The sequence below is a fragment of the Mesoplodon densirostris genome, chromosome 12 (assembly GCF_025265405.1).
Source record: "Mesoplodon densirostris isolate mMesDen1 chromosome 12, mMesDen1 primary haplotype, whole genome shotgun sequence".
Classification (NCBI taxonomy): Eukaryota; Metazoa; Chordata; class Mammalia; order Artiodactyla; family Ziphiidae; genus Mesoplodon; species Mesoplodon densirostris.
Window position 1 is genome coordinate 63,432,187 of NC_082672.1, and position 72,089 is coordinate 63,504,275.

Consider the following 72,089-nt stretch of genomic DNA (forward strand, 5'->3'; position numbering starts at 1 on the left):
TGAACTCCCTCCACATTCATACACAAAAATACACAAATGGATCATAGACTTAAATGTAACAGCTAAAACTATAAAAGTCATGGAAGAAACCATAGGTGTGAATCCTTGTAATTCTGAATTAGCCAATGTCTCTTACATATTTCTCCAAAAGCAAAGCAACAAAATAAAAATAATAGATAAATTGGACTTTACAAAAATTTAAAATCTTTGGGCTCCAAAGCACCATCAGTAGTTTGAAAAGGACAACCCACAGAATCAAGAAAATATTTGAAAATCATAAAGGACTAGTGTCCACATAAGAGTTGAAGAACTCTTACAACTCAACAATAAAGAGAAAGCCCAACTTTAAGAATGGGCTGTTTAAATATATTTCTCTACAGAACCTATGAAGACGGACAGTAAGCACAGTAAAAGGTGATCAACATCAATAGTCATTAGTGAAATGCAAATCAAAGACACAGTGAGATACTATTTTATACCAACTAGTATTGCTCTAATCAAAAAGAGGGACCATAACAATTATTTGTGAATACACTACTAAATTATAGCACTCATACATTGCTGGTGAGAATGTAATATAATCCAGCCACTTTGAAAAACATTTGACAAAATGTTTAAACATAATTTGATGTAAGTTTGACAAAAATTTAAACATAGACTTACCACATGACTCAGCAGTTCCTTTCCAGATAAGTTCCAAAGAAAATTTTAAAATTACGTTTACACAACAACTTGTACACAAATGTTCATAGATGAATTATTAATAATAGTTAAAAAGTGAAAACAACACACATTCCCATCAACTGATAAACAGATATTTAAGGTTTATCCGTACAATGGATTATTGTAAATTATTGATATTTAGCCATAAAAAGGAAAGAAGCATTAATACATGTTACAAAATGATTAAACCGTGAAAACATTATGCTAGGTGGAAGAAGCCAGACATAAAAGGCTACATTAGGTATGATGTCACTTATATGCCATTTCCAGAATAGACATATTCATAGAGACAGAACGTAGATTAGTTGTGGCTGAGTGCTAAGGAAAGGGGAAACAGGAGAGTGATTCCTAAGAGACAGTTTATTTTAAGGTGATAAGATTTGTTGTGATGGTTGCACTAATTATAAATACACTAAAAACTACTGAATTGTATGCTTAAAAAGGGAAAATTTTATGGTGTGTGAATTATATCTTCAAGACCATGAGTATAGACAATGATATTTAGACACAAAAAGCATTAATTATAACATTTAAAAAGTGATACTTAGGCTAATTTTTAATATTTTCATTATAAAGCATTCATAATGATATTCATAGCAATTAATAGTGATATGTTTTAAATTATAAAGCATTATTAAGTAAGTGAAATATCATTGTAAAATGAGAGAGGTTATCTTTAATATATTTGATTGACAAAGGAGTCCTATCTGGATTAAAGATTGTTTACAAGTCAATTAGAAAAAACAAATAATAAAATAGGTCATTGTCTAAACATTCTATTAAAAAAATCAGTAAATGTGTGATTATGAAATACAAAATTAAAACTGTAATAAGATGATATTTCACATCCATCAAGAACATTAAAATAAAAACAAAACAAAACATTGACTCTATTAAGAATTGCCAAAGATGCGGCACAGTTGGAACACTCATACACTGCTGAACAGAGCATATACTGGTAGAATACATTTGGAAAATGGCAGCATTTACTAATGCTGAACATCAGATACCATATGACTTAGTAATTTCAATCTACATACATGCATATGTTGACCCAATTACAGGTACATATGTGCAACAGGTGACATGCATAAGAATGATCACAGCAGTATTATTCAAAATTCCCCAATTTAGAAACAACCTAATGTTCATTAATAATAGGTGGATAAATAAATTATACTATATGTATACAATGGAAGACAACACAGAAATGAAGACGAAATAATACTGTAACATGTATTGACGTGGATAGATCTCACAATCAAAACATTTGAGAGATAGACTTTTGACACAAAAAGATGCATTCTACATGATTCTCTTATATAAACTTTTAAACCAGGTGACTAAATCTATGGAAGTAAGAAAAGTACTTACCTTTGTGTTCATTGTAACTAGAAGGAGCCCCCCCTCCCTGCCATAGTAGAGGTTTCCAGAATACAGATATAATTCTATTTCTTGCTCTGTTTAATGGTTATATGTGGGTACTTCTTTTGACATACCAAACACAAACAAAACCTTGTCAGCTGTCTTCCTCTGATAGGTTCGCTTACCTTTATGCATGTTATACACGTTTAAATATAAAGTTGAAGTTAAATATTAGGGAAATTACATTGATTTGTATTTGAGTAATTTATGATAGTTATATTAATTTCACACTTTTTTACAAAGTAGGAAGTAAAGTAGAAAATAAAACTACTTTTCAAGCCACCAATTGTAGCTTACAAGCCATCTTGTTTTATACTACCTCTATGACATATCAATAATGGGCAAGAAAAATATTTATATTAAATTCATGACATTACTAAATAAGCTTGAAAATAAAGGTTCTTGCTTGGATCTCATTCTACATTTACAGTCTAATGGATAATATAGTTAAGGGAAGTTAGTAATGTGTATATCTCCCCAATAAATCAAATAGTGGACACATTAATGTTTGTGAGTTCATAAACTGTATCAGCAAATACACTTTTCTTATATTGAGACTCTATGAGAAAAGTTTTGTACAATTGAATTACAAAGGAAAAGTCTACAAGTCAAAATGAATATCATATTTCTTTAATAAGCAGAAGTATGAAAGTATGAATCATTCTCTGGATGAAATATGTAAGCACTTTGTACCTGCTGAATAACTGAAGGTTATTCTCTTTCATTGTTTCCCTTCTAATTCATTAATGTACAAAAATGCAGCAACTATGCTGATATCATCAGGGGTTACTTTAAATATTTTATATAATTAATTTTTTAAAAAATTGTTCAATAAATTTGGGTTTGATAAGAAGTCTGGTTACTAATTAAAATCTATTTATCAGTTTTGAATATTTCATACAATTTAGAAGTGATGCTGTCGAGATGAAGACTCGAAATAAATTTTTATGTTACATTCAAGGTTTACAATTACACAAAATTAAAGCCCTTTTCCCTAATTTCATAGAAGGAAAAAAAAGTGTTAACCATTCTTACTTAGGCAGCATAAATAGGACTCTGTGAAGATGGCAAACCTTTAAAGCATGGGAATAAGAAAACTACTGCATTCAACATTTATTTTGATTAAGCTGTTTCAAAATAGAAGGAATAACACCAGTGGTAGCTTCAGAATGCATATTTAAGTGGGGCTTAGGAGAGCCAGTCTGGCTGGAAGGAGACTGTCGGGGACTAGTGTTGAATCTTCCTTTGAAGATTCAACACTAGGTGATTTGATTCCAGAGCCTTGTGCTATGTAAAGGGTTTGCATATAATACATGATCAATTGAACACTGCTTCCTTTGAATACCAAGCACGGTGTATTTCAATTTGGTATTTATGTGGGATGACCTAGAGGAATAAATGGAGACGGAAAATAAGGTACCACTAACACCTTATTGCTGCCAGTTAATAGTATTCTGTAGAAACCATCCTGTGGAAATAGAACTTCTCTTTAGAGACTCATGAATGTTCTTCAGTAGCTGGTTTGCAATGCAGAGAATAGACTGTTTTCAGGAAGAACTCATCTGCGATGCTGGGATGTACCAAGCTAAGTAGTCTCAGTTTTATTCAGATACTAGAAGTTTTATTTCTATGTCGGAATTTGTACCCTGACTCTCTAGTATTAATGGAGGAAATATTCACAAAGGTAAAAATATTCCTATGTTGGGGAAAAAAAATACGCACTCTCCTATAATTGAGTCACTCAAACCAGTGTTTTTCCTATGTCATAGCAGCTATAAATCAGAAAATAATGGAAAACACTTTTTTTTGAAAGCTATAAATATTGGGGGGGAAAAATTGGAGGGCAGTTTTTAGAAGAACTTTACCTGTTTAGCTTAGCTTACCTACAGGGAACTCAACAAAATAATTGCGTGTAGTATTATGGATAAACTGTGAAGTGAATTTTCTTTAAATATTACTTTTAATTATAACTGGCCCTTGTAAACTTAATACTGGAGGCAGCTGAAAAGTGGTATAATTGTTAGTTAGGTATAGCAATGTGAGTCTCAAGAATAAGTGACTGGTTATGGTTTAATAACCCTAAAAAGTCCACATATATAAATCAAACATTTAATTTCAAATACTGAACATCAAAGTACTTTCTTTTTCTTCTGACACTTAAACTGCTTTTAACATAGTCTGGAAATTGGTTTACAGACTTTTTTTTATAGCCAAAGACATGAGAACAGAGATTCTGGCCATGTGGCTGCCTCAAGCTATAGCCCTTGGCCTGCCATAGATGATTAAAAAGGTTTTATGGAGAAAGAGTCAAGACTTTTTTGGTCTATGATTTTAAGTGAGTGTGGGTTGGAACAATTTAAGTGGGGAGAGACCTACATTCTTGAAAACCTTGACTCTTTTTTTACTTTTTCCTTCTTTCCAGCTGGCTAGAGGCTCTGCTTTTCTCTAAATCAGGTGCCTGTCTAGATGGAAACCAAATTCTTTTAGAATTAAGTGGAAATAACACTTGTTATTTCATATTTTCAAATGTCAAATCTCCACAGAAAGGCAAGGGCAATTTAAGCCAAAAACATGTATAAGTTGGCTTGAAATTGCTAAGAGGAGTTAAAGGAACAGATATGTTGTTGTAAATTATATGGCAGAAGTGCCACATCCTACCCGAGTCACACATGATTTTCTTTAAAAGAAAGGACACTCCTATTATGCAGAGAGTATCTCCATGCAGCTATTCACATCCATTTAGTGTTCAACCACTTTCAGAAGTGAGAGTCTTTGGAGGCTTAAGTATACTCATACGTTAATAAAAATGGCACACTCATTAGCAATTATTGAACCAAAGGAAACTCTGCATTTAAAAAAATAAGAAAGAAAACTCATGAATAGCAACTGAAGTATTTTGTTTTGTTTTTTTAAATCTAATCTTTATTGATCATGTATTATATATAAACCCTTTACATAGCACGAGGCTCTGGAATCAAATCACCTGTGATCCTAGTTCACTTTCTGTTTGACCTTGAGCAAATGATTTAAACTCCGTTTGTCTCATTTTCTCAATCTGTAAAATTGGGAAGTAATAATACATAATTTATGGAGTTGTGGAGGTATAAATAGAATCATTTATCTAAATTTTTTAGGAGAGAATTGGGCACATCACATCAAGGACCACACTTGTTACACAGTAGGCACTCAAAAAAGTTACTCAGTAAAGATTACCTATTACTACTATCATCACAATTGATACTCATGACAACCCTGTGAGGAGATGACCTTATTGACAATTTGAATACGACACAATTGAGAATCTGTAATGTCAAGTTACTTTCTCAAGTTCACTCAGAGAACCGAAGTGGTAGAGCAGGTGAGCTGGTACACAAGCCAGGTCTCTGCCAGCACCATCTAGCAACTCTTCTCCAGCTTCTTAAATTACATTCAACACAAATATATTAAGAATCAGTGCTGGAGAGGGTGTGGAGAAAAGGGAAACCACCTGCACTGTTTGTGCGAATGTAAATTGATAGAGCCACTATGGAGAAAAGTATGGAGGTTCCTTAAAAAACTACAAATAGAACTACCATATGACACAGCAATCCCACTACTGGGCATATACCCTGAGGAAACCATAATTCAAAATGACACACACACGCTAATATTCATTGAGCACTATTTAGAATAGCCAGGACATGGAAGCAATCTAAGTGTCCATCGACAAATGAATGGATAAAGAAGATGTGGCACATATATACAATGGAATATTACTCAGCCATAAAAAGAAACGAAACTGAGTTATTTGTAGTGAGGTGGATGGACCTAGAGTCTGTCATACAGAGTGAAGTAAGTCAGAAAGAGAAAAACAAATACTGTATGCTAACACATATATATGGAATCTTTAAAAAAAATGATTCCCTGGTAGCGCAGTGGTTGAGAGTCCGCCTGCCAATGCAGGACACATGGGTTTGAGCCCTGGTCTGGGAAGATCCCACATGCCACGGAGCAGCTGGCCCCGTGAGCCACAATTACTGAGCCTGCGTGTCTGGAGCCTGTGCTCTGCAACAAGAGAGGCCGCGATAGTGAGGGACCCGTGTACCGCGATGAGGAGTGGCCCCCACTTGCCACAACTAGAGAAATGCCTCACACAAAAACGAAGACCCAACACAGCCATAAATAAATAACTAACATTAAAAAAAATGATTCTGATGAACCTAGGGGCAGGACAGGAATAAAGACACAGACATAGAGAATGGGCTTCAGAACACGGGGAGGAAGAAGGGTAAGCTGGGATGAAGTGAGAGAGTAACACTGACACATATACACTACCAAATATAAAATAGCTGGTGTGAGGCAGATGCATAGCACAGGGAGATCAGCTCTGTGTTTTGTGACCACCTAGAGAGATGGGATAAGGAGGCTGGGAGGGAGACACAGGAGTGAGGGGATATTGGGATATATGTTTACATACAGCTGATTCACTTTGTTATACAGCAGAAACTAACACAACATTGTAAAGCAATTATACTCCAATAAATATGTAAAAAAAAAAAAAAGAATCAGGTATGTGCTGGGTCCTGTGCTTGGTCTAGTCAGTCAAAGATAAATCAGACATGATCCATCACCTAAAGAGATTATATTATTCACAGATAGTCATATGTGAAAATTAATCATTTAAATAAAATACATTAAGGGCCTTATAGAAAGCATAGAGTAAGGAGCTGCCCCACTGTAGCAGTGTAGACTGTTGTCTGTGAGGACTGGCAAGACATCACAAAATACTCAGCCTTCTCAACCAGGCTTAAATAAGCAGAATTTATTTCTCCAATTAGATACACTTTTTAAAAAATTGAAATCACTAAAAGCAAAATCCAGTAAAACTCACTTATAATAAGTGATTTTTTTTAATTGGAAATATTTGATACTCAAACCTATAGTTTTGGATATATATCCATGGCAACTGTGCTCACTACTTCCTTCTAAATAACTGATTAAACATTAAATTGGTATTACTGACAACTTTCAGCTATATTTCAGAAATTTGATTCAACAATAGCTGAAATCCAATTATTTACAAGAGGAATAGTTAAGGTGCCATACAGAGTTTGGTTTTCTAATTTTAATTGCTTCAAGATTTGCAAGGAAAAATCAAAATAAAGAAAAAAATTGAGATTACTTAAAACATTTGTGGGCTGCTTTTTCCAGATAAAGTTAGAAATTTGCAATAAATTAATAGTAGACACCAATATAAGTTTTGTTACATTTCTCTACATTTTACTCTTACTGTGTTATACTTTCATTAATTGCATTTTAAAACATCTCTAGGTGACTCACAAACTGGAGAAAACTTAAACCGCAGAAGTCCACCCACTGGAGTGAAGGTTCTGAGCCACACATCAGGCTTCCCAACTTGGGGGCTTGGCAATGGGAGGAGGAATTCCTAGAGAATCAGACTTTGAAGGCTAGTGGGATTTGATTGCAGGACTTTGGCAGGATTGGGGGAAACAGAGACTCAACTCTTGGAGGGTACACACAAAGTAGTGTGCAAACTGGGACCCAGGGGAAGGAGCAGTGACCCCACAGGAGACTGAGCCAGACCTACCTGCTAGTGTTGGAGGGTCTCCTGCAGAGAAGGGTGCACCGTGGCTCACAAAGTGACAAGGACACTGGCAGCAGAAGTTTTGGGAAGTGCCCCTTGGCATGGGCCCTCCCAGAGTCCGCCATTAGCCCCACTAAAGAGCCCAGGTAGCCTACAGTGTTGGGTCACCTCAGGCCAAACAACCAACAGGAAGGGAACCCAGCCTCACCCATCAGCAGACAAGCAGATTAAAGTTTTACTGAGCTCTGCTCACCAGAGCAACAGCCAGCTGTACCATCCACCACTCCCACCCGTCAGGAAACTTCCACAAGCCTCTTAGATAGCCTCATACACCAGAGGTCAGACAGCAGAAGTAAGAAGAACTACAATCCTGCAGCCTGTGGAACAAAAAATACATTCAGAGAAAGATAGACAAGATGAAAAGGAAGAGGGCTATGTACCAGATGAAGGAACAAGATAAAACACCCAAAAAACAACTAAATGAAATGGAGATAGGCAATCTTCCAGAAAAAGAATTCAGAATAATGATAGTGAAGATGTTCCAGGACCTCGGAAAAAGAATGGAGATTCAGAAGATGCAAGAAATGTAGAATAAAAATCTAGAAGAATTAAAGAACAAACAAACAGAGATGACCAATAAAATAACTGAAATGAAAAATGCACTAGAAGGAATCAATAGCAGAATAACTGAAGAAGAAGAAAGGAGAAGTGACCTAGAAGACAGAATGGTGGAATTCACTGCTGCACAACAGAATAAAGAAAAAAGAATGAAAAGAAATGAAGACAGCCTAAGAGACCTCTGGGACAACATTAAACACAACAACATTCACATTATAGGGGTCCCAGAAGGAGAAGAGAGAGAGAAAGGACCCAAGAAATTCTTTGAAGAGATTATAGTCAAAAATTTCCCTAACATGGGAAATGAAATTGCCACCCAATTCCAAAAAGCACAGAGAGTCCCATACAGGATAAACTCAAGGAGAAACACACCAAGACACATAGTAATCAAATTGGCAAAAATTAAAGACAAAGAAAAATTATTGAAAGAAGCAAGGGAAAAACAACAAATAACGTACAAGGGAACTCCAATAAGGTTAACAGCTGATTTCTCAGAAGAAACTCTACAAGCCAGAAGGGAGTGGCATGATATACTTACAGTGATGAAAGGGAAGAACCTACAACCAACATTACTCTACCCAGCCTGGATCTCATTAAGATTCGATGGAGAAATCAAAAGCTTTACAGACAAGCAAAAGCTAAGAGAATTCAGCATCACCAAACCAGCTAAAGGAACTTCTCTAAGTGGAAAACACAAGAGAAGAAAAGGACCTACAAAAACAAACCCCTCAAAATTAAGAAAATGGTAATAGGAACATATATATTGATAATTACCTTAAATGTGAATGGATTAAATCCTCCAACTCAAAAGACACACACTTGCTGAATGGACACAAAAACAAGACCCATATATATGCTGTCTACAAGAGACCCACCTCAGACCTAGGGACACAATAGACTGAAAGTGAGGGGATGGAAAAAGATATTCCATGCAAATGGAAATTAAAAGAAAGCTGGAGTAGAAATACTCATATCAGATAAAATAGACTTTAAAATAAGGAATGTTACAAGAGACAAGGTAGAACACTACGTGATGATCAAGGAATCAATCCAAGAAGAAGATATAACAATTATAAATATATATGCACCCAACATAGGAGCACCTCAATACATAAGGCAACTGCTAACAGCTATAAAAGAGAAAATCGACAGTAACACAATAATAGTGCGGGACTTTAACACCTCACTTACACCAATGGACAGATCATCCAAACAGAAAATTAATAAGGAAACACAAGCTTTAAATGACACAATAGACCAGATAGATTTAGTTGATATTTATAGGACATTCCATCCAAAAACAGCAGATTACACTTTCTTCTAAAGTGCACATGGAACATTCTCCAGGATAGATCACATCCTGGGTCACAAATCAAGCCTCAGTAAATTTAAGAAAATTGAAATCATACCAAGCATCTTTTCTGACCACAATGCTATGAGATTAGAAATCAATTACAGGGGAAAAAAAACGTAAAAAACACAAACACATGGAGGCTAAACAATACATTACTAAATAACCAAGAAACCACTAAAGAAATCAAAGAGGAAATCAAAAACTACCTAGAGACAAATGACAATAAAAACACGATGATCCAAAACCTATGGGATGCAGCAAAAGAAGTTCTAAGAGGGAAATTTATAGCTATACAAGCCTACCTCAAGAAACAAGAAAAATCTCAAATAAACAATCTAACATTACACCTAAAGGAACTCGAGAAAGAAGAAAAACGAAACCCAAAGTTAGCAGAAGGAAAGAAATCATAAAGATCAGAGCAGAAATAAATGAAATAGAAACAAAGAAAACAATAGCAGAGATCAATAAAACTAAAAGCTAGTTCTTTGAGAAGATAAACATAAATGAAAAACCATTAGTCAGACTCATCAAGAAAATAAGGGAGAGGACTCAAATCAAGAAGGTTAGAAATGAAAAAGGAGTTACAACAGACACCGCAGAAATACAAAGCATCCTAAGAGACTACTACAAGCAATTCTATGCCAATAAAATGGACAACCTGAGAAAGGTATAACCTTCCAAGACTGAACCATGAAGAGATAGAAAATATAAACAGACCAATCACAAGCACTGAACTTGAAATTGTGATTAAAAATCTTCCAAGAAACTAAAGTCCAGGACCAGATGGCTCCACAGGTGAATTCTATCAAACATTTAGAGAAGAGTTAACACCCATGCTTTGCAAACTCTTCCAAAAATTTGCAGAGGAAGGAAAACTCCTAAACTCATTCTATGAGGCCACCATCACCCTAATACCAAAACCAGACAAAGATACTACAAAAAAAGAAAATTACAGACCAATATCACTGATGAATATAGATGCAAAAATCCTCAACAAAATAACAGCAAACAGAATTCAACAACACATTAAAAGGACCATACACCATGATCAAGTGGGATTTATCCCAGAGATGCAAGGATTCTTCAATATATGCAAATCAATCAATGTGATACACCATAGTAACAAATTGAAGAACAAAACCTATATGATCATCTCAATAGATGCAGAAAAAACTTTTGACAAAATTCAACACCCATTTATGATAAAAACTCTACAGAAAGTGGGCATAGAGGGAAACTTCCTCAACATAATAAAGGCCATATACGACAAACCGACAGCAAACATCATTCTCAATGGTGAAAACCTGAAAGCATTTCCTCTAAGATCAGGAACAAGAAAAGGATGTCAACTCTCACCACTGCTATTCAACATAGTTTTGTAAGTCTTAACCACAGCAATCAGAGAAGAAAAAGAAATAAAAGGAATACAAATTGGAAAAGAAGAAATAAAACTGTCACTGTTTGCAGATGACATGATACTCTACATAGAGAATCCTAAAGATGCCAACAGAAAACCACTAGAGATAATCAATGTATTTGGTAAAGCAGCAGGATACAAAATTAATGCACAGAAATCTCTTCCATTCCTATAAACTAATGATGAAAAATCTGAAAGAGAAAATAAGGAAACACTCCCATTTATCATTGAAGCAAAAAGAACAAAATACGTAGGAATAAACCTACCTAGGGAGACAGAAGACCTGTATGCAGAAAACTGTAAGACACCGATGAAAGAAATTAAAGATGACACCAACAGATGGAGAGATATACCATGTTCTTGATTGGAAGAAACAATATTGTAAAAATGACTACACTACCCAAAGCAATCTACAGATTCAATGCAATCCCTATCAAATAACCAATGGCAGTTTTTACAGAACTAGAACAAAGTATCTTAAAATTTGTATGGAGACACAAAAGACCCTGAAGAGCCAAAGCTATCTTGAGGGAAAAAACCAGGGCTGGAGGAATCAGACTGCCTGACTTCAGAATATACTACAAAGCTACTGTAATCAAGACAATATGGTACTGGCATAAAAACAGAAATATAGATCAATGGAACAGGATAGAAAGCCAGAGATAAATCCACGCACCTATGGTCAACTAATCTGTGACAAAGGAGGCAAGGATATACAGTGGAGAACAGACAGTCCTTTCAATAAGTGGTGCTGGGAAAACTGGACAGCTACATTTAAAAGAATTAAATTAAAACACTCCCTAACATCATATGCAAAAATAAACTCAAAATGGATTAGAGACCTAAATGAAATACCGGACACTATAAAACTCTTAGAGGAAAACATAGGAAAAACAGTCTTTGACATAAATCACAGCAAGATCTTTTTAGATCCACCTCCTAGAGTAATGGACATAAAAACAAAAATAAACAAATGGGACCTAATGAGACTTAAAAGCTTTTGCACAGCAAAGGAAACCATAAAGAAGATGAAAAGACAACCCTCAGAATGGGAGAAAGTATTTGCAAATGAATCATCAGACAAAGGATTAATCTCCAAAATATATAAACAGCTCATGCAGCTCATTATTAAAAAAACAAACAATCCAAAAGTGGGCAGAGGACCTAAATAGACATTTCTTGATATTAGACATACAGATGGCCAAGAAGCACATGAAAAGCTGCTCAACATCACTAATTATTAGGGAAATACAAATCAAAACTACCATGAGTTATCACCTCACACCAGTTAGCATAGGCATCATCAGAAAATCTACAAACAACAAATGCTGGAGAGGGTGTGGAGAAAAGGAAACCCTCTTGCACTGTTGGTGGGAATGTAAATTGATACAGCCACTATGGAGAACAGTATGGAGGTTCCTTAAATAACTAAGAATAGAATTACCATATGACCCAGCAATCCCACTACTGGGTATATACCCAGAGAAAACCATCATTCAAAAAGACACATGCACCCCAATGTTCATTGCAGCACTATTTACAATAACCAGGTCATGGAAGCAACTTATATGCCCATCGACAGACGAACTGATAAAGAAGATGTGGTACATATATACAATGGAATATTACTCAGCCGTAAAAAAGGAACGAAATTGGGTCATTTGTAGAGACGTGGATGCATCTAGAGACTGTCATACAGAGTGAAGTAAGTTAGAAAAAGAAAAACAAATATCGTATATTAACGTATATATGTGGAATGTAGAAAATGGTACAGATAAACCGGTTTGCAGAGCAGAAATTGATACTCAGTAGTAGAGAACAAAGGTATGGACACCAAGGGGGGAAAGCAGCAGGGGGTGAGGGTTATGGTGTGATGAATTGGGAGATTGGGACTGACATATATACGCTGATGTGTATAAAATGGATGACTAATAAGAAAATAAATAAATTTTAAAAAAAGATAAAAACATCTCTAGCAGTCTTCATTTAAACTTCTTCCAAACAACAAGGATTTATCCCACCTGAATCTGAGCCATTGTGTGATCAGCTATTGAGGCTATTTGGGATCCTGGCACTTGGCATATTTCTGCCTATATCTATCTTACATACACTGCACTATCTTCTCCTAATGTAGTAACAAATAATTAGAAATCACAAGAAACATTTATCCATTCATTTTTCAAAAGCAGTTATCACCTCACACTGACAGAATGGCCATCGTCAAAAATTCTACAAACAATAAATGCTGGAGAGGGTGTGGAGAAAAGGGAACCCGCTTGCACTGTTGGTGGGAATGTAAATTGATACAGCCACTATGGAGAACAGTATGGAGGTTCCTTAAAGAACTAAAAATAGAACTACTATATGACCCAGCAATCCCACTACTGGGCATATACCCTGAGGAAACCATAATTCAAAATGGCACATGCACCCCAGTGTTCATTGCAGCACTATTTAGAAAAGCCAGGACATGGAACCAACCTAAATGTCCATCAACAGATGAATGGATAAAGAAGATGTGGTACATATATACAATGGAATATTATTCAGCCATAAAAAGGAATGAAATTGGATCATTTGTAGAGTCGTGGAGGGACCTAGAGTTGTCATACAGAGTTAAGTAAGTCAGAAAGAGGAAAACAAATATCATATATTAACGCATATATGTGGAATCCAAAAAAATGGTACTGATGAACCTATTTGCTGGGCAGGAATAGAGGCACAGACATAGAGAACCGACATGTGGATATGGCGGGGAAGGGGGAGTGGAATGAACTGGGAGATTGAGATTGACATATATACACTACCATGTGTAAAACAGAGAGCTATTGGGAACCTGCTGTATACCACAGCGAGCTCAGCTCGGTGCTCTGTGGGGACCTACATGTGTGGGATGGGGGGCGGGTGTGGGAGGGAGGTTCAAGAGGGAGGGGATATATGTATACATATAGCTGATTCACTTCTTCATTGTGCAGAAGACACTAACACAACATTGTAAAGAAACTATACTCCAGTAAAAAAAATAGCTGCAAATACTCTTAGGACACTCTGTTGATTTTTAGTGAAGGATATTTTGTTTTCAACAAGATTGATACTACAATATATCACATATAAATGGAATGTGACTACTGCAAAGAGTTAGACTTGGTTTCAAAAAAGCAAAGTTGATTGTTGTGGTTCACAAAAGTACTATCTATAATTCATGATTTCCTTTTGTTTAAGTTTTTAAATCTTTTACTTATTTATTATCTAACAAAGTTTGTATCAACAGTGCACAGGATGATTTTCAATGAGATTTATTAGGCAAGATTGAACTAAATGCAAAACAGAAGTAGCTCTCATTAAGCCACAGAAAAAACCTTTGCTTCAACTTGATGAAGCAAAGTTTACGTGTAAAATCTCAAGATTATAATGGTCTTGGCAGTTTTATAAATTAGAGAAGAGTATTACAAATTTAGAAGTGTTCAAAGGAGAATGGAGACCAATCTAGTAAATATGTAATTAATATTCTTTTCATAATGTTAGACCTGCTTTGAGATTTAGATTTTTTGTGTTTCAAGCTGAAGGCATCATTTAAACAATGTTGTAAATTCTGATTTACTACACCAAGGAAAATATGCATATTAAGGTAGAAAATTACTCAGCATCATAATCCCACTTTGCTTATTCTGAAAATGTTCTGGTACATTTCCATTTCATCTTATTATTATGAAAAATGTGAAATATGTAGAAAAATGAAAGAATCTTATACCAAACACCAGTGTATCATATTCATTACTTAGATTAAAAATTCTTTCACATTTTGTCTTATTGCTTTATCTATTTATTAATATTTACATATACATATTTTTCTGAGCAACTTGATTATTACACTCTATATTTATAAATATATGTAAATATAAATAATATATATAAATTAGCATGCATTTCCTAAACAGGACATACTCTTCAAGCACAATACCTGTATCCTACCTAAAAATAATAATATTTTTCTAATACCTTAACATACAGTCCATATTCAAAATTCCCCATATGTCTGCCAGTATATCATTTACAGCTATTTTATTTTCAACCCTGATCCCAAATATTTCACACATTGTATTTGTGGTTATGTCTTTTTATTTTTTTAAAAATCTGTTTTAAACCCTCACCTTTTTACTACTCTCTTATGATATACATTTTATTGCCTTTCTTTTGAAGTTTTGAATTTTATTTTATTTTTAATATAGCAGGTTCTTATTAGTTATCTATTTTATACATATTAGTGTATATATGTCAATCTCAATCTGTAAGGTACTTTTGACCCTAAAAATATCTGATCCCCAATAATACTTCACTCTCTTTTTATTGCATGCATTAATGATCATTTACTAAATCATTCAATAAGAAATAATTTTCTAATTATATCGTTCTTTTTATATTTTTAGCTGACCCTCTTTTTAAAAGAGCTTTTGATTATCAACAGGAAATGAATTATAGTTGGATTAAAGGGCAACATTTATGTTTAATTCTGCCTCTTTAATCCGACAACAGAGTTGGGTAATATTGGTGGCAAATGAGCGTTTCTTTATGCTTATCTCTCATTTTTAATGTCATCATGGACTCATAAATTTTTATTAATTGAATATTTTAGAGTCTTTTCCAGTCATTGTTCATTCTGATGCTCGAATTATGGGTATTTATTTTTTATAGAAGAGGAATATTCTATGGAAATAGAGAAAACATCTGTGAAAAATAAATGAATACTTTTGGTTTATTCCTCAGAATATGTAATTAATTTAACATATATCTTGGTCCCTAAAAAATATTTAAATAATTACCTCATGTGCTTTTTTGTTATACATAAATTCAACAGAACTGAATAAGTTATCGAAACATTCAGGAGATACAAAAATTCAGCTAGAAGTTAAATAATCAGACATTGTTTGACTTACCCTACACCATTGCAAAGGCTATCATTATCATCTTCATCTAATAATTAGCATACCTATATAGTTTCCTTTATGTTACTAAATGTTAATAAATATTTTTTAATCTTTCTTATGCCATACCAGTTAAAAACAGGATAATCTCAGTTTTGCATTCAACTGGTATGTGTTTTATTTTCATGTCCTATTTTAAAATAAACCTGTACTAAAGCTGCAGTATTTATTAGAAAAAACTAAGAATCAAACACTTGTCAACACAAATCTTGTTGAATTAAAAAGGACTTAAAATGTTCTACAATTTGTTTTTCTAACATATGGAACTCAAGAAAGGTACTGCTTCTATTAACAATTAAGTATACAAACACATAATGATATCAATTTATAAAGATAAAATCTCTGCAAAAATTATAACTACAATGCAGATTCTGAAATAACATAATAATATCATAACATCCAATAAAAGCATCCATTCAGACATTATAGAAGTGGCCTTCTTACACAGTTCTGTCATATCTCGGTGCATAGCTAAATCTACCTTGGTAAGTTTTATGGAACAAAAAGAGAGTTGAGGAAGGAATCTGTAAGTAGACATTCTTGCTAGAAGGTGGGAGACACTAGGAATATCCTGTAATGGGGGGAATTTAAGCTCAGCATTTAGAAAATGACAATCAGCACTTCAGATATTGGAACTTCAGTAAGTATCATGGAATTTAACAACAACAAGCAAGGGATATGTAGGCTGCATTGACAGGGATTATAAAACCTGGATCCATTTAGAAATTGAATTTGACAATTGAATTTGACAGCTAGGCAGAATGCAACTGATGTTATAGAAATCTGTATTATGGTGGCCAAAGACACCAGAATAAATTCAGTATGACTTCAAGAGAATGTCACAAGCTTGACAGACTCCTAGGCTTACATGGACAAAGATACTAGCAAGCTACTAATAGAGGGGATCACAGGCACAAGAAACAAATGGAATCTAATTAAGCAAATTAGATTATAAGACAGGTCTTAGGTTTGGGGAACAGGATGAACATACTTTCTTTTTTAAATAGAGAAAAAAACACATCAAAGCTAGTCTAGCTTCAATAAATGACTTGATGGGCAGTCTTAATATTGAACTGGAATTCTTTAATTCTGTACAGACCAAGATTAAGTCTGATGGGTCCTGAAGTATGATGATCCAATCATGAATTGAGGGAAAGCATGTTGAAGCCATGAAGAAATAGGATTTGATGGCCTGAAGAACAAATCGATTTCGGATGCTTTCAATTTACAACTAAAATTGGTTCTAATTTAAAAACTAAACAAATACAATAGAAGAGTGCAATTTAAATGATTGGAGAAGTTCCTATATTTTAAATTGAGCATCAAACCATGCACTTATATTTAGGTTACTGCAATGTTTAACAAGCAGAGTATCATATGGAATAATTCTTAAAGTAATGTTTTAGATACACATATCACATTTTGATAAATCGTTCTAGTCCCATGTCACTGAGATATTTAATGTTTTAATATTTGCATGGTTTCTTGATGAAATTTCATCTTAAGATTTCCTTTTCTCCATGCATTTACTCTGAGTGTACCACTCTTGTGCCATATATAAATACTTGCTTTGTCTTTTTTTCTTATAAAAATATACTATTTTCCCTGAGATGAATTCCAAAATGGGTATCAATTGAAGTTTTATTTTTTGGTTATTACATTTGTTTCATGTCTTTTTAAAGGGAAATGATAGCGCAGCTAATCACTCTGGAGCAACTTCATATTTGAGTCCAGAAAATGGAACACTTTTTTCCTGTTCAAACTTTCAATATATGAAAGCATTTCTATGAAACCTTAAAAAAACTCAGAAATTCTTCACAAACTTGAATAAAGCATGCATTATTATTTAGTGTGGTACATTAAACACATGATTATGTATAACAGCTTTACACCATCATTTTAATAGCACACTGTTTTAATTAGTTTAACTAAATTCTGTTCATTGAAAAATGTTGTGGCAGATTGTCTGGTGGCAGTTCATTTTTCCTGATTATACTTTTAATAATATTTTATCAATTACATGGAATACAGTTTTATCTCTGTGATAACAGACCTCACAGAAATAAATCTTTCATAAATACACTGAAAATATTACTTTTGCTAGCTTTTTAAGACAAATATTCTGGGTTCATTTTAAAGTTTTTAAAACTTTTACCTGTCATTGAAAATAAATAATTTTATCCATACTCAGTGGTCAAAAAAGTGTTGTTAAAATTAGGGGGAGTGGCATGTCTGTCAAGATCTAGAGTAATCAAATTTATCTTCTTTTGTAGTTTACTTTAATGCCTTGTACCATGTTTTAATTCAGAACTTAGAAATGTGTTCAAGCCTATGAATTGAATATGACCTATAAAACAGAGCCAGTTTTACCTTGGCCAAATTTAGTTCTCTCGGTGATGACTCAACTTGTAATATTTCTGATCTGAGCTCTGCTTCTCAAAGACCTAGTTTTGGATTGATAAAATGATTGTCTTTGAAAATGCAAAATCTTTTAAGGATTATATTAATTATATAATTATATTATATTTTACTATGTATAATATGAACTATAATTATATGAATTCCTTTTTTAAGATTATGGAATTGGATATTACTTATTGATGTTTGGTGATTTCTCTCTCTCTCTCATTAGCATACCTCTTCTATATTATGTTTTCTGTCCTCTCAATACTGGACACTTCTATCTTAAACATTTATTGTATTTCCATTTTAAACTGAGTAGCCAAATTGTGCCCCAGAACATAATTTTCACTCTGGGTTCACATGGCATAGGTTCTATGAATAATTTCTAATATTTATGAAGGTTATTTATTTTTTTAGTTATCATTTTATGCCAGAAAAGAATAATTATATCTTTGAAAATATGGTCTTTCAGCTCTCTATGTTCAGGCTCAACAATCTATATAGACCATAGTCAAACCATAGTCACGTTCTTAAAATATCAAATCAATTTACTCCAAGTTATTTTAATAACTGAGAGTAAATTGCCTGCTTTCAATTTCCAGTAGACAATTACATCATATAGAATATCTTATGTTTACCGTCTGCTATTCTATCTTAAAAAAAGCATTCCTTAACCTACAACTACATACAGTTATTTTAGTTCTTTTTACAGGAAGAACTCTATATGCACAATCTCCAAATTTTAAAAAATTATCCTTCAATTTTTAAAAAAAATTCCTTCCCTGAATTTTATCCCCAAATTAGAAAGAGGTTTCAATTCTTAAAGTCTTTTTAATACAAGATCCATGTAGCCTGATCAACGATCAATTCTTAATTCTCATCAGTCACCAACAATTTAACCCAGATAATTATTCTCTTCTTCCAAAAACCATTCCCCTAATCACTACACCTCCAGCTACCCCAGCTCCTCAGCCGGTTTTGCTGGTTTTTCCTCATCTTCCCAATCACTGTGGTCAGCACAACCCAGGTTTCAATCTCTGACATTTTTTCTTCTCCTTAAAGGATCTCATCAAGTCCCTGGTCTTTAAATACCATCTCCTCACTGATGACCACATAATTTAATCTCTAATCTGATGGCTTGTTTACGCATCCGATTTATATAGCCAACTGCCTAACTCATTTATCCTGTTACATATCTAAAAAGCATTTCAAATTTAATATGTCCAAGATCAAACATGTATTCACCCTCATCATACCTAATCCTCATGATTTTTTCCTATATTAGTAAATCACAAGAGTATTCTACTACTTGCTCAGGACAAAAACCCAAAGATGCATCATTATCTACCATCATTCTTTCCTAAACCACATTTAATCCATCTGCAAAAACTATCATGCCTTTATTCATTACACACCTCAAATCAAGCACTATTTACTGCTCCATCATTATCATCCAAATATAAACTGTTGCCGTATCTTACTTGAATAGCAAAAGCCTTACAACTGGTGTCTCTGCTTCCATCTTTAACCTACAAGCCTTTAGTTGACATTAAAAACAATAATATACAAATATGGCAGATTAAGTCACTTCTCCATTGCATACCCTATGATTGCATTCCATCTTATTCAAAGTAATACCTAAAATCCACCACCTTTAATGGGGCCTAAATTGAGTTATATGATCTGGCCTATATTTCCCTTCTGCAGTACCCTATTCTTCTGCTTCAGCTACACTGGACTTCATGACAACCTATGCTTGAAATGATTTTCTCCCAGATAATTAACTGGTCCGCACTCTTTTCATTTCTCTCAAAAATCATGAGAGGCATTCCCTATCCACTTTGTGTAAAAGCGCAAATGCCTCCAAGGTGTGACTATTTCACATTCCCTGCCTTTTTTCTGTTTCTTCCCCTACAGACCTATTAACATAGCTAAAAATGTTACCTAGAGTTATTTCAGTTTGGAAGATTTTCTTTTTTCCAACCAAAGTTTCCTTTTGAGGAGCAGTAGATCTATAGAGTGAGAACAGAATTTATTTTATCATGGAAGAGCATTAACTGCTCAGGGTTCTTGCACTGAATAGTCCAGGAAACTTCTCATGATGTCGTGTGAAGAGAAGCAGAGCTCCCAGGGGTGAAGGCCAATTTAAATTCCTTCTTTTCTCTGAGACAACTGACATAGGGCATATTCTGAGAGAAGGCACTGAGCAAATATTGTATTGCTCTCTAGGGTAGCCCAAACCTATGGTCCTGCTAAAATCATAGTTTGTGCTGCAAAATGACTTTTAATGTTACCAGAGCTCTTTATAAAATTCAAAATATAACTGCATTGCATTATTGACATTCTTTGTGGTTCAATGTTTATCTTTATTAGGTTAGTTTAAAATAGTAATGTACCATGTTACGTCTTACATGGATGGAATGGAAGTTAATTCCTGCATTTCAAAAATCAAGGCCTACAGAGAATAAGTACATGGAGGAGGAGAGAAAAAAGGGTCATATTAGGCTCACTTAACAGTATTCCATTCAAGCATGTTCCACTTCCCCTCAGGGCATTGTTATAAATATGGTCCCTGCTGAGTTTAGGTCTATACATCACTTGTAATATCTAGAGGGAGAGACAGTTAATGGTTTTACATACCCCTTGCTGTGCTCAGAATCATATGTCTTCTCAATCAAATGATACAGATAATTACTAATTCTAATAAAGACTCAAGCTTGACAAATTTTACAGAATTGATTTCGTTTGCAGCATGTTTAAAATTCCCAAAGTTTTAAGGCAAACCTTATCAATATGTAGTCCAATGGAGAGCAGACCTGATTTTGCTGTTGTATATTGATCTTAACAAAGTTATCCAAGTTTAACTCTCTCATCTTTGAAATCAGATTCTAAACCATTAACAGAGTTTAATGTTCATTTTCTAGTTTTCTCAACAATGAAATGGAAGAATTTTATTAATAAAGGTTAGTAATAAATAGAGCAAAAGTACCAAAAAAAGGATATGAGTTTTGTAGCTGCTGTGTTACACCCCCCAAAATTCATTGTTTTATATTGTAGAGTTAGATAAATGACAATTATATAACACTGAGTTTAATTAGTTTTTATTAATGTATGACTTGGGAAAAACAGTAAGGATACTTTATCTAATTCTTAAGTCACTTAGAATGTAAGATATCTTTTTAAGAAGAGATAGCATGCAAATTAAAATTTGTTAGGCTAGCATACTGGTATTTCATGAAATATAAGAGAATTTTTTTCAATAATTGATGGAAAATTTTCTGATCAAGTAAAGTACATAAACATAAGGCATTACCATGGATAATTCTTAACAATAGAAATTTGAAGGACCCAAAAATCTCTATAGTAAGTAAGTGGGTTAACTTTTGTTTAAATCAGAATTTCCAAAAATTATTTCATAATTGCTTATATTCAAAGAACATCTATTTGTATTATGTACAATACCTCTTTAGCAGGACATAGTTGGCAGACAAAGGTGAACAATGATTGCTTCTTTAATTTCTTCTAAATATAATACTATGGTAATAATAACTGAAAACTTTTACTTCCTTTTATTGTAGGGAAGGGAATGGAAATATAATTGTTCAGGATATTTTATCATTTTTTTAACCCAAGACAAAAAGGATTTTTCATTATCTTTCATGGATACTATAGATTATTTTTAATTCTTATTTCTATTGAGTTTTTTCTTTTTTAACTGATTTTTGCAATATAAAACAATATAATAAAAATTAGAAGAAAATAATAAAATAATTATACCATCCCAACCACTAAGTTTGTATTAATAATTTAAAGTCACTTTTAATAACTGTAAAAAGGTTTATATGTGGGCTAATTTTTAACGATTTTGGATTTATAAAAATAAATCAAACAGAATGAATTGTTGGAGCAAGCTATGTATGAATATATGATCTGTTTCAGCTTATGTTATTTTTATATTATCCTTGTAATTCTGGTTATTCAGCATCTCTTATTATTTTGCATTTCCTAATTAATTATAGCATCATATTTTGAGTTTTCAAATTGTGGGTTTTATTTGATTGTTCTTTCATTTTTTTCATTCTTTGATTTTTGATATGATGTGAAGGAGCTGTCCAAACAAATCTAGAGGAAGAAAAAGGAATCATGAAGGAATAAAAGCACTTATCATTTCTTTCAGTGAAGTGGATACAGGATATTTTTAAGTGCATACTAAATATATTTGTGATGCTGAACCTCGGAGCTCCGTTCTAAGATCACTAGCTCTTTTGGCTATAAAACAAAGAATGTTGCTCACCTTTCAGTTCTACAAGGATTAAGTCATTAGCCACTATAGTTATTGACCAACAGTGCACCCGAAAAGGAATTCATGACAAAAACCAGAATGAGGCACTCTGCCCTTTGGAAAAACTGGCTCTTCAGTTAGACAGGAGTATCTCTAGGCAAAAAAAAAAATTATGAATGCAGATTCTTGCATCTTCCCATACATAGAAAAGCGCTCAAATCACTAACTGAGATACCTGTTCCTCATAACTAGCAGTAACCTTCTAACAAGATGAATGTGGATTGCACATATTCCTTAGCCAAAATCATATATATACTGGCCTCTCCTCCTACCTCTTCAGATCATTTCCCTCAGAGCTACTGAGAGACTGTTTCCCAGGCTATAAATCTCAGTAAGGTCCCCAAATAAAACTTAAACTTAAAACTCTCACACTGTGATTTTTAAAAAAAATTCAGTCGACATGGCCATATGGTCATCATACATGATTTTTAAAAGAGCAGATTTAGAACTTTTGATTATAAGGGATAGTGAAAATGTGAACAGTAATCAAATGTAAAAGTGGTTGGAAGTAGAGGATGACACTAGATCTAGGACTTTGCATTTTGTGTGAGGTCTCTTAGCAGTTCAGTGCTTTAGAGAAGGTCAACGTATCATAAGAAACAACCCATGACATGACATTCTGTAAAGTGAATGTAGACAAAATAAGTCCCAATATAATAACTTTCTCTATAGAGAAAGTTTTTAAAATAATGGAACCATTACTCAGCTTGTAGATATTGCACTCAGACCTCCAGAGAACTCCAGGATATTTGTATCATTGAATACCTAGTGAAATGGGGAGAAACATGTATCTGTAATTTGATGCCATACTATGACATGGTTATACATCCTGGGCTAGATAGATAAAACATTGAACTCCACCATCATTTGATATTTGAAAGTTTTAAAACTCAGCTCAACACAGTTTCAGACTGATGTAATTTTATTACCGTGTGCCAAGAAATTAAAATTCACACATGCTTCATTTCTTTTTGATATTTTAATTTTGGACACCTTTTTAAAATTACTTTGTTATAAACTTTTCTGAACGGCAAGATCAAAAAGACAGAGAATCTTTTTTGCTCTAACGAGAAGTAGATAACACAAATACAACTATTTCATACTGTTGATCTTCCAATAATTCAGTTCTGAATTTTAAGTTCAATATAAACACAGAGTTGTCAGAATTCACACCAGTTATATTGGTGAAAATAGACCCATGGTAGCATCCACCTACAAACACATACTCTTGAGTTCTAACAAAATGAATGCACATTTAGCCACTTTTCTAAATTTCCTGATTAAATAAAACTGGTTTTGAATTAAAGCGAGAGAAAAGAATGAGAAATAAAGAAAGGAAAATTTACATAATGTCTTTAACAGAAAACAAATGACAAGAGGGTGGCTTTAGTAACAACTTGAAATGCAAATTAGCATGGAGTGGCAAACAGGAATTGATAGGAAATGTTGAGAAACAGAATACTGAACTGAGAAGAAGAAAAAAAAAGAACAGTATATGGTGGTGGCAATCACAAAAAGACAAAGCAATTATGCACCAAGGTATACTAAAAAGGAGAAAATAACATAAAAAAAATAGTCCAGTGAAGTGAAGAAAGAATCTTATTTTGTAATTTAAATATTTTGATTATTTAAAAACTCTAATCTGATGACTATTGCTTCAGAACTTTCTCCTTTCCTTGCTTTTCCCCAAATTAACCACAGCCTCTGTCATAATATATTTATCATCAAAATAAACATATTTGCAATTGTTTTGCTATCAAAGTAAATCTTTATAATATATTAAAAATCTCCAAAATATATAAAGATAAAAGTAAAAAAATTGATTTTAGCATTCAAAGTAATTCTACTAATCTTTCTAATTATTATAATATTATTGTTATTGTTCTAATTATTTTTAGTCTGCCTAGATATGTATTTTAGTACAGAAATATATTTTAAATCTATACATTTAAAATAGGAGTAATATGTATTTGATAATAAGTTTTTCATGTGAAATTTGCCTTATCTATTTTCTTTCTTTTTTTTTTTTTTGCGGTACACGGGCCTCTCACTGTTGTGGCCTCTCCTGTTGTGGAGCATAGACTCCGGGCGTGCAGGCTCAGTGGCCATGGCTCATGGGCCTAGAAGCTCCGTGGCATGTGGGATCTTCTCGGAGTGGGGCACGAACCCGTGTCCCCTGCATCGGCAGGTGGACTCCCAAACACTGCGTCACCAGAGAAGCCCACCTTATCTATTTTTACTTGTCAAATCAAATTGATCTCTGGCAATTTTCCATTTTATGGATATAAATATATTTAAGCCATTTTGGTTATATTAAAATTTTCTGCTTCTATAAACAATGTTGCAATTAATATATACATGAGCATGTCATATAATTATTAAATTATTCCATTGAAATGAATTCCCAGAAGTAGAATTTCTGGGTCAATTGTTATGCATATTTTGCATAACTTTATTCATATTTATCAAGTGCCTTCCAGAAATTTTATAAGAGATCCTTTCTTACAGTCTGTTAGATTACCTATTTCTTAATAACCTCCTGGACAATGGAAGTTTTCATATGTATATTTAAAATCTTTTATCTTTCATAATTTTTTTCTCAAAATTTTGTAAAAGAATTTTGTATATGATGGACATGAACCCTCTACCACGTGTATTGTGAATATTTTTTCCATTTTTTAACTTGTCTTTTATTTTATTTGAATTCTTTATCCTGTTGAGAAGCTCTTTAATTTTTACATTATTAAATTATCAAGGAAACCTTTTTTGATAATTGCTTTGGTATTATGCTTAGGCTGTCTTTTCTGCATTCTTAAAGTAGACACGCAATCAGAAGCCATAAAGATAGTAAATAAAACAATCTTTGATATAAAAGAAGATATCATGAAAAAGAAGACGTGATAGAGGCAGATATTTTCAACAGTATGTATAACAAATGATTAACTCTAATAAAAGATCTTTAAAATCTTTGAGAAAAGTAATACAAATTTTTTCTAAAAATTCTAATGTTATTGCCAGATAAATTGCACATCAAAAACACAAATGGTTGGGCTTCCCTGGTGTCGCAGTGGTTGAGAGTCCACCTGCCGATGCAGGGGACACGGGTTCGTGCCCCGGTCCGGGAAGATCCCACATGCTGCAGAGTGGCTGGGCCCGTGAGCCATGGCCACTGAGCCTGTGCATCCGGAGCCTGTGCTCCGCAACGGGAGAAGCCACAACAGTGAGAGGCCCACAAACCGCAAAAAAAAAAAAAAAAACCAACCCACAAATGGTTGATATATATACATATGTACAATATAGACTGCACTAATGTTTACTAATATGTCATTATTAAACCATCAGATTATGCAAAATATAAAATATTGGTAACATTCAGTGTTGGCAAAGAAGTACCTGATAATAAATTTGTATCTTATTTCATTAAAGTTTAAATTAAAAGAAAAAATAGAGTGAAATATTTAATTGTATTTTTCCAAATTGAAACTGTATACAAATTTGACTTAAATAAGCAACTTCTAGCTATTTTTCCACATACACAAAAAACACTTGCACATATGCACAACTCTATAGATGAATGTACAGTCAGCTCTCCTTATTCCTGGGGTCCGCATCTATGGAATCAACCAACGGCAGGTAAAATATATACAAAAAGAAAATTCAAGCAACTGTCAAAAAGCATAACTTGAATTTGCCATGCAAATTCATGTAACTATTTACGTGACATTTACATTGTATTTACAACTGTTTGCATAGTATTTGCATTGTGTTAGGTATTATAAGTAATCTAGATATGATTTAATGTGTACAGGAGAATGTACATAGGTTATATGTAAATAGTAGAACATCTTATATAAGGGACTTGAGTATCCAAGGACTTTGGTATCTGTGGGGGTCCTGGAAATAATCCCCGCTCAGATACAGAGGGACATCTGTATTTGTTTTAGCATTGGTGTGATAATTAAAAATAGACACAGAAAAGGAGAAAGAAGGAAGAAAGAAAGAAAGAAAGAAAGAAAGAAAGAAAGAAAGAAAGAAAGAAAGAAAGAAAAAGAGGGAGAGAGCCCTACATATTTATTAATTTTGGTTGCAAATGACAGAACCTAACTCAAAATTAAGGAAAAAGGAATATATTCTACATGCAATGGAAATATTCAGAGATAGTTCTGGATTTAGTCAAAGGGAGATTCAGGGGTTCCAGCAATATCCTCAAGTAATACTAACACTTCCTCTCTATGTTTTTATTTGTGTTGGCTCCAGGGTGATTCTCACTGGTTATGGCAACATTGCTGCCACTTATTTGAGGCTCAGTTTTTGAATCCAGCAGAAATATAAATGTTTTCATTTTTCACTGTACTTTTGTACAGTGTTACACTATACAAATCATATCATTTGCTCATTCCTAAACAAGATACTGTTTCCAGGAAGATTCCATAACTTATTTAGCTAGGCTGAAGTAACGTGACAACACCTGGGGCTAGGGATGGAGCTGGCATATACAATCCACTTAGTTAGAGGTGATGGCTCAGAAATATGATTGTGTTAAAAGAATAGGGGAATGGATGCTAGAAGTCCAATGATATACCAAAATGAGCTAAATTGATAGGTAAATACAATATGATTCACAGAATTATATAAATTATATCTTTTTATAAAAAGTTAACAATAAGTAAAGATTTTCTTAAAATATTCATGTATGAAAGTAGATGTAAAAAGTATTTAATTGTATACACAATTGTCAATATTGGTTACCTATGGGGAAGGGCTGGAATTTGAATGAGATCCTTTTTATTACTTAATATATTTCAGAATGTGTAATCGTTTACACTACTAATTAATAGGTAACATTTATTAAAGTTTAACTACATCTCAAACACTGTTAACTTATTTTACATGTATAATTTCATTTAATAGTGATAAACATTTCAAGATTTTTATTGAATGATTTTTATAATGATTTTCAGATGAGAAAAATGGATAACAGAGACTTAGTAATTGCTCAAAATGTCACTCCAGAGACTGTTTTTAACTACAAGGATATATATATATATATATATATATATATATATATATATATATATATATATATATATATATATATATATATATATATATATATATATATATATATATACATACATATACACACATATATATGATAATATACTAATATATTTTCATATACAAAATCAGTGCATTTTGAATCACTTCATACTATTATTGACATATACATTTATAAAATTATAAACTATTTTGTGTTCATAATTTCATTTAATATTAAAAATATTGTATTTTCCATATTCATACTATAAAATAATGACCTGTCATTTCTAAAGTACTTCTAAAATTTGTACTGTTTTATTTAAACTTTAATTCATATAGAAATGAGGTATAAGACATTAATACACCCTTATTATTTTCCAAATTGTTAGTAAGTTGTCCCAAGAGAGTGTATTCAATAATTCTATTTTTCCATTAAATATAATGGCCACTTTATTATTGTAATAAATAATTTTAAAATGATAATATTTGCTAAATATATATTCTGGCTCACTGGTCTATCTATTCTGATGCCAGAACTATTTTAATTTTTAGAAAGCTCTTTCTAGTCTCAAAATTATATAAATCTATGGGATATTTAGAAGAAATGTAAAGCCCAAACCTTCTCAAACACATCAGTATTCTATTTTGATAGAATTAGATTTATACATTATTTTAAGAAAATAATGTATAAATTATACATTAACTTATATATTAATGTATAATGTATACATTATACATTAATGTACAAATTTTCTTTTTAATATTGACTGCTTACTGTTTTCGTTGTAATATTGACTACTATGACTATGACAATGGACTTTCCCTTTTTAAAATAACTCTTTTTATGACTCTTAATTAGCTTCATAATTTTCTTCACACAGTATTTCTCATTATGGCATTAATATCCCAGGGCATTTTATATTATTTAAAGTTATTGTAAATGCAGCAATATTTTCACTACCATTTCTGTGTGGTTATTACTGAAATATAGGATAGCTACTGATGTTTTTATTTTTCTTGCAATATTAATTTACTGTTTGTATGTTACATTTTAAAAACATTATTGAAATATACGTCACTTACCATAATCTCATCAACCTAAGGTTGTTTTTAGTATATTCACATGTTGTACAAATATTGCCATATCTAATTACATGTGCCTGGTTTCTTTCACTTAACAAAATATTTTCAAGGTTTCTCTATGTTGCAGGATCATTACTTCATTATTTTTATTGCTGAATAATGTTTTATTGTATGATGCATGACATTTTGTTTATCCACTCTTCAGGTGATTGCCATTTAGGTTGTTTTCACCTTTGGGCTATTAAGTTAGAGGGGGCTGCAGTTAGGTGTTGTATTAACTGTGTCTTATTTTCTGCACCCTGATGCTTTAACATCTGTGGCCTTGCTGACCCTGGAGAGACTTAGCCTCCCAGGGTTAGAGCCAATCCCTAGACACAGTAAACAGCTTGCACATGAGCGTGCTTTTCAAATACAATCCAATCAATCCAGAGCCCACACTTCAATCACCTTCCTTTACAGGCTTTCACACTCCAGGCCACTTGAGCACCTGCTATAATCCCTCCAGGGACAGGTACCTCAGGGACAACTCGGAAGAAGCTTTATGCCCCAGAGTCCACTGAAATTATTCAAAGTAGCCTGCTTAACCTGCCTGGCCCCTTCTTTCCCTTGGGAACCATAGTAAAGGCTCTTGTCCATAGTTCCTCTCCCCTTCCTCAGCCTCCTGTTTGACCTGGTGTTTCCTCGTGTGAACCCAAGTTGCAAGGTATGCCCCCTCCACTTGGAAAATGTAACAGAAACTATGTTTTTTATGGAAATCATCTCCTGATCTGTTGGCCTTACTATACCTCAAACTTTCTATTAACACATTATACTTTAACTCAAGTGTGTCCTTTCCCCAGGTCAGTTAGGCTCTGATAAAATAGTTTCCAATGATGGCAAATCCTGTTAAGGAAAAAGATATTGCTCTGGGTGTTTTTTAAAATAGCTACTTTTCCCCTTCTCCTGCTGGAAGTATGAGAAGATTTTTCTTCAATCTTCAGTATGAGAATCTGGCAGAGCTCCTAACAGTAAAGCTCATGAAAGTTTGGGGACCACCATATGACTGGCCCCTCTGGCATTTTTAATTTGTCCACACTGAGCCTACAGAGATTTATCAATTGCAGGTTAAGTTGTCCCCTATATACAGGCTCCAGAGGAAATTTCTGCTTCTGTGCTTATGTTCAAATAAGCTATAAATTTATGTGTCTGCCTATCTCTCAAATTTGGGGACAGAGGTTTGTCCTGTGATCTCAGTTCTCTGATGAATCTAAGAGTTGTTAATTTTCAGTTTGTTCAATATTTTACTTGTACTGAAATGGGCAGGAAACTGGAGGTGCAAAGTTTTTATATATAGTCTTTTTTAAAAGATTATTTAACTCTCTATGTTTTCTTTCCTAATTCTTTTTTTTTCCTAATTCTGTGTCAGATTGTAGTGTCATGTTTTGTTATTAAAAATGAATTAATAAGCATCCCATATAGTTCTTTGTTATGTAACAGTTAATTTTTACAATGTTACTAAAGGAGTGGTTTTTATGAAAAATATAATATACCGAAATAACCATAAATATGCAGTAAAGCAGCATAGGTATATAATGATGTATAAAAACGAAACATGGCTTTAAAATTATCCTCAGTGATATTCTATTTGAGTTTTACCAATCCTTTGAGAAATATATCATTACTATATAATAGAAATTTTTACAGTATTTCATCTCTTATGTTCATAGATTATTTTGTAAAAATTATATGTTTATGCAGATTGCACCCCAATGATCAGACAATCCCCCACAGGAACATATCTTCTGAGTAAACAAAATTTTATTTGGTGTTCAGTTTATAATGAGTATATTGTCAGCATTTGACATCAGTCTAGGTCAATAAGACTTTTATCATGAAGAAGAGAAACTTCCCTGTGGCCCTTGGAGGGATAGTAATTAGACATTAAGAGCTGAGACTCTGCACTTAGAATTCACCTTTCACTCTGGCCCTTGATAGCTGTGTTAACTGGGCAATTTATTTAGCCTCTCTGTTCCTCAGCTTCTTCATCTATAAAAGTACTACATAATAGTGTTTCCTTCATATGATTGTCCTGAGAATTAGTGATGTCAAAATGTACTGGGCCTTGAGTATTGCCTGACACATAGTAAGCAATCTGAAATATACCAACTATTAAATTTAATATATTCCTGTACATAGAGAATTCAACAGATTAAATCTTTATATCTTATAGCTATATATCCAGTATATAACCCAAGGTGTCTCTGAGCATGTGCTTTAGGTAGTTTTTACTTCCACAGTGGTATGCTATCATAAATCTAGTATTTATTATTGAGCACAAATCCAAGACAGCATTATTAAGGAATAAATAAAACTCATCAGGTCATGTAACTGTGAAACTTATTTGTAGAACTGTCTTCAGACAAGCTGTATGTAAATACTCAAAAATGTCATCTGAGTTCTTGATTTTCTTTCTCCATCGCTTAGTTTAGTCTCTCCTTCCTCTTTGCATCCTGGTTTCATATTCTTTTCCTGCAGGTAGGCTCTTCCAAAGTGATGTGAGACATGACTCTTCCTAGTCCCATATTACATTGTCTACTTAAAAATTAACCAAGAGAGTAGAGAACATATATTTTTCAATTCTAGGGGATAAATCAGGATGTTTCTTCCTTCCCTTACTTATACAAATCACCACCATCAAGAGATAGTGTCTTATTGGTTAAACTGGCTCACTTGCCTCTCTCTGTGTAGGTTGGGAGCATACAGTGGACTGTCAGTCCTCTCACAGCAATATGGACATGCAGAGATAGTTTCTAAATGAGACAATGCTGTATAGGCCACAGCCATATATAACCTCTAAAAGGAATATGGAAAATTGTGAAATTATTTTCACTAAATTGTCCTCAATATACCATTGCTATTTTTTAAGGTTAGATTTGTTACCTGAGAAGATAATGTAGTATTTAAAAAAAATTATTACTGTCAATATTTATAATAAACAGATAAACTACATGTAAAACAAAAAAGACATGCATATTTCCTTATGTACATCCTCAAACCGCAAGACTAATGTTATAAATGATAGACATTATTATCAAAAATAAAAATAAATTATTATTTTTATGCCTTCCATGTATTGCTTTTCAGACTTTTTAATATACATACTAGGAATAATAACAACATATATAAAAATAATCTTAAATATTCAAATTTTTATCAATCCTAGTATGCATCTACAAAGTGATAGTAATATGTTAATATATTTAACACTAATGCACCACTTTTGATTTTCTAGGATGATGTTTATTGAGATTTGAAATTATCTGATACAAAATGATTTTAAACCAAGAGAAGTATACTTTTACCCATTTTGATATAAAAAGAATAATTAAAATACAATCTAAAGGTTGTCTTATTCCTCCATTACAGTCACTAATTAAAAACTACTTATTGAGTATCTTTTGTCATGGGCTCTGAGGTTTGCAAAAGTATAGAGAAAAAGGAGTAAGGGTCTAAAACCCTATGTTACAAATCTTTAGTCATTTTATTACAGCATCAAAAAAAATTCAACAAATATTTATACATTTTCATATTTGAAAATTTAATAATAGTTACCATGGAAGAAATTTTTAAATTATTTAAGCCAATTTATCCCTTGACCTGAGTTTTAGATGAAAAAAGAAATAAAGTTAGAGTTTCAGTGATTTGCTTTTGTTTAAATAATGTTTATAAATTTGGGGACAAAGAGGTGAATTTAAAAATTTTTCTAAATAACATTTGGATGGCTAAATTTTAGGGATAGACAGGGCATAAATATAATAGAGTTTCTCTTCTTCCTAAAATAGTTCAATGAATAATGAGATTGGTATTTGTGGTTCCCTCATGGTCAAAGGGGTATAAAAGTGGGCCATAGTGAATCGGATTGATTTAATCTTTTGACCATGCTCAATTAGATCACACACATATGAATATATCCAGTGTTAGAAGTTACTTACATTCTTATGAATTAGTGTGGTGTCTACCTATTAACATGATAGATATAATAAGATATTCTAAAATACACAGTGAACTTTCATTTAGTCTGACTGAAATTGAGATTACAGTTAAGATCTGTTGACTTGTTTTCAGTACACTACTTATTTCAATGATTCCCCTTAAAATATTAAAGCAAAATCTTAGTGTACTTCTTATGTAATAAAGACTTTGGCTTGTCTTTGTATCCAGTTCCTGGGATGAAGCCTCCAAATTCTGAGTATTTCCCCATCTGTGGGGAGTGTCTTTTTATTTATGGTGAGCCTCTCGGACCTCGCCTGAGTTTATGCTAATGAGGTGACCCCTGTGGGTCCATAGATTCTTTGAGGATGGGCCTGGCCATACCAGAAAGGCCAGCCATGTGGGATTAGATGGTTAGAGTTTTGAGTCACATGATATCAGTTCAGTCTCCTAGGAAGAAATGAGGACTGGAGATTCCATTTAAACACATGACCAATAATTCGATCAATCATGCCTACATAATAAAACCTAAAAGAACTGAGAACACCCAAAGCTCAGGTATGCTTCCTGGTAGGCGATACACATTGATAGGCCAGAGTGTGACTCATCCTGACTCCATGGGGAAATTACAAGAAAGCTATGCATTTGGAACCCTCTCAGACCTTGCACTATGTGTCTGTTTTTTTGGCGTGTTCTGATTTTTGTGCTTTATAACAAAACTATAATCATAAGTATAGTCTTTCCCTGATTTCTGTGAGTTATTCTACTGAATTATAAAACCTGAGGAGGTAGTTAGAACCCCAAATTTAGTAGCAAGTTGGTCAGAAGTGTGTGTAGCCTGGGAACTTCCAAATTTGTAGTTTTCCAATTTGAGAGAAGTGTTGTGGAAGACTGTGCCCATAACCTATGAAATTTGACCTAACTTCTGGGAGTCAACAATCAGAATTGCATTGCAGTAATATAAAAATTATTTTAGTTAAAATACGAAGTACTTAATGAGAGCAAATTATTTAAATATTCTGTAGCCATAAGCATAAAATACTGAATAATCTACAATAACAGGATGATTTATTCTTTAAAATAGAGTAGCTTTGTCACAAGGGCATTACAAACAATACATTTTATCAAACTCAGTAGCATTTGGAATAAACTAAAATATTAACAGGTGTCATATTTTTTTTTTTTTTTTTTGCGGTATGCGGGCCTCTCACTGTTGTGGCCTCCCCCGTTGCAGAGCACAGGCTCCGGACGCGCAGGCTCCGGACGCGCAGGCTCAGTGGCCATGGCTCACGGGCCCAGCCGCTCCGCGGCATATGGGATCCTCCCAGACCGGGGCACGAACCCGTATCCCCTGCATCGGCAGGCGGACTCTCAACCACTTGCGCCACCAGGGAGGCCCACAGGTGTCATATTTGAAATAAGTATGAAGAGTATTTCTAGCATCATATAATTTCCACATAAAATTAGTCAAAATAAGAATATGACATGGAAACCTCTGAGAAAAACCAAGCAAGAGAGATATAGCAACAAAAATAGTTGTGAAGAGTATTAGTAAAATACTCAAAACTCTACTGGGCTCATGATGTTTGACATCTTGGTATATACAGGTAAATTCAGAGTAATAGATTTTGCAGTGTGTGTGTATGTGTATGTGTGTGTGTTACATTAATCACCTGAGATATTAAATATATAGACAGAAATGGGAATTATAGTATTCAAAAGCAGGAAGAATTACTCAAGTCCATGCTGTTAAATCTCAAAGCTATTTCCAGGGTCTCAGTTACTTCAGTCTCCATTATCTTTTCTTGATATCAGCAGCAGTGGCCAGAAGTGATGGTAAGTGAGATTTAGAAAAATCTAACCTATCAACCCAAACTTACCTATGTGCTCTGGTGCTAAAAGGGTTTAACTCAAAAGCAAAATAGAGCTGGTGATGGCATTCTTCTATCTATCCCTCTCATAACTCCTCATTTGGCCTTGTTATTGGCAATATAAGATGCAGGTCCAAGACATAAGTAAAACTGAAAACTTCCTCTAGCCTAGTGTAGTCTAATTGGTTATATCCTCAAGGACATGTGGTTTTTCTGCAGGTCACTTTGAAAAACAAATTGGGAAGAACATTTTTATTGCCTTTTTTCTCATACATGTATAATGGTTCACAAGAATAGATAAACATTTCTATATTAAGAAGAAAAGACTGATAATGGAGGTAAGCATATCTGAAAACTTTTTTCAATTAATTTTTTTCAATAAACCTTTTTTGGGCAATAGGTTTCAGGAATTGTGTAAAAGGTGAGAAATGCACAAATATGCCTTCAAGGAACTATTTAATCCAGGACTAAAGATAGTAGTGCAAAAAATAAATGCAACAAAATTGGCAAGTGCTATAATTGAGATAAGCTGGCATAGAGGAGAGAAAATGTGCTTTAGTTTCAAACAAATATTTGTCTCAATTTTTACTAAATTTGGGAAAATAAATTAAATACTCAAGGCTACTCTGCCCTTATTTTTGAATGTATGTAAGAAGACAGATTGCCATATTTTTATAATTGAGAAACTGTATATTAATTATGCAGCTCAAGTTTTAAAATATATTTTAGCTATTATTTTTGCTTTGAATTTCTCTAGAAACACGTATCAGAGCATGTTCAGAGAGTACTCAAGGGAAATTAGAGAGAGAGTAATATTTAGGTTGAGTTTTAGTGATCAGCAGGTTTCTCTTTGGATAATGTGTGGATGGTATTTAAAATAGAGCAAAGGTAGTGATGATGTTTAAGCCATAGGTAAAGACAAAACAATATGATTTGAGCTATGCAAGTGTTCATGGTGTTCAGGGAATACTGCAGTTAAGCACAGTATATATGAAATTATTGTTTGGATAGGGGATTCAGGACAAGAATAACATCTCTTCTATGGTCCTCAAAGATAATACAGTTTAATACCTGCAGTCTCCACATGATTTTGCAAGAATGTCTTCACCCATCATTCTCCCATTCCTTGAAGAAGACTGAGCCCCTTTTATCTTAGCAAAGCCATAGTCACTGTAATAAATGTGTTCTACAATGTGGGCTGACAATTCACAGCCCTTGAGCCATATCTAACCCACTGACTGTTTTCATAAATAAGGTTTTATTGGGACAAAGATCATTTACTTCTGTAGCCTACATACCTTTCATGCCTGTAAAGGCAGAGTTGGGTGTTTGAACATACACCTTATTACTCACAAAGCCCAAAATGTTTACTATCTTGCCAATTACATTAAAAAAAAAAACCAACCCCTGTTCCATAACATTCAGAAGGATGGAATGGAAAGAAGAAAGAGTGAATTGGTGTTAGTACACCAAACAAGAAGATGAAGGATTGATCTAGGGCTGTGGCCATGGAATAGTGAAAAGGAAAAAGAAATAATTAGTCCTACCTGAGCCCAGGACATTGATGTTGAATTATAAACATTAGTGGTATTAATAATACTCACAAAAAATACTAGCAGCAAGGTGTTTTGGATTGTTCTTTTCTTTGTTTTATGTCAATGAAAAAAAAGTTAGCAGAATGCTGTAAAAATCTGTGAAGTTTTTAGACCAAAATTATACCCCCAATGGAGCAGGGCTTATAAGTAAGTTTTTATTGTTGTTATTTTTTTTCCCTAGGATTATATTGCAAAGCAAAGAGCAGGATATTCTTTTGCTACCCTACTGGGCACTTTCTAATGTAATGCTTTCTCTTCTTTTTTTTTTTTCCTCAAGTGAATGTCAACCATTAGAGAATTCCTATAACAAAAATAATTCTTCCCTTTGACAATGTAACGAAAGTTATTTCCCTTTGACATTTACAGGGCTTATTTACCCATGAAAATCTAGAGAGTAAATATAACTTTTCACTCCACTTAGGGTTTATTGGCCTCAAATTCAATACAATTCACATTTAGTCACATATTCCCTTCCCAAAAGAGCTTAGTAGTTGGCTAAATATTGCTGCCCTCTCTACCACACACTGCAGTTTTTCTTCCTTCACTATTTTGCCCTGTCTTGGTAACTACCCAAATTCCCAGAGGTCTTTAAGTCTTAGGTAAATCTCATTCTTCTCAATAAAGATCTCTAGATTGCTTCAACTCACAGTAGATTCTCTTCCCACTGAAATCCTGGGTTCTTATTTTATGAGCCATTAATTTTAATCACACTTTACATTTTGATGTCTCTTGTATTTCACTATGAATTGTTTGGTACCACTTGCAATTTTTTTTGTATTCTATGTTTATTTCTCCTTTCTCCAAGCACATTGCAAGGTCCTTACTACTATGGACTATGCTGAATAGTTGACATGTATCTCTACCATCTTTATCTATGAATGATAATTTTTCCTTTCTCAAATGTTATCTTTTTCCTTTTATTTTAAATTACTACATTGCTGTGGGGTCTTTTGGTGGGGTTTTTGCATCTCTGAACAGTGTTTATTCTTCAGAAAAAAACAAGTAAGGAAGAAATTAATAACTTTGGCTCTGGGTAAAGGGCATGTACTACAGCCAGTATCATATTTATTTATCTCAGCATTGAGGAAATGGAAAGTGATTTATCTTTTAGTTAGTTGTTGACATAAACTTCAATCTTCTAGGATTTGGTGAGGACTAAAAGTGAGAAAACAACAGAGGATGTCCAGTAGATAACCTGGCATATATTAAGTGTTCAACAAATGCTAGCTCTACTACTTCCTGCTTTTCCTTCAGAACAGAATTCTCATTCTTATTTTGAAAATGTTCGCTTCAGGAGGTATGACAGTCCATGCTATGCATGACATAGATGCAAAAATTTTTTTCAATAGAAGTGTCAATTGTTTCTTTTTGCTCCCACACGTTTTTTACCTTTCTTCTATACTTGTGAGTGATATATGCACATTAATTTACAAATACATTGTGGAATGCAAACTCTATTTTATAAGTATATACAAATAATATATTTTTTCAGGCTTAATAGGCAATTCATGATATTAAAAGTATGATTTAAAATTTAAAATTTAATTTAAAAGTATGATTGGCTAATACACTAAAATTAGATAATTTATTTTTACATTTGTCATGAAAACTATTCAGTTGATCCAGAGGTAGTATCTCTGTGATTCTCACACTCAAAAAGGGCGAATTTCAACAGTACTTGAGTTGGATATTGTGTTATTACTTCTAGATACACTTGTACTATTTAAAGATTCATCCTCCCAGTTTCTGGAATCAGTGCCAGAAAATATCCATTATCTGTCAGCCTATTGTAGGTTTTGCCTTGGTTCCAAAAAATGCCTTGCTCAAGGTCACACATTCTTCCAGAGGCATCCTTCATTTAATACTTAATAAATATAAGGTTATATAGATATGGCTTCATCTTCCCAACTCAGAGTAAATCTGAAAATCCATACTAGCTCTAGAGCTCCCACTGTTTTAATTAAGGCCTTTGAAAGGAATGTATGGTGGCTCAACGTCAACCCCTTCTCATATTGCTTCTTTTTATACAAGGTTGATCCCAAGAGCACTCCCTTGTGAACATCTTATATGCTAATGTATGTAAGAGTCTAGTTTCTGGGAAATCCAATTTGAGAGTATTAAATTTTGAATATTCTCCCAAATGCATAAAGATTTCCTTAGTCTAAATCCTTCTACATTTAGAAGCACAAAAGTGACATTCTGTTATGAAGTTGTATTTTTCTACTTAAATTTTTTAAAATACTCATAAGCAGGAGGGAAAGAGATGCCACAGTAAATCCTGATATGATTCTCATTTCTGAATTCAAGTATCAGATTCCTTCAACTTGAGAAACTAGAATAATATTTTATTTTTCATGTAAAAGTGATGGAAAGAATTGGCATCAACCTGTATATTAAGTTCACTGTACAAAGAATGAAGAAAGTAGACCAGATGTAAAGAACTAGGCAGAATAATTTATTTTTGTTTAATTTTTTTCACTTTTTTTTCTTGGTTATCTATTTTATTTTATTTATATATTTTTAAAATCTTTATTAGAGTATAATTGCTTTATAGTGTTGTGTTAGTTTCTGCTGTGTAACAAAGTGAATCAGCTATACGCATATATATATATATCCCCATATCTCCTCTCTCTTGCATCTCCCTCCCACCCTCCCTATCCCACCCCTCTCGGTAGACACAAAGAACCGAGCTGACCTCACTGAGCTATGCAACTACTTCCCAAGAGCTATCTATTTTGCATTTGGTAGTGTATATATGTCCATGCCACTCTCTCATTTCGTCCCATCTTACCGTTCCCCTTCCCCATGTCCTCAAGTCCATTCTCTATATCTGTGTCTTCCTTCCTGTGCTGCCCCTAGCTTTTTCAGAATCCTTTTTTTTTCTTTTTAGATTCCATATATATGTGTTAGCATAAGGTATTTGTTATTCTCTTACTGACTTACTTCACTCTATATGACGGTCTCGAGATCCATCCAACTCACTACAAACAACTCAATTTCATTTCTTTTTATGACTGAGTAATAGTCCATTGTATATATGTGCCACATCTTCTTTATCCATTCATCTATCAATGGACACTTAGGTTGCTTCCATGTCCTGGCTATTGTAAATAGTGCTGCAATGAACATTGTGGTACATGACTCTTTTTGAGGTATGATTTTCTCAGGGTATATGCCCAGTGGTGGGATTGCTGGGTCACATGGTAGTTCTATTTTTAGCTTTTTAAGGAACCTCCATACTGTTCTCCATAGTGGCCGTATCAATTTACATTCCCATCAACAGTGCAAGAGGATTCCCTTTTCTCCACACCCTCTCCAGCATTTATTGTTTGTAGATTTTTTGATGATGGCCATTCTGACTGGTGTGAGGTGATACCTCATTGTAGTTTTGATCTGCATTTCTCTAATTATTAGTGATGTTGAGCATCCTTTCATGTATTTGTTGGCAATCTGTATATCATTTTTGGAGAAATGTCTGTTTAAGTTGTCTGCCCATTTTTGGATTGGGTTGTTTGTTTTTTTGATATTGAGCTGCTTGGGATGCTTGTATATTTTGGAAATTAATCCTTTGTCAGTTTCTTCACTTGCAAATATTTTCTCCAATTCTTAGAGATGTCTTTTCACCTTGTTTATGCTCTCCTTATCTGTGCAAAAGCTTTTAATTTCCATTATGTCCCATTTGTTTGTTTTTGTTTTTATTTCCATTTCTCTAGTAAGTGGCTCAAAAAGGATCTGGTTGTGATTTATGTCACAGAGTGTTCTGCCTATGTTTTCCTCTAAGAGTTTGATAGTGTCTGGGCTTACATTTAGGTCTTTAATCCATTTTGAGTTTATTTTTGTGTATGGTGTTAGGGAGTGTTCTAATTTCATTATTTTACATGTAGCTGTCCAGTTTTCCCAGCACCACTTATTGAAGAGGAGGCTGTCTTTCCTCCATTGTATATTCTTGCCTCCTTTGTCAAAGATAAGGTGACCATATGTGTGCAGGTTTATCTCTGGGACTTCTATACTGTTCCATTGATCTATATTTCTGTTTTGGTGCCAGTACCACACTGTCTTGTTTACTGTAGCTTTGTACTATAGTCTGAAGTCAGGGAGCCCAATTCTTCTAGTTCCATTTTTCCTTCTCAAGATTCCTTTGGCTATTCGGGGTCTTTGGTGTTTCCATACAAATTGTGAAATTTTTTGTTCTAGTTCTGTGAAAAATGCCATTGGTAGTTTGATAGGGATTGCATTGAATCTTTAGATTGCTTTGGATAGTATAGTCATTCTTGCAATATTGATCTTCCAATTCAAGAACGTGGTATATCTCTCGATCTGTTTGTATCATCTTTAATTTCTTTCATCAGTGTCTTATAGTTTTCTGCATACATTTCTTTTGTCTCCTTTGGTAAGTTTATTCCTAGGTATTTTATTCTTTTGGTTGCAGAGGTAAATGGGAGTGTTTCCTTAATTTCTGTTTCAGATTTTTCATCATTAGTGTATAAGAATGCAAGAGATTTCTGTGCATTAATTTTGTATCCTGCTACTTTACCAAATTCATTGATTAGCTCTAGTAGTTTTCTGATAGCATCTTTAGGATTCTTTACGTATAGTATCAAGTCATCTGCAAACAGTGACAACTTTACTTCTTCTTTTCCGATTTGGATTGTTTTTATTTCTTTTTTGTCTCTGATTGATGTGGCTACAACTTCCAAAACTATGTTGAATAATAGTGGTGAGAGTGGACAACCTTCTTTTGTTCCTGATCTTAGTGGAAATGATTTCAGTTTTTCACCATTGAGAATGATGTTGGCTGTGGGTTTGTCATATATGGCCTTTATTTTGTTGAGGGAAGTTCCCTCTACCTACTTTCTGGAGAGTTTTTATCATAAATGGGTGTTGAATTTTGTCAAAAGTGTTTTCTGCATCTATTAAGATTCTCATATGATTTTTCTCCTTCAATTTGTTGATATGGTTTATCACATTGATTGATTTGTGTAAATTGAAGAATCCTTGAATTCTTGGGATAAACCCCACTTGATCATGTAGTATGATCATTTTAATGGGCTGTTGGATTCTGTTTGCTAGTTGAGGATTTTTGCATCTATGTTCATCAATGATATTGGCCTGTAGTTTCCTTTCTCTGTGACATCTTTGTCTGGTTTTGCTATCAGAGTGATGGTGGGCTCATAGAATGAGTTTGGGAATGTTCCTCCCTCTGCTATATTTTGGAAGAGTTTGAGAATTAGTTCTTCTCTAAATGTTTGATAGAATTTGCCTGTGAAGCCATCTGGTCCTGGGCTTTTGTTTCTTGGAGGATTTTTAATCACAGTTTCAATTTCAGTGCTTTGATTGATCTGTTTATATTTTCTGTTTCTTCCTGGTTCAGTCTTGGAAGCTAATGCTTTTCTAAGAATGTGTCCATTTCTTCCGGGTTGTCCATTTTATTGGCATATAGTTGCTTGTAGCAATCTCTCATGATCCTTTGCATTTCTGCAGTGTTAGTTGTTACTTCTCCACTTTCATTTCTAATTCTATTGATTTGAGTACTCTCCCTTTTTTTCTTGATGAGTCTGGATAATGGTTTATCAATTTTGTTTATCTTCTCAAAGAACCAGGTTTTAGTTTTATTGATCTTTGCTATTGTTTTCTTCGTTTCTTTTTCATTTATTTCTGATCTGATATTTATGATTTCTTTCCTTCTGCTAACTTTGGGGTTTTTTTGTTCTTCTTTCTCTAATTGCTTTAGGTGTAAGATTAGGTTGTTTATTTGAGATGTTTCTTGTTTCTTGAGGTAGGATTATATTGCTATAAACTTCCCTCTTAGAACTGTTTTGCTGCATCCCATAGGTTTTGGGTCATCGTGTTTTCATTGTCATTTGTTCCTAGGTAGTTTTTGATTTTCTATTTGATTTCTTCAGTGATTTCTTGGTTATTTAGTAGTGTATTATTTAGCCTTCATGTGTTTGCATTTTCTACAGTTCTTTTCCTGTAATTGATATTTAGTCTCATAGTGTTGTGGTTGGAAAAGATACTTGATATGATTTCAATTTTCTTAAATTTAACAAGGCTTGATCTGTGACCCAAGATATGATCTATCCTTGAGAGTGTCCCATGAGCACTTGAAAAGAAAATGTATTTTGTTGTTTTTGGATGGAAACTCCTATAAATATCAATTAAGTCCATCTTGTTTAATGTATCATTTAAATCTTGTGTTTCCTTATTTATTTTCATTTTGGATGACCTGTCCATTGGTGAAAGTGGGATGTTAATGTCCCCTACTATTTTTTTGTTACTGTCAATTAGCCCTTTTATTGCTGTTAGCATTTGAGCTATGTACTGAGGTGCTCCTATGTTGGGTGCATAAATATTTACAATTGATATATCTTCTTCTTGGATTGATCCCTTGATCATTATGTAGTGTCCTTCTTTGTCTCTTGTAATAGTCTTTGTTTCAAAGTCTATTTTGTCTTACATGAGAATTGCTACTCCAGCTTTCTTTTGATTTCCATTTTCATGGAATATCTTTTTCCACCCCCTCCCTTTCAGTCTGTATTTTTCTCTAGGTCTGAAGTGGGCCCCTTGTAGACAGCATATGTACCATTCAGTCAGTTTGTCTTCTGGTTGGATCATTATTCCATTTACATTTAAGGTAGTATATCAATATGTATATTCCTATTACCATTTTCTTATTTGTTTTAGGTTTGTTATTGTAGGTCTTTTCCTTCTCTTGTGTTACCTGTCTACAGAAGTTCCTTTAGCATTTGTTGTAAAGCTGGTTTGGTGGTGCCGAATTCTCTTAGCTTTTTATGGTCTGTAAAGGTTTTAATTTCTCCATCAAATCTGAATGAGATCCTTGCTGGGGAGAGTAATCTTGGTTGTAGGTTTTTCCCTTTCATCACTTTAAATATGTCCTGCCACTCCCTTCTGGCTTGCAGAATTTCTGCTGAAAGATCAGCTGTTAACCTTATGGGGATTCCCCTGTATGTTGTTACTTTTCCCTTGCTGCCTTTAATATTTTTTCTTTATATTTAATTTTTGATAGTTTGATTCATATGTGTCTTGGTGTGTTTCTCCTTGGATTTATCCTGTATCAGACTCTCTGTGCTTCCTGGACTTGATTGAGTATTTCATTTCTCATATTAGGGAAGTTTTCCACTATAATCTCTTCAAGTATTTTCTCAGTCACTTTCTTTTTCTCTTCTCCTTCTGGGACCCTTGTAATTCGAATGTTGGCATGTTTAATGTTGCCACAGAGGTCTCTGAGACTGTTCTCAATTCTTTTCATTCTTTTTTCTTTGTTCTGCTCTGTGGTAGTTATTTGCAGTATTTTACCTTCCAGGTCACTTCTCCATTCTTCTGCCTCACTTATTCTGCTATTGATTCCTTGTAGATAATTTTAAGTTTTGTTTATTGTGTTGTTCATCATTGTTTGTTTGCTGTTTAATTCTTCTAGGTCCCTGTTAAACGTTTCTTGTATTTTCTCCATTCTATTCCCAAGATTTTGGATCATCTTTACTATCATTATTCTGAATTCTTTTTCAGGTAGACTGCCTATTTCCTCTTTATTTGGTCTGGTGAGTTTTTACATTGCTCCTTCATCTGATGTGTAGTTCTCTGTCTTCTCATTTTGCTTAACTTACTGTTTGGTGTCTCCTTTTCACAGGCTGCATATTCGTTGTTCCTGTTGTTTTTGATGTCGGCCCTCAGTGATAAGGTTGCTTCAGTGGGTTGTGTAGGCTTCCTGGTGGAGGGGACTGGTGCCTGTGTTCTGTTGGATGAGGCTGGATCTTGTGTTTCTGGTGGGCAAGACCATGTCCTGTGGTGTCTTTTGGGGTGTCTGTGAACTCACTATGATTTTAGGCAGCCTCTCTGCTAATGGGTGGGGTTGTATTCCTGTCTTGCTAGTTGTTTGGCATAGTGTGTCCAGCACTGTAGGTTGCTGGTCGTTGAGTGGAGCTGCGTCTTAGCATTGAGATGGAGATCTCTCAGATAGCTTTTGCTGTTTGATATTACACGGGGCTGTGAGGCTCTGGTGGACCAGTGTCCTGAGCTTGGCTCTCCCACCTCAGAGGCATAGTCCTGATATCCGACCAGAGCACCAAGACCCTGTCAGCCACACGACTCAGAAGAAAAGGGAAAAGAAAGAAAGAAAGAATAAAAGTTATGAAAACACACAAAAAATTAAATTATTAAAAATAAAAAAGAAAAAAAAAAGAAAGAAGAGAGCAACCAAACCAAAAAAGAAATCCACCAGTGATGACAAATGCTAAAAACTATACTAAAAAAAAAAAAAAAGAGGACTGATTGAGAAAGTAAGGAAAAATTTAAAAAAGTAATGAAGAGAAAAGTAGTAAAAGAAATTGGTTTAAGAGAGAGGTTTCTGTATCAAATATTATAAAGCTATATATGTATTTTTAGGTATGCCATTTGTCTAGAACTTAATACAAATGTTAATAATGGCAATGTACAAATGCTAATCTTTGTGATAATTTAGTATATGAAATATTTGAGATGTCATATTATGGTGAATAAAGTCTCATAAAATTTACTTTTAGAAACTTGGTATTTTTTTGAGCAATGAAGTTATATCTGTATACTACTGATTATATTGAGAATAATCTGCCATAGATTAAAGTTTAAAATATAGAAAATAAAACTATGGGATGAAGACCTTATACATAACATGGACACAAACACACATGCACACAGAGAAATAAAAAAGAATAGTAAATATGTTGAAGTCATACAAATAAAAACTTTTGAGTAATAGTGCCATATAAGTAAAATCAAAAGCTACAAAAAATACCTTTAAAATAGTCTTCAACAACTGAAAATGATGTCCTACCTCACTAATAAGGAAATTTACATTTTAACTCTTATATTGATACATTTTACACCTATTCACCATCGCAGTGTGTCTTACACAAGTTCAGAAACATTACAAAATATTACATTTATATTTATAGTAAATATAATTTGACCCAATGATAAAGTCCCATTTGTATAAATAGCGAAGGATGTCTATTATGTTACTGAGTAAAAGAATAATTTCTAAAATGATATGTGTAATAAACTCACATTTACTCACTATAACTCCAGCATAAGGATTAAAAGGCAAAAGTATTGAAAATAACTATAGCTACCATAACTTGTTAATGGATACACGATATAAAATAAAAAGATGTAAATTTTTATGTCAAAAACATAAAATGTGGGGAGGGAGAGAGTAAAAAATATAGAGCCTTTGTATGTAATCAATTTTAAGGTGTTATAAGCTTAAAATAGACTGTTATAAGATGTTTTATGTAAACTGCATGTTAACTACAAAACAAAAAACCACAGTAGATGCACTAAAGATAAAAAGGAAGATAATAAAGCAGAAAGTCACCAAATTACAAAGGAAGACAGCAAGAGAGGAAGAAAGGAACAAAAGACATAAAACTCCTAGAAAACAATTATCAGAACTGTAATAGTAAGTCCTTATTAGCAATAATAACTTTCAATGTAAATGGATTAAATTCTCTAATCAAAAATCACAGAATGGCTGAATGTATTAAAAAACAAATAAACAAACAAATAAAACAAAAAAACCTAACTACAAGAGTCACACTTCAGCTTTAAGGCTACATATAGACTGAAAGTGAAGAGATGGAAAAGATATTCCATGCAAATGGAAAACAAAAGAGAGCATAGTAGTTATAGTTATATCAGCAAAAATAGATTTTAATTCAAAAACTGTAACAAGGGGAAAGGAAGGTTACTAGATAATAATAAAGGGGTCAATTCATCAAGCGGATATACATGTAAACATGTATGCATACAATTTTAGAGCACCTACATATATAAAGCAAATATTAGCAGAACCAAAGGGAGAAATAGACAATAATACAATAATTTTAAGAGACTTCAATATTTCACTTCCAACAATGAATAGATCAACCAGACAGAAAATAAATGAGGTAAAATTTTGACTTGAACTACACTTTAGATCAAATAGGCCTTACAGATATATAAAGAACTTTTCTTCCAATAGTCATAGAATATACATTCTTCTCAAGCACACATAAAGCAATCTCTGAGATAGATTAGGCCACAAAACAAGTCTTAACAAATTTAAGAAGGTTGAAATTGTATCAAGCATCTTTTCTGAATACAATGATATGAAACCAGAAATCAATAACAGAAGAAAAACTGTAAAATTCACAAATATTTGAATAGTAAACAATAAAATCTTAAACAACCAATGGGTCAATAAAAACTAAAAAGAGAAATCTAAAAATTAAAAAAAGGAACATTTGAAGAGTGAATGTGAAACAAATTAAAATGGAAACACAAAATACCAAAACGTATGGGATGCAGCAAAAGCAGTTCTGAGAGGAATGTTTATAATAATAACCATCTACTTTAAGGGAAAAAAAATCCTAAATAAACAACCCAACTTTACAAGTCAAGAAATTAGAAAAAAAGAACAAACTGAGCCCAAAGTTAGCAGAAGGAATGAAACAACAAAGATCAGAAAAGATATAAATGAAATAGATACCAGAAAAACAATAGAAAAGGTTAATAAAACTCGGAGTTATTTTTTTTTAAGATAAACAAAATTGACAAACCTGGAGCTAGACCTAATGAAGAAAAAAGAGAAGTCTCAAATAAATAAAATCAGAAATGAAAGATGAAACATTACAACTGATGCCACAGAAATGCAAAAGATCATAAGAGACTATTATGAACAATTTTAAGTCAACAAATTGGATAATCTAGAAAAAATAGGTAAACTCATAGAAAGAAATAACGTCCCAAGACTGAATCATAAAGAAAGAGAAAATCTGAATGGACCAAAATGAAAAAGGAAATTGAATCAGTAATCAAAAACCTCCCCCAAAAAGAGAAGCCCAAGACCAGATGGCTTTATAAACAAATGAACTTACAAGCCAATAACCTTGAGGAACATAGATGCAAAATCCTCAAAAAGTATTATCAAAATGAATCCAACAGCACATTAAAAGTATCACTCACCATGCTCAAGTGGGATTTATAAGAGGGACGCAAGGTAGTTCAACCCATGTAAAACAACAAATGTGAAGCACTACATTAAAAGAATGAAAGATAAAAATCAATTACGATCGTCTCAACAGATGCAGAAAAATCATTTGAAAAAATTCAACATCCTTTCATGTAAAAACCCTCAACAAATTAGGTATACACATGGCATGTTCTGCAACATAATGAAGGCCACTCATGACAAATCCACAACTAACATTGTATTCAATCATGAAGAGTTAAAACCTATGTCTTTAAGTTTAGGAAAAGACAAGGATGTTGTTTCTCATTGTTTCTATTCAACATAGTACTGGAATTACTAGTCAAAGCAATTAGGCAAGAAAAAGAAAAGGCATCCAAACTGGAAAGGAAGAAGTAAAATTTTCTCTGTTTGCATATGATATGATCCATATGTAGAAAACCCTAAAGTTTTCACCAAAAACTGTTAAAACAGTTTAAAAACTTTAGTAAAAGGGCATGATACAAAATCAATATGAATAAATCATTTGTATTTCTCTACATTAAAAATGAAATACCTGACAAAAACATTAAGAAAACAATCCCACTTACAATAACACCAAAGAGAATAAAATACTTAGGAATATATTTAACCAGAGAGGTTAAATATCTGTACACTGAAAACTATAACACGATGATGGAGGATATTAAAGAAAATATAAGTAGATGGAAAGATATTTGATATTCATAGATTTGAAGATTTAATATTATGAAAATGTCCATACTACTTGAAACAATCTACAGATTCAATGTAATCCCATCAAAATTTCAATGGCATTTTTCACAGAAATAGAAGAAACAATATTAAAATTTGTGTTGAATGACAAAAGTCACTGAATAGTGAAAGTAATCTTAAGCCAGAAGAGCCAAGTTGGAAGCATCACATTTCCTGATTTGAAACTATATTACAAATCTGTAGTAATCAAAGCAGTATGATATTGGCATAAAAAGAGACACAGAGATCAATGGAATAGAACAGAGAGCTCAAAAATAAACCCACACATATGGTCAATTAATTCACAGCAAAGATGCCAAGAATACAAAGAAAAAGAATAGTCTCTTCAATAAATGGTGATGAGAAAACTGGATATCCACATGCAAATGAGTAAAATAAGAACCCTATCTTACACCATACACAAAAATCAACTTAAAGTGGATTAAAGTGCTAAATGTAAGACCTGAAATTGTAAAACTCCTAGAAGAAAACATAGGGGAAATCTCCTTGATGTTGGTCTTGGCAATAAATTTCTAGATTTCATAAAAGCAAAGGCAATAAAATTTTAAAAAGTGGGCACATATCAAGTTATGTTTCCTCACAGCAACAAAGGAAACCATAAAAAAATGAAAAGGTAACCTAAGGAATGTGAGAAAATATTTGCAAATCATATATCAATAAGGTGTTAGTACCAAAAATATATAAAGAGCTCACAAAACTCAATAGCAGAAAAATGAATAATCCACTTACAAAATGGGCAAAGACCTGAGAAACATACAAATGGCCAATAGGTACTTCAAAAGATGCTTGGCATCACTAATCATCAGAGAAATGCAAATCAACACCACAAAGGGTTATCACCTCACATCTTTTCTGATATCTATTATTAAAAAGACAAGAGATAACAAATGTTGGTAAAATATTGACAAAAGTGAACCCTTGTACAGTGTTGGTGGGACTGTAAATTGGCACAGCCATTATGAAAAACAATACAGAGATTCCTCAAAAATTAAAAATATAACTGATGAGCCAACAATCCTGCTTCTACATATCCAAAGGAAACAAAATCACTGTCTGGAATTGATATCTGTACTGCTGTGTTCATTGCAACATTATTCACAATAACCAAGAATGGAAACAACTTAAGTGTCTGTAGAGGAATGGATGGCTAAAGACACACACACACACATGCACACACACACACATTCACACACAAGGGAATATTATTCAGCATTAAAAAAGGTAATCCTGCCATTTGTGATAATACAGATGAAATTGGAGGGCATTTTACTAAGCAAAATAATCCAGATTTTAAAAGACAAATACTATATGTTATCACTTACATGTGAAGTTTTACCAAAAAAATTGGTCAAACTCATAGAAACAGAGAGTAGAATGGTGGTTGTCAGAGGATGAGGGATGGAAGAAATGAAGGAGAGGTTGGTAAAGGGTACAAGCTTTCAATTATCAGATTAATACATTCTGAGGATCTAAGGTATAGCATGGTGACTATAGTTAGTAATAGTATATTGTATAACTGAAATTTGTTGAGAGAGTAGACCTTAAACATTCTTACCAAAAAGCAAAAAAAAAGTAACTGTTAGTTGATAGATGTGTTATGTAACTTGACGGTGGGAATTATTTCACAATGTATGCATATATCAAATCATCATGCTGTACACTTTAAATTTATTACAATTTTATTTGTCAATTATACCTCAATGAAGCTGGAAAAAAATTAAAGAATAAAGCAGAAAACAGGAAAGAGGGAGAGATAAAGAGTTGTAGAAATATATCTAAATATTCACTAAATGTGTAATGGTTTTCTTGGGATTAAAGATACCAGAAGTTAGGGAAATTTACATTTGTTTAAACTGTTATGCTACCTTGTAATTTATCAAGTGCCATGTGTTTTCATGTTGGGGAAAGGTTGCTGCTGTTTCTGCTCTAGTTTATTATTCTGACTCATGCTGTCTATTTACCTTAACAGCCATATCATTAGATTAGCCACTCATCTAATTTTATTTTTTATTTTTTATTTTTTTGCAGTATGCGGGCCTCTCACTGTTGTGGCCTCTCCCGTTGTGGAGCACAGGCTCCAGACGCGCAGGCTCAGCGGCCATGGCTCACGGGCCCAGCTGCTCCGCGGCATGTGGGATCTTCTCGGACCGGGGAACGAACCCGTGTCCCCTGCATCGGCAGGCAGACTCTCAACCACTGCGCCACCAGGGAAGCCCACTCATCTAATTTTTTATATAGAATTATCTGGATGCAATTGGATGGCTCTCTTGTCCAGGATCTACACATCATTAAATTATAAGAATTTTAAGATACTTTAATAATCAAATCTTTAATAGTTTGGCAAAAACTTTATCTATAGGCTATCAGGTTTGATAGGTGAGGGAAGTTAAAAGGGACAAACTTCCAGTTACAAAATAACTCCATGTTATAAATGAGGCATCTGAGGCACAGAGTGTTGAGTTAACCTGCCAAAGATTAAACATCTTAGTGAGTGGCAGAGTCAGAATTTAAATCTATGTAATTTAGTTCTAGTGTCTGCATTTAACTACAACCATATAATCTTGATGACTGTTCCACTTAAATATTCATTTAATAATACATTGAATATTTATTCCACTTAAATATAAATAAATATAGTCAATAATAATGTAATATCTTTGTATGGTGACAGAGGGTAACTAGACTTACCATGGTGATCATTTTGTAATGTATAGAATTATTGAATCACTATGTTTTGCACCAGGAAATAACATAGTGTTATAGGTCAATTATACTTCAAAACAGAAACAAATAAACAAATAAACTCATAGAAAGGGGGATCAGATTTGTGGTTACCAGAGGTGGGGGCTGGGGGAAAGAGAACTGGATGGAGGTGGTCAAAATGTACAAACTTCCAGTTATAAGATAAATAAGTACTAGGGATATAATGCACAACATGATTAATACAATTAACACTGCTGTGTGTTATATATGAAACTTGTTAAGAGAGTCATTATGTGGTACATCTTAAACTTATACAGTACTGTATGTCAATTATATCTCAATAAAAATGGAAGAAAGAAAAAATAAAATTGTGCCCTTAAATTTGTTTTCTCTCTGGATAACTTCTAGAAACAAAGAGGAAAATATATTCTTAACTCTATATGTATTGCCAGAGACTAGAAACACTAAATGACAGATAAACCTTGAGCTAATTTTATTTACAGTTCTTATGAGGGAGCCAGTTGATTCAATTTGTGAAGCTTTTTATCCCTTTTAATCTCTATGCATACACATAAATTCATTTGAAAGGCCCATTTGACTTTTTCTCATTCTGATCAAACCACAACAGAATCAGTGAAATTACTTGCAAAAGAATTAATCTCAAATTATAGTGAAGACCCAAAAGAGAAAATATGGGAGAAAAGTTTCTGGTTAAATAAAAACAGGAGGATCAGAACAAATTTGGAAAACATTAGAGTTAACAAAAAAGGCAAGGTTCGTTGAAGGAAAAACTCACATTCCTGGGATATCTTCAAACATAAAGAATATGAGTATTAACTTTCCAAACATTAGAATAAGCAAATTATGAAAAATGTATACTGCAAAGGTTAAGCCACTCATCAAAACTGCTTATCTATTCATCCCAGTACTTTTGCTTGAATTTCTCCTATTTACTTCTTCCATCAACTATATTTGCCCAGTGAATATAGTGTACTTGTAATTTGTTTCTCTACTATTCCCAGAATTACTTCCTTCACATTCTTATAGTTACATAGACTTAAAAGTACATCAAATTGCATAGCTAGTAGAAAATTTACTATTTTCTGTGCCAGATCTATTGCAACTTAGAAAAAATATATATATACATATATATATATTTAATTTGTGAAATTAGTATCAATAGAAATCATAAAAAATGTATTATTTATTTTAGAAATGAGATTCAATTATGGTATGATATTTTTGGTTTTTAATATCATAGCCACTATCTCTTAATGTCTTTTGGCTTTTAAAATTACTCTTTTTACTTTGCTATTAAATCTAAACAGCTTCTCTCCTGAATCCAGCACCCTCGATTTTATTTTACTATATGTTAAAGTGGAAATTATCCACTTATTTTACTTGCTTCAGACTGTTTAGACACACGGAGAATGATTGTTTTAGAATGGAATGAATGATTTTTAGTTAATTACAAACAAGTCTGACTAATCCATGCATAATTTATGTTTCTCAGTGTGGCTGCAGAAAATGAAGTTGTGATCAACTCAGAAGAAGGAACTAGTGCGTTAACAATACTATTTTTAAAAAATATATCTTTATTGGAGTATAATTGCTTCACAATGTTGTGTTAGTTTCTGTTGTACAACAAAGTTAATCAGCCGTATGCATACATATATCCCCATATACCCTCCCTCTTGAGCCTCCCTCCCACCCTCCCTAACTCACCGCTCTAGGTTGTCACAAAGCACGGAGCTGATCTCTCTGTACTATGCTGCTGCTTCCCACTAACTATCTATTTTACATTTTGTAGTGTATATATGTCAGTGCTACTCTCACTTCGCCCCAGCTTCCCCTAGAGTAGGCCACTTAATTTTCTTCCTAGTATCATGTGAACTTGGAAGGGTCAGATGACCTGAAAGTATAATAATAATTGTTTATGTTTATGTTTTTCTGCAAAGTATGAAGTGCTAAAGATGTCCTAACCCTTAATCCTAGCTTTTCCTATAATACTTAAACATTTAGTATATGTTAAAATGCTTTATTAGAATTATAAAAAATAAAAATGAGCCTATGAAACAAACCAGTTGAAGAATACAGAATTCCAATGTTTAATACAAATAGTAAATTACATATTAAAGTTTACTTACTTTATAAATATCAAATTCAGGCTAGTGGATATTATAGCCAAGAATTTCAAATTCATAGTAATTTGAATTAACTGTACTCAAAATAATCTAAATAAGAATATTGTGATTTTCTTCTTATTTTACTATGATTTTCCTATCTATTGTAAACATTTTGAATCCTAGAGAAAAGTTGAATTTTTCACGCATATTCTTATATGATTTACCTAGATTTAAAGAAAAAATCATTTTGCCATATTTGATTTAGCTCTCTCTTTGGTTTTGCCATACTTTTAGAAGGTAAAGTGCAGGCTTCATGCCAATTTATTCCTAAATATTCCAGCAGAAATCTTGTATTTTTAAAAATTGTACATACAATTAAAATAATGCTATCTTCATTTTACTTAGGAGCTGTTGAGACAGTTTGTTTAATTGACTTCTAATTAACCATAGTAAAAAGTCAGAATAACATTTTGAATTGAGAACTAATTTCCCCTCAAACTTATTCCCTGATACTTGAATCCTATAATCAGAAATCAGCAAACTATAGCCTATGTCCTGTTGCCTATTTTTATAAATACATTTTTATTAGACCACAGCTACACCTATTTGTTAAAGAATTGTCTGTGGCTGTTTTCATGCTAAAATGATGTGGATCTGAGCTGTTGTAACACAGGCTGTATGGCCCATAACCCTAAAATATTTAGGATCTGGTTTTATAAGTAAAGTTTGCCAATGCTGTAGATCCCACAGTTCTTTCAACCAAGCTTCTTGTTCAGAAACTTGCACCAGCTGAATAGATTCTGTTGAAATGGGTCTAACTCAAACCTGTTAGCCTTTTGGGTCAACTGGTTAATTCACCAGAACACCTAAACATGTCATATGATGCCTTCTGTCCTCCATTTTGAGAGAGATATCACAACATGCCAGGCCTTCCTTTTCATCAGATGATTTACTCAGGGTCAAACTTCTGCATGTTATGGGATATATCTCTTACCATTAAAATAGTATTGAGTTTCTATTAATTTCTGATTTCCTGTTTTATCAATATAATATTTTAAATTTATGGACCAATTCAAGGGTTTATGAAATGAGTACATGATTAAAATCTTACAGTCCAAATTATGGTGCAGAATTTAAAATTCACTTAATCTGAAGGAAAAAATGGGAAAGATGTTCTAATGTCTCTGACAGACAAAAACAATTTCTATAATATTTTTATTTAATGAGACTGAGACTATAAAGGACTTTCTTCAACAACAGATAGATACCAGTTTCTTTACTACTCCAGCTTGGCATCAATATGTATTATTCTGAGTTTTCCTAGTTGCAAGCAATAAAAACTGATTCTTAATTATTTAAATAGAAAATGTATTTATTGGTCACAGAACTCCTGGGATAATTGAAGAACAAGGCCATAGAAACAGACAGTAACAAAGAAGGTTATGTACCCAGAATCACTGTCACAATCCTACCATGGGGTCAGTTTCTTTAGAGTACTATTACATCAATCAGTAAACATCAGAAGCGACAATTTCTTATAGAAAGATGACGTCTTATGTAGTCTTACCATAAAAAGACCACTGGACACTGCCTCTGCTATTACTGTCATTTCTGTTTGTATAAAATTAATATCACTATTACCATTTCTGTCACAAACATGACTTCATCAGTCTTGCTTTTTGGTATCCTTAGCTTCCAATTCAAAATCCAAAGCAGCTATACCTAACTTCCCATGTTTAGGTCACTCCTGTGTTTTCACTACATGGGAGTCTTGAACTATGAATATCAGATCTTTTTGGCTTTAATACTGTGAGACAATTTATGCCATCCACAAGATTTATCAATTATGTGGAGAAGTTTTTGATGTGGAACCAAAAATAACACCTACTAAAAGTAAGTAAAGTTTTTAAAGATGGTGTTTGAAGATGGTGGTAGGAAAAAAGGTATTCCCAGAAGAGAAAGCTAACAATTTAGGAACATGAATGAAAGGCATAGTTGAGGCATATGATGGAGTACTTTAGATGTTCACCATGTTTACATTTGAGTATATATTGCTCAATATTGTATATATTCAGAATATATGTATTCAGTAATACTGTATATTGAGAAATAAGGCAAGAATAACTCTTTGGAACAAAAGTTAGGCTGGTCTAGAATGTCAAGGGGATAAATTATAAAGAATTGTTTGTTCATGATTTTTCTAATCTTGTTTGGAAATATAAAACTCACCCACTGAGGAGAGAGTGGTAATGGCCCAAGTTTTATAAACAGAGGAACAGACTAAGACTACCAGGCAAACGTCAAAAACCTGCTGATAAAACCAATGTGATTCATAGAAAACTATTTATTAATGTGGTTTCATATATTAATGGACCATAAGTTATTGAACTTTAGCCCATTTTGTGAGTCCTTATGCTATTATTCAGTTCCTATTTACCTTTGAAGACCAAGAAAAAGTGCACGCAGTCTCTAGAACCTAGACAATGATCAAAGTTACAATACTTTCCACTCCCTCTTTTCCTTTAGCCTGTGCTAAATAACATCCCAGTTACAGTCCTGAAACTTAAAGAGTTTTATTTGAGAAAAATGCCATCATGCTGCAGAGAAATGGACCTAATATATAAAAATAACATACCAACAACTTGAATGACTGAATACAATAAACATTTATTAAAATGTAGATCTTTGATGGTTGTTGCTTAAAATGCAGTAGCTATTATTATTATTAATTAAATTCATAATGTGGCACATCACATTAGATTGCTTCTTTTTTATCCTTTAAATGAGCAATACAAAAAAATCATGACTTCCTTCTAATAAGCATAGATTTGAAATTAATGACATCATCAAGATCAGAAATTTTCTTGAAATTAGGAAGTTATGGGATACATTCTATTACATAGTAACTTTTACAGCATACATTATCAAAGATAAGAGTCTATAGCTCAGTTTTTCTTAGGGTAAATTGATTGTTTTATTTCAATAGGAAGTTAGAATTAGAAAGCATAGTCAAATATTTTAGTTTTGCAGCATTGCTCCATGAGTATCAAAAAGTATGGTCGGCAATCATTCTAACATAATTAACTTCAAATAATATACAGTAAGAAATGCAATAAATTCTCTGGGTTACAGTCCAAGCCACACCCACTCCATTGCTGGTCTGAAGCTAGATGTCAATTGCCATTTACTATTTGCTCCACTGGTGCTTTGCTTCAACCCCACCTGCCTGGCCTGTAGGCACATGTGTCTTTGATCCAATGCACTACTGGATGAGAAGATAGTAAGGACTGTGCGTCCCAGAGGCTGCAATGGTGCACTGGCTCTGGTTGAGAAGAATTTATTCTTATCAGATAGAAAGTATTTTCAGGACAAGGTATGAGAGTCGGCCAGAAAAAGAGGTTTAAGCTTTTAGAAGTAAGTAAAGAAACAGTAAAATCCCTGATGATCTGGTGAAGAATGAAGCTGAATGCTTCTAAGTTACTCCAGGCTGTGCCTGAAAAGCTTCAAGTGATCAGGAGGATGGTATTGTTAAGGTGTTGTGAATGAGAGCCTCCAGAATCTTCCTTATCAATTTCCCTTTAAACAGTTCCTTCTTTCTTGCCTCAGTATGAAGTGTCAATTCTTGTATTTTTAGAATTTTTTCTTCCCTTGAATTGTTACCCCAACAGGTTCTTTTGAAAAAATAGTACCTTTAAAAATTTTATGTAATTACAACCTGAGGTCCACTAGCACTGAGAGGAGCTTTATAGTTAGAACTCCTTGCTGTTTGCACAGAAAAATCCTGTGGTTCACTGCTTGTCTGATACTTCAATTATATGACTGTAAACACATACTAAAGCAGATATTGATTTCCTAGGTATTCAAATTACACCAAGTGTAAGCACCAGTAAAAGGGTTTTTATCATTTTGAATGATATTCAATTTGATGTAATGGGCTTGTTCTCATATACAGGTATATATTCATGTTTCTTTCTTTTTTTTTTTTTTTTGTGGTACACAGGCCTCTCACTGTTCTGGCCTCTCCGGTTGCGGAGCACAGGCTCCAGATGCGCAGGCTCAGTGGCCATGGCTCACGGGCCCAGCCGCTCCGCAGCATGTGGGATCTTCCCGGACCGGGGCACGAACCCGTGTCCCCTGCATTGGCAGGCAGACTCCCAAGCACTGCGCCACCAGGGAAGCCCCTATTCATGTATTTTTAAAGCTATATTATAAAACCCTATCATGTGGATAATTTTTAGACATTCTTAGACTTTTTCTTGTAGGGGGTATTCTTTTCATTGGCATATAAAAGGAAAGGTACATTATGATGAGAAGATTGGGACATTCATGAAAGTAAATAGTTATTTTTTTCTTCTACAATATAAGCAGTCCATGTATATTTATTTTCATTTTTGTGATTTATAATAAGGTGTGTGATTGTAGAATCTCCAGGCACATATCAAATGTAAAAATAGTGAGTATTAGCAAATGAAAAGAAGCTTGCCTTGTCCGATTTTATTTTGAACTATTTTCTTTCTCAATATACCATGGACATCTCAGGGAAAGATATTTTATGCTGTATCTATTTAAAATGATTGATTATATTAGTGTGATTTCAAAACCAGTGTTTGAATATTTCTATAAACAACTCATTACTTGGAACAAAAGAATGTGACTAACCATTCACAAATTTGGCCCTGACCAAAGCAACTATATATTCCTTTCCTATCTCTTTCCAAAGCTGAGGGAGAGAAATCTTGCTCATAAGATACAGAAGGAAACATTTTCCAGTTGTTCTTAGAGGTTGGGGTAGCTGGTTTTAGTTAGAACACACAAGCTGCACCAAGGGAGAATGAAACTTTTTCATCCAACAATTTCACTTTTTGCAATGGGCCATTTTTCGCATCTGGAGAGAGTTTTGGTGAAGTCCTTGGCACTTTTAGATTACTGTCTTATATAGAAATAAGAGTCTCCTACCTTTTTCTTCTCCTCCAAGTAAATGAAACACTGTGAGAAATCTGTAATTAGTGATTAAAAATTTGCCTTATTTCTCAAACGGCCATAGTTTTAAAGGAAAACAACATGTACCTGGTTGGATTTATTTTCATTTTTGAAAATAAATTAAAATTTCAAAATTAATTGAAATTAATTAAATTTTAAATTAAAATTAATTAAATTTTAATTAATTTAGTTAAATTTTGTGAGAGGTTTTTTTCTCTCTTAAGAATTTCCTCAATCTATCAGAGTATTTATTTTTGAGGTAAATGTGGTAGTAACAGAAGTTTTGAGTGTAGAACATTATAATTCAATATCTGTATACCTTACAAAGTGATAACCAAAGGTCTACTTACTATCCATCACCATACAATTGACCACCATCACCCATTTAGCTCACCCCTCCACCCTTTTCCCCTCTGGTAACCACCAATCTGTTCTCTGTAGCAATGAGTTTGTTTTTGTTTTGTTCTCTTCGGATTTCACGTATGAGTGAAATCATACAGTGTTTGTCTTTCTCCAACTGACTTATGTCACAGACATAAATTCTCAAGGTCCATTCATGTCACAAATGACAAACATACCTTCTTTATCCATTCATCCATTGAAAGACATTAAAGTTGTTTCCATATCTTAGCTATTGTAAGTAATGCTGCATTGAACATAGGGGTGAATAAATCTTTTCTAATTAGTGTTTTCATATTCCTTGAATAAAAAAAAACAGAGAAGGAAGCTAAATCATATAGTAATTGTATTCTTAATTTTTTGAGGCATCTCCATACTAGTTTCTGTAGTGCCTACACCAATTTACATTCCCAGCAATGGTGTACAAGGGTTCCCTTTTCTCCACATCCCTGCCAACACTTGTTATGTTGTCTTTTTGATAATAGCTATTCTAAAAGGTGTGTGGTGATACTTCATTATGACTTTAATTTGCATTTCCCTAATAATTACTGATGTTGAACATTTTTTCATGTGCCAGTGTGTCTTCTTTGGAAAAATGTCTATTTAGATACTGCGCCTGTTTTTGATTGGGCTTTTTGTGTTTTTGTTGTTGAGTTGTATGAGTTTTTTATATATTGATATTTTGGATATTAAATCCTTATAGGATACATGATTTGCAAGTATTCTCTCATTTGGTAGGTTTTCTTTTGGTTTTGCTAATGGTATCCTTTGCTGTGCAGAAGCTTTGTAGTTTAATGTAATCCCATTTATTTTTGCTTTTGTTTCCTTTGCCTGAAGAGACATATCCAGAAAGATATTGGTAAGACTAATGTCAGGGTGTACTGCCTATGTTTTTTTTTTCTATGAGTTTTATGGTTTCAGGGCTTACAGTTAAGTCTTTAATCCATTTTGAGTTAACTTTTTGTACAGTATGATATAGTGTTCTAGTTTCATTCTTTTGCATGGATCTGTCCAATTTTCCAAACACCATTTATTAAGGATACTGTTCTTTCTCCATTGTATGTTCCTGGGTCCTTTGTCATAAATTAATTATCCATATATGTGTGGGTTTCTGAGGTCTCTATTCTATTCCATTGATCCATATGCCTGTTTTTATGCCAATACAACACTTTCATTTTTTTTTATTACTGGAGCTTTGTACTGCAGTTTGAAATCAGAGTGTGTGATACCTTTAGCTTTGTTCTTCTTTCACAATATTGCTTTGGCTATTTGGAGTCTTCTGTGTTTCCACACAACTTTAAGGATTATTTGTTCAAGTTCTATGAAAAATGCCATTGGTATATTGACAGGGATTGCATTGAATTTGTAGATTTCTTTTGGTATATGGACTTCTAAACAATATAAATTCTTCCAATTCATGAGAATGTTATATCTTTTCATTTATTTGTGTTGTCTTAAATTTCTTTTATTACTGCCTTATAGTTTTAATTGTATAGGTCTTTGACCTCCTTGGTTAAATTTACTGCTATGTGTTTATTCTTTTTGATGCAATTGTAAATGGGATTGCTTTCTTTATTTCTTTTCTGAGAGTTCATTATTAGTGCATAGAAGTGGCATAGATTTCTGTATGTTTATTTTGTACCCTTCAAATTTACTGAAGTCATTTATTAGTTGTAACAATCTTTTGGTGGAGTCTTTTGTGCTTTTTATATATAGTATTATGTGACAGTTTTATTTCTTCCCTTCCAATTTGGATGCCTTTTATTTCTTCTTCTTGCCTAAATGCTTGGCTAGGATTTCCGAAAGTATATTGAATAAAAGTGGTGAGAGTGGGCCTCCTCGTCTTGTTCCCGATCTTAGAGGTTTTCCTTTTTTACCGCTGAGTATGATGTTAGCTGTGGGTGTGTCATATATGGCCTTTATTATGTTGAGGTATGTTCCCTCCATACTCACTTTGTTGAGTTTTTATTATAAAAGGATGTTGAGTTTTGTCAAAAGCGTTTTCTGCATTTATTGAGATGATCATATGACTTTTTCCTTCATTTTGTTAATGAAGGTGTATCATGTTGATTGATTTGTAGATGTTGAACCATTCTTGCATCCCTGGAATAAAACCCACTTGGTATTGGTGTATGATCCTTTTAATGTATTGTTGAATTCTGTTGGCTTATATTTTGTTGAAGATTTTTGTGCCTGTTTATCAATGATATTAGCCTGTAACTTTTTTTGTGTGTGTGGTGTCCTTGCTGGTTTTGTTTTCATGGTAATGCTAGCCTTGTAAAATATATTTGGATGCCTCACCTCCTTTTCATTTTTTTTTGGAAGTGTTTGAGACAGCTAGGTATTAAATCTCCTTCGAATGTTTAATAGAATTCACCAGTGAAGCCGTCTGGTCCTGGGTTTCTTCTGCTTCATCCAGTCTGCTGTTGAACCCCTCTATTGTATATTTCTCTTTGGTTTTTGTACTCTTCAGCTCTGTAAGTTTTGTTTGGTACTTTCTTATATTTTCCATCTCTTTGCTGATATTCTCATTGTGTTCATCCATTCTTCTCCAAAATTTGGTGAACATCATTACAACCGTTACTTTAAACTCTTTATCAGGTAGATCAATTGTCTCCATTTCATTAAGGTCTCTTTCTGAGATTTTGTCTTATATTTTCTTTTGGAACATTTTTCTCTGTTCCCTCATTTTGCCAGACTCTCTGTGTTTGTTTCTGTGTATTAGGCAAATAAGTTACCTCTCCAGGTTGAAGGAACAGCCTTGGGTAGGAGATGTCCCATGGTGCCAGAGGTGCAATCCCCCAGACCACCAGAGCTAGGCTCTCAAGGGGCATTACCTGTGTGAACTGTGCATGCCTGCCTGCTGTGGAGTGGGTATGGGCAGGGCTCTTGCACCTTGCTGTGGTACTCAGCTGTGCCTTGACAGTTAGAATGGCTCTCAGCAAGGCCTGCCTCCTGGCACTAGCAGGTTAGAGGGCAAGTTCCAAATGGTGCCTACCAGTGCCAGCAATAGCAAGGTAGAATGAGATATCAAAAATGGTGCCTGTCAGTGTCTCTATCTCCTAAAAGTGTCCCCATAGGTTCCCTCCTCCCTGATAGATGCTTTAATATTAGTGAGTCTCCTTCATTTTTGGTCTTGGTACTTTTCAAACTGCTGTTTTTGTGCTGCATCCCAAGGTTAGTGAGTCTGTGCATGAGCCCTTTATGAGAGGATTCTCTGTTCCCTACAGTTCCTATGTTCCTTAACATAATCCTCATGGTTACAAGGCCACACTTTGGGGGCTTCATCTCTCCTGTGTGGGATCTAAGGGTTGGGGTACCTAATGTGGAGCACAAACTCCTCATTTCTTAGGAAAAATTTCCCTATTTTTGAGGTCCTTCACAATTGTGGACCATGGCACCTGGGGTGGCGTTTTTTGTTAGTTTTTTGGTAAGACCATGTCTGTGCCTCTTCTACACATCTTGATGCTGCTTTTGTTGTGGAAGCTCTGTTCATGCAGTTTTTAGGGCTTTTTCAGAGGAAACTATTTACTATGTAGTCATAAATGTGTTGTGTCCATGGGAGGAAGTAAGTTCAGGAGCTCCTTACCTTGCCATCTTGAACTGCCTCCCAGAATTATTTATTTAAAAATATAATCACCATCTTCATCTTGACATGTTTCTCTTATATTTCCACCAATAATCAATAATGGAAATCAGGATGATATTTTTATATTTTTATTCTATTTTTGAGTCTTCTATTAAATATTTTATACAAAATTAATATAATTAAGATGATTTAAAATAATAGTTTATATTATTTATAAAGATACTGAACACCAAATTAAATGTCATCTTGACTTTAAAAAAAAATACTTTGACATTTATCTTCCCAAAAGAGATTTACTGACTCTTTATTGACATATAGTCTGACAGGTAGAAATAATTTTTTTGCTGTCTATCATCTCAAAATTTTCTAGGTTTATAAAGCTGTGAATAATAAGCATTTACAGAGAATGCTAATTCTTGGTAGTAGTTATGGAGAAATAATTCTATGGTTAGTTTTATATCATATTATTTTTTGCTCATTTTTAAAAGCTATTGAAAACATCAATAAAATTAATGGGTCTATGTAATGATGAACACACATACACACACACAAAATCAAGTGTACAATGGTGCAAGGTGTGGTGTCTTACTGACCAAGCCTAATTATAACTCAATCTAGCTTTCTCTTTAATATAATTTACAAATTTTATTTAATAAGTGTGATTAATGATAAGCACAAATCATCTGGCAGCAGAAAGAACTGTTAGAATCCAGTTCCAATTTACCTATTGTGTGACCCTTAAAAGGGACTTAACTTTTTGAATACTGGTTTCATTTTCAATAAAATTATGATATAATTAAGGACACTGCCTAGTAGTTCTCAACATTTGTTAACTGACACAAGAGCGCTTCCACTGATATTAGTGCCTCTTTCAGCTTATAACCTAAACGTTCTCAAATTATTTTCAAAACAGCACCTGGTGCAGTGACCGGACTATAAAAAAGTACTCAGTAAGTATTTATGGAACAACCAAGTGAATTTTTGAAAATAATTTGTATGGGTTGAATTGTGTCTTCCCTACACTGAAAAAAGCCATGTTCAAGCCCTAACACCTGGTACCTGTGATAGAACTTAGAATTAAGTTTTTGCAGATGTAAACAAGGTAACATGAGATCATGTTAGGTTATGGTGGGCCCTAAATCCAATATGACTGGTGTCTTTGTGAAGAAGAGAGGATGCAGAGACATAGGAGAAACACACATGGAGAATACCACATAAAGATACACAAAGGGAGAATACCACATGAAGACAGAGACAGAGATTGGATTGCTGAGTCTTCAAGCAAAGGAAGAATAAAGATTGTCAGCAACAACCAGAAGCAAGGAAAGACTAGCAAAGAGTTTCCTTTGAGCTTTCAAAGAGAGCATGACTATGTTGACACCTTAATTTTGGACATCTAGTCTCCAAAAGTTTGAAAGAATAACTTTCTATTGTTTTAAGTCACCCAGTTTATGGTACTTTGTTAAGGCATCCCAAGGAAATGAATGTAACTGTTCATATTTCATTCCAATAAGATAGTTTAAAACCTGTAATATAAATAAGTATTACTTACATTTTGCCAGGTATCATTTAGATACATATAATTTTCTTTGGTAACTTATTTATGAATGTATATTTTTTTACATTATATGCATCAGCATTAACTTCATGATTTTGTATATATTTTCATAAATTAATTGATTTAATTCCCAGAACTTCTGAGGTACATATATATCTCTATTTTACAGCTGAGTTAACTGAGGCACAAAGAGGTTAAGTAATTTGTCTTATGTCCTTAGAGCCAAACTATCAAAGCACAAGGTTAGGATCTGCTTATAAAATTAAAGAAGAATAGAAAGAAGTTGCTATTACTGTCTCAGTAAGGGACACACATATACAAAACTGAAATAGCTGTAAAGGATCCCCACCTTTAATTGTTCAGAAGTTAAAGTGCACCTTAAACCTCCTTGACCTGTGTGTTCTTTCCCCCATTAATATAGTTCTCACAATTCTCTATTCTTCTGTATTTCTTCTTCAGTAGATAGGAAAATCCCATGATAACCATGTACTTGATATAGTATCCAAGCTATTCATTACCTTCCAAATTGAAGCAGCTGTACACGCTCATGTAAATCATACTTGATACTGTCATTCACTTTATTTTATTTCATTTGTTGAACACAGTAATGTCAAAAAATGATCTTGAAGTGCTTGTTTGTTTATATTCCTTTTTCTCCCCAGACTAGTTAACATCATAACCAGCAGGGCCTAGGGCAGTACCTGGCCTAAATATTAAATAAACCTACATTTCCTATTTATTTCCTTAGAACTATTTTACATGTGTTTGGTGGGGTTTTTTTGTTGTTGTTATTTGTTTGTTATTGTTGTTTACTAGGGTATATTTGGATAAAGAAGACAGCAGTACTGACAATTTTCTCTCGTCCCACATTTCATATGTACAATTAATGTAAGGAGAGGATTTGTCTCATCTACCACATGTAGATGCTGATTTCATCAATATCCTTTGCAGAGAGATACTGGAGCACCCAGATCCATCTGGGAAATTGTTAGGGCTAATAGAGTTATTCATTCCATACAGGTTTGCAATTATATTGTGATTATTATTATTTGCTCAGCATTTAATACAGTGTCTGGCAGATATCTGACACTCAGTACTTTTATCAAGTGAAAGAACAGATTTGATATATGAAAAGATGCTATAAAATTCATAAGTAAAATGTTTAATGAGATTCCTGAGAGTTGGTGGGGACAACTGCAAATGGGAGGAATTCATCCCATGAAGAGGGTTACCCTCACCCATCTATCTTCATAATACTTTCTAACTATTATGGGATATTGGTTGCTGTTGTGTTGATGGTAAGAGGATCAAACTAAAAGAGATAGCAAAAGTGATGCAATACAGAAAAGGCTTAATCTATATATAAAACATTGTTAAATCTGTTGAAAATGAAATCTTGCATTGTCTATTTCAGTTCCAGGTTGCTCATATTAAACAGAGAATCTATATATAAGTACTGACCTCTGTTCTCTTCTGGTTAACCCAGAAGTTCCATGAGGTGGGACTGGTGGAGAGGGGGTATCCTGAAACATTAGCATCCCTTTCTTAAAAGTACTCCTTTGGTAGAAAATTATTTGTGTAAACTTGAACAATTTGGGGTTAGTTAAATTAAAAACTGAGCTTTTAATATGTTATGGTAATATGCTTACTTATGACGAGATATCAGAATGTTACTTTATTGCTGCTAAGACTGGCAAAACAGAAAATGTGCCGTCAGATCTTACTGGATTTGGCAATGAAGAACTGGCATTTCTGTTTCGATATGTAATCAGGATAACTGCTACCTTCAGCAGCATGGAAGCAGTTAAGATACGTAGTACACAGAGCAGTGAAGAGTCTCTGAGATTGATTAGATGCCAAACATAAGCATTAGTCTTGTCAGTTAATCAGACGTTAACGCTGTTTATTGCAAATATATTACAAGGTACTGGAGATCATTGCTGCTCTGAAACTAACTAATACAATGTATAGAAGTAAACATTAGGAGAATTTTAGAGCCACACGGCTCTAAATGGGAACTGACTTTGCTGATGCATTGAAATTATTCTTGAATGACTATATGCTGGTCCATAAAACAGTGAAAGTCGAAAATAAGTTAAATGTAAGATATACAAAGTCTTGCCTTTTACTTGTGTTCTGCTGCTCATTTTGATTTTGTTACTAGGATAAATCAAATTGTAACTTGTTTGTAAAAGAATTCTTACAGGCTTAACCATCACTTGTGAGTTTTAAATAACTATTTAATTGCTAACTATCAAATATTTGGAAATATTTATAAAACTTCAAATAAAAATTTTATGTCCATATGCCTCTGACTTAAAACGGAAATATAAAAATATTTCTGTAAATATAACAGAATCAAATTTTATTGTCTTTAATAAATTTCTGTGAGCTGTTCACTTCACTGAGTTGCTTTGAAGGAGATGGTCCATTATAGCTATTCCATAGATAAGAGCAGTCACCTTAATTCTTTTTCGGAAAACACAAATGCCAAATGCACAAAGTGAAGAGTCACTCAAATTCACTCTCTTTCTCTTTCTCTCTCTCTCTCTATCTCTCTATCTGTCTGTGTCTCTTCTCTTTCTCTCTTCAAGTGTACCTCTTCTTTATAAACCTGAACACTCTATTGCTTACAAGTACAAAATACTTCATAACAATGTATTTTTAAATGATTTAGAAACAACCTAAATGTCCTACATTAGGTAAATATTTAAGTAAACAAGGAATCACTTACTCAATGAAAAATTATGTACTTATTGAAATGAATCACAATGAAGATTATTAATATCTAAATACTTCTATTATTGTGATTTAAGGAAACAGGATTTTTTATATTGTGTGATATGACTACCTAAATTTTTTTTAAAAACATAATAGACTGGCCAGAAAGATTTGTAACAGACTGTTAATAATGGATGTATATGTACTATGGAGCTTAGGATGTCTCTTTTCTACTCTTCTTTCTTTTCCCCTTTCTCTAAAGAAACATTATATACATATTTATTTCAAGTGAATAATGGATTACTCTAGAATAAACTACAAAGCAATATATTCTCCCTCTTTCCATTATATATATACATACATATAATTATTATTTATATATATAATTATTATTTCCTATGTACTTACTCCTTAACAATACAAAAATACAGTTTTGTATTAGCTTTCACCCCAATATATTCTGAAAAACTCATATAATTTTTAAGTAAACACTGAGTTTTATTCTATAATATAGAAATACATTTTTACTTATAATCCAAGGTGAATTGAAATCACCCAGATGAATAATTCTATTTTTAATAAACTTTTATAGTTGAATAATTTTAGATTTCTAGAAGCTTACAAAGACAGTACCAAGGATTCACATATACCCAGCACAAAGTTTCCCCCATTATTAAAATCTTATGCTTTTCACTATTAATGAACCAATATAGATACATTATCATTAACTGAAATACACACTCGATTCAGATTCCCTTATTTTTTTACCTAATATCCTTTTTCTGTTCCAAAATTTTATTCAGGATTTAACATTATACTTAGTTGTCATGTCTCCTTAAGACTCCTTTCAGGTGAAACAGTTTCTTAGCTTTCCTTGTTTTTCATAACCTTGATGATTTTGAGGAATGCTAGTCAGGTATTTTGTAAAATGTCCATCAATTGGGATTTGTTGGATGTGTTCCTCATGATTTGACTGGAAATTAATCCCATCTTTGATAATGGGTTTTGACCATACAGAGAAGCATTCATAGAAGTATCAATTTATTTATTATCTGGTATATGCCAAATGCATTGACTACCAGGTAATTCTCCTGAAGCATCACGAAGTACTTCATATTAAATGGCTAAATATAAAACAGAAATTCTACTATGCTTTGGAAAAATATATTCCTGAATTTTTAAAATATTCTGTCTTTCATGGTTAGCTGCTCTTCTGTAAAAATTCAAAAAAAGTAGGTACTCAAACTAAAACTACTGATATACTGGTCATTGGAGTATGACAAATATTGTAGGATAGGCCAAGTTTGGGGAAATAACAAGCCTGGCATCCAAAATGTAAAGTCATGGCATCCCTAGCAAAATCTAGTTAAAGTACTGACATCAGTAATCTAAAACAAAACAGATTATCCTTTCAAAAGAGAAATCCCTGTGACAGAGAATGCTCGTAGGCCAGCTTCAGAAATTCAGTTAAGCAGATCATCAACTTGACATCTAGTTGAGTTGTCTGTGCCCAGGAAGTGGAGCCCAGTTCCACTAGCTGAAATTTAGAGCCCTGTCTTTGTAAAGGGGTCTATTCACTCTGAAAAATTATGTAGAATGACTTTCTGCTTCTGAAAATGTTGACAAGATATGACTTGAGAAAATGTATATGATCACATTATAATTATAATAAAAAAATTATTCTTAAGCACAAAACAAAATGAGCAAAAACCTGACCTAATTAACCATGTATTCTAATCTTATTATCTTTACAGACAAATATATCTCTCTATTTTAAAATTTAATAGTTATATCATAATAGACTTTAAACAATCTTTATATATTTTATTCCAAAGTTCTGCATTTGTTTCAAATTTATTTTTATACCATTCAAAAATATTTAATTCCCTCTGGTGTTCATTTAGTGATTTACAAAGGAGGCATGCTGTACAGACAAAGCAAGTCATATTACAATTTTCATTTCTCTCCAATTAATTTTAAAACCCGAGACAGCAGCAAATTCATCAATCATGATGTTGGAATGATCTTTCAGGCTTACATAGGCACATAAGGATATCATTATGGAGGTTTGAATCATTTCCCTTCAGTAAAAAACCTGATGCAAATTATTGGTTTGCCATATTTTAAGATAGATAAGGACAAAAGTATCAAAAGGTAGAAATGTTTATTTTTCTTTTTATAAGCTTTAAAAATCCTTATTTCTTGTTATACAGCCTTACTAGTTAAACTATTAAAGCCAAATTAATTAATATGTTTATTATAAATATAACTATAAATCAGAGTGGGCATGAGTGTTATTGGTATTACCCTTAGGAGGAAAATAGGAATATGACTTTTGGGGGGACTTCAGGCATGCAGTGCCTTCATTGTGAAATGAGAGTCATCAACCCATTATTACTAGCTGATTGGACAGGAAGTGCACAACCAATCCAAATTGCATGTATCAATTTCTTTCAATCATAAAGTTAATATTTAAGTAATGTCATCTCTGACAGAAATTTTAACTGAAAGCTATGCAAAACTATGAGGTACAAAGAAAATCCATCAATAGAAAGAGATAAGAATGAAGTCTACCCAAATAGAGAAGCAGAGGCAAGTAGAGACAAAAGCATGCTGCAGGTAAAGTGAACTGTTCTCCTGATATCCCAGGTGAATACCAGTTCATTGAGCTTTAGATATTTTTACTCTGCCTGGCTTCCATGAGATGGCTTTCTCAACTTCCAACTCACTTCTCTTTTTACTTAAAACATGTGAGTGGTTTCTTGCAAGAAATTATCCCTGAATAAATATTAACTCTTTTAATTAAATAATTAGTTGATCAGTAAATTAAAAGATACTTTCATGTACTTCTGCTCAATTTTTGTCTCATAAAATAAGGTGGTTTAGGATTACTGGTATCATTCTTGACTAGCATTTCACAGGGGAACAGAAACTGTCTATTGGTCATGGAATCACATCAAGAATAGAGCACAAAGGTATAGGTCTGTAACCACCTGTCCCTAATATCTCTAGAGTTGTCCCACTCTCGCTATAACACAGATATAAAATTTTCCATGAATTTTGTAAGACATATGCCATTAAAATAATACCTCCATTTCTTTTGTTTAAGCTATTTTGCAGAATTTTTGTTTCCTTCAACCAGAGGTGATGTAAGACGAAAGACTAAGAAATGTTGATTATTCTTTCTTTCATAATCAGCTGCATGATATTAAGAAAATTTTAAAATTTATTCTTAACCTCAGTTTTTCTTTTGATAAAATAAAGATATAGGATTGTATAAGGATTAAGTGAAGTACTATATATAAATCACATAGCATAGTATCTGGTACTTAAAGATGCTGTAATATCATAGCTAGTATAATAATAATATGATGACTCACTATGAAGTCATTGCTAAAGAGAGGTGACAACTGAGAAACTAAATAGAAATGAACAATTCTGTAAACGGAATTAATATAACTTCATGAATTAGGATCCCATACCTGTAACCTTTTAATTGACAAGTGGAATTTTACTAGACAGAGAATATGAGGAAATAATTTCAAGCTGAAGGAACTATATGTGTAGATGCCTAGAACTGTAACACAGGTAATATTTTAGCTCAGCAGTTAAGAATTTGACACACTGGGATGCAGTGATGTGACTGGATAAGAAGGGTGGGTCCCACATGGCTGGATTCCTTTCTGAGGCTGATTCTTCCATCTAACAAGTTCCCCAGGGAAATTTTTATTATCAGAGAAGTTTGAGATTCCAGACTATAGTAACAATTACAAAAAGACCCATTAATTTCCTATAAAGGGTACTTGCTATGTAGGTAGTTTCTATCTCAAAAAAATCACTTCACTTTCCTTAACAGACATATAAATATTGAAGATACATGGAAGATTTTCTAAACTTGAGATTTTTAAGGTAAATAACAGCAGAAAGCATTAATATTTATTTACTTTTATTCCCCACTTTAACAACAAAGTTATATTTACTCTCTTTCTCTAAAACCAAGTGAAGTGAGTGAAGAATTTTCAGGTTAGAAGGTGGAGAGACTGATTAATCTTGCTTAAGTCACACTGTACTTGTTCACTACTAATTATAAATGATATGGTAAATGTGAATTCAGACCAGTGCTGTATGTAATATCATCTCTATCGAATATCTTAACACACAGGATTATTACCTGAGAAGTAGTCAAGGATTGTGAAGAATTTGAGAAGAGCACTGTGCTTTTCTCTTATAAAAAGGAAAAAAATGTTAAACATATATTCCAAATAAATTGCATTTCAAAACTTGCTTTTTTTTTCTAAATAAAGCACCACTCTCTCCCTTTGCTGTAGTAATAAAATTAAGTCAGCCCATTATTTAGAATTAGGAATGCATTTTCCATATAAACAATTTTACATAGATTATGTTTCTAAACTTTTCTAGGCTACTCCATAAAAGATTACAGATCCCATATCATCAGTAAAATATTGAATGTTAAAAGAGAAAAAAATAGTCTATTGTTAAATAGGAAACAAATAAAACTGAAAATCTGACTGTAAACCAGGTTTTTACTCTTATCATGGTTGCTTGGATTTAAGGAAAAGCAATTTTAACTAAAAGAGGAAGAGAAGAAAGATGAAGATTTTTTTTTTTTTTTTTTTTTTTTTTTTGTGGTACGCGGGCCTCTCACTGTTGTGGCCTCTCCCGTTGCGGAGCACAGGCTCCGGATGCGCAGGCTCAGCGGCCATGGCTCACGGGCCCAGCCGCTCCGCAGCATGTGGGATCTTCCCAGACCGGGGCACGAACCCATGTCCCCTGCATCGGCAGGCGGACTCTCAACCACTGCGCCACCAGGGAAGCCCAAGATGAAGATTTTTAAAGGAGACTTCTGGACATTTTCAGTGGCTTTAGTAGTTGATGGTTCTGGTACTTTATTGTTCCTAATCTCATTCTGAGTTTTAAATTTGTTTTTTCTTTATGTAGCACTTTTCATATTCTTTTCAACAGAAAGAGGTAAGGAGGACCACTACTCTCCAAAGTAATTTTATTGGAAAGGAAACTGAGAATTCATTTTTCAAGTGAGTACCAGAATTACCCTATTTCCATAGTTTTAATTATTTATACTTTAAAAAAGGTAAAGAAACTGATTTCCCCCAATCTTTTTCCTTCCTTCCTTCTTCTCTCTCTTTCTTTCATTGTGTTGTTTTTGCTTTCTATTATAATGAAAAATAAATGTGGATTTTTTTTAAACTTACTAAAAAGGGTACTTCTATTCACCAGCTATTATAAATTTTGAAAAGGTTACATATTATCTCTCAGAACCAGATTCTTTATGTTTTAAATGAGAAAATAACATGTATCCTTAGACATATTGTGAAGATTAAATGAGATAATGTCCTAGTATTTGTTTTGTCTCATAGAATCTTCTCAATAATTTTAGTATTTACAATATTAATAGGTCTTTCTTTTGTCTACTCTGAGATATTTTTTGCTAACTCCTTGTGATATTTCTGCATGCCAAACTGAAATTAGCCACTTTTCTAAGGTTCTTAAAAATGGAAAAATGTGCTTTCTCTTTTCAACCAGCGGATGCCTTAAGAATTTGATTGTATCATAAGAAATTGATTTTCAAACACTACTCCCCTAGGGGACACTAGAGTGAAAAAATATTCTTGGAAAACCTTCATGCTTATTTGTAAATGCCCACATCTTCACGATTTTTAAATGAATCAATGTGAAATATAAGCATACTAACAAATGAAATGCCCTCTGTGGCTGTCCCGCATGGGTGGACAATGTATCCAGTTATGTAAGAATTGTCATTGCAGTATGTGATGTTTTAGTCACTTCCT